The sequence below is a fragment of the Phasianus colchicus genome, chromosome 7 (assembly GCF_987193195.1).
Source record: "Phasianus colchicus chromosome 7, bPhaCol1.hap1.1, whole genome shotgun sequence".
Lineage (NCBI taxonomy): Eukaryota > Metazoa > Chordata > Aves > Galliformes > Phasianidae > Phasianus > Phasianus colchicus.
Window position 1 is genome coordinate 28,541,083 of NC_143442.1, and position 72,089 is coordinate 28,613,171.

Here is a 72,089-nt window from a genome sequence, read left to right on the forward strand (position 1 = left end):
TACAGTTGACCTTCTGGGCTGCAAGTGCACATTGCCAGCTTATGTTGAATCTTTCATCAACCAACACTCCCAAATCCTTCTCCTCAGGGCTGCTCTCAAGCCAATCTCCATCCAACTTGTATCTGTATTTAGAAAAAGTGTATTATTTCTTCTTGTTATTACATTTCTGAACTAAAATGTTCTCCAGGCATATCAGGAGCCTACACAGCTGCCATGGTTAGGGCAATGCCCACCTGTAAGTTAACAGCAGAGCCTCAGTTTAGGTGAATTTTTAGAGCCTGTGGAGGTGGAAATTCAGCTGTTGTCTGACTGAGAACTTGAGGATGTGTACTGTAGAGATGCCATAGTAAAAAGGGTGGTAGGGAGAAGAGTTTATAGATACATAAGCAGGTATGTGCAGACGAGTGTTTAACTGATCTAGCTGCTAGTGGAAATGTCAAGAGCTCCTACTTCTGTCCTGGCCTGTTCTGTCTACACATTTGGCAGGTAAGTGTCCTTACCTGCAAATGTCCAAATAACTGCAATGTTTAGCTCTTACATTCTGGTATGCATCTTCAGAACAACCCTCAAACTTCAGCTTTCACATTCCCAAGTTGCATTTGATGTTCTAATGCTACAGCAGATGGGAATTGTCCCAATTAAAATTCATTCCTGTAGAACATTTCTGTTTTTCTTTACCAAACAAGTATCTTTCTATTCAGTCTGAATAAGCTGCTTTTAATGTTAAAGCTGGGAATACCTTGGATTTAAAAAAATACGTGGTGTATCTTTGAGGTTGAAATGCATATTCTTCTGTGAGTAAATCTCAGATCGAATGGCTACATTCCTATTGTGTTGGAAAATGCTGCATTTCAGACAGCAACTTTGCCCTATTTTCCAGTTAAATGTCAAATTTTTGAGAAGTCTTATAATTGTATCTAATGCAATATCCCCGTACTCTGTTTGGAAACTGTCTCAAAAATACCCATAAGAAATCTGAAATGTCATGGCCTGAACTGATGATTGAGCACATGGTGAAGGGGGTGGCTGGCTCAGGAAGCACAAGTGTAAGCAATTCACCTCTGCTTCCCATGTGACCGGAATGAGCAGCCTGGGCTCATTTAAGTGCTAGCCTCCATGAGGAGATGAAGGCTGCTTTCTGAGAAGGAGCGTTCTGTAATCAGAAACCCTATTGCTGGGTTGGTGAGTTAGTTTTTTTTTCCAATGTGTGATGATTGATGTCTGTAATGATAACTATGCCTGGCATCACGGAGCATTTATCAGAAGCAATTTTATTGCTTTCAGGGAGTAACAATATCAAAGGGCAACTCTTAACTTCAAGAACACAAGTTAATATGTTGCTGCTTGTTGTTAAGCACAGAAGCCCAAAGATGCAGTAAGGGGTAATACATCTGGCGCTCAGTCATGCATGCAAACTGTAAAATGGAGGCTTCCTACTTTTTGCTTGTTTGCTTTATTTCTTTATTTGCTATTTGAGAGGCAGAAGAGGGGGGAGAGGGGGGGAAGACTTGGTAAGGTTTACTTTATTGTAGGTCTCCTGAATTTACTGCCCTTTGTGTGTGAGGATGCTTTGAACGGGCACTGGTGGAGCAGGAAAAATTACATCTGATAGAGGTGGTATCTGCTTTTTTTAGTTTCTGACAGCACAGGATTTTTCTTTCTCCTTCTACCCAAGGATCATTCTCATTGTTTCTTTCTTTTCTACTTCCAACTATCAGTTCTGTGATGAGTTAGAAAAAACAGCAACAACAAAAAAAAAAAAACCCCGAACTAATGATATCCAAACTGGATGGACATTACTAAAATTATACGTTACCAGGAAATGCATCTGCATGATTGCCCTTCTCTGCAATAGAAAATTGTAGTAGTGTGATTGCAATCATGTTTGGTGGTCAGTGTTGTTAGCATTAATGTAGCTACCTACAGAGTAAGCTGAGCTTTAAGTAAGATTTTCTTTGGTACTCTAAGAAACAGAGGAGAAGACAGTCTCCATAATATTTTGCTATAGCAGTTTTCTCATGGTATTGGTGGCATGCAACATTGATTTACTTTTTTTTTCCTTCCTCAAAGTTTATTATTAGAAAGCTTCTCTCTATTACTGCCCATTTAATCTTCCCTGTAAATTTAAAATAATAATAATAATAAATCTTACTCTCTTCCTGTTATTTTTACTTAAATCTCTGCTCTAAAGATTCAGTGTTAAGTGATGCTATATAGATCTTAGCTGTTCTAGGTCTGTAGTCAAGATACCTAAATGTTACAGTACCTTTATACAAGCAAGAATACGTTTGGATGACACTCTTGAGAACAAGTAGAATGTTCTTCTTTTGGGTAAGAATAGCTAAAATTATTTGCACTGTTCACCCTCTGTTCATTAAACCAGCTGATCTAAAGCACTGTTCAGGAAGACTGCTGCTCATAGGCTGATAGGGTGACAGGGCAGGTACATTTATTGGCTTTCACTAAAAACCCATAGTGAGTACTGTATTTAAGCCAGGATTTGTTAAATTTTCAGAGCTCTTTTTTAATTTATTACTGAAGTCCCTAAAATGTTTAGTTTTCATTCTTGTGGTGGAAGAAACTGGGGGTTGCTGGATATCTTTTTAAATTATTTTCTTCAATATTGCACTAGAGTGAGTTAGATTGCTGGAAGTTAAAAGTAGCAATAGAATATGAAATAAAGCACAAATAAAACGAGAGACAAATGAAAAATAAACTTGGGAGTTAACCTGGTAATTCATACTTAAATATACTTCTATTTCTAATTGATCACAAAAGTATTTTCATATATTATGTATACAAAATTGATCTGGGATTAAAAAAACAAAGAATTTCAAACTTTCACTGTCACAGTCATAAAAATAAACTCTTACGTTGTGAACCTGAATAAACTATTACATAATTCTGCAATGGCCATGAAATGATTAATAAATGTGTAAGGAAAATACAAGTAAAATACAAAGTAGGTGTTTCTGCCTAGTTTTTTAGTTTGATTTCCAAATCATTCCATGTTAGTAAATCTCAGGATCTTTCTCATGAATGTGATTGATTTTATATTTTCTTCTCCCGATCACTGGAAATATTGAGAGGTATCACAGCTTACAAATTTGAGTTTTTGAATTGACAGTTTTAGAGAATTCAAGTAGGCATAGGTGAACGTTCAGTCTGTCTTTGGCAGTCTCCAGTTCTTGAAAGACTGACAGCTCTTAACACCCAGCGTTTCCTCTCAAAGGCATTACAGGAGATTAAGGAACTAGCTGTGGCTCTGGCAAGCTGTTTTCCTGGGTGTCATATCTGGCATTTTTTTTTCTTTTGGTCTTAACAGTAACCAGACCAATGACTTATCATTATTTTTGTTTTGGTTTGTTTTTTGGATTTATGGCCAGTTGCACTGACAGATGGCTGTGACTGCACTGTAGTACCCTCAGTTCCTGCCAAGCTCAGCTTTATGGAGTCTGGGCATACATAAATCTGCTGAGCACTGAAAGAAGTATTAATGTGGAAAGAAAATGATCAGGATTTTAAGTGAGATGTATCACGATATTAAAATGTTGAAGATAGTACTCTGAAGTCAAATATAGCATTCATCATTTAACTACATGCGGGAGAATGTATTCTACTTCTATGTGAAAGCTTTGGGATTCAATTAATTTGAATAAATTAAAGGCAAATCCATTCTGGGGTGATGTTATCATATTGAAATGCCTGGTATGCATTCTGCAGCAGATAATATGTTGATGCTGACTGATAATTCTAGTGAAAGTTCCTAGATTCAAGCACTTGTGAAAATCATGGTTCTATCTGCTAATCAGGGAAAGGTTGTGTTTAAGTATAAGCAAACTGTCTTTACAAGGGAATTAGGATAATTTGATGCAGAAGCTTTTTTTTTTTTTGTCACTAAAGTAAGCAGGTTTTTTTTTTTAAATCTTGTAATTTAACTGCTACTGAAATAGGGAAGAGCTGAGATTGAAATCCATTTATTTACAAGGCTTATTTGTAGCAAAACACATCATCTCAGGGGCATGATATTAAAACTGCTTCTAAAAATCTGAATTTTGTATGTGTTTTGTTCAGTTTATAGTTTTTAATCTAAAACTTCATTATAAAGCTCTGAATTGAACTGTTACATTAGCTGCCTCAGTAAGGCTGTGTCTGGAAGCTTTTACTTATCAGAGGAAAGAGAAGGGGAAATATTTCCAGTGACCTCTATATCTTTCTGAACAAAGATTTCTTTACTAATAATTAGCTGGATTGTTACAGATGACCAAGTGTAGCTATTTGAAAGGGAGATCTATGAAGTCCAATATAAAAACCTCCTAAAAATATTATTGTCACCATCTCAAGGGAAAGGAATTTTAATTGAAATGTTGATACTGTTCACTTTTGTGTTGAATGCTGAACTTAGTTGCTATTAAACTTGTTCTGTAAATAGAATATATTTCCTTTCCAGGAAATGATCAATATTATTTGATAGGAGTTATTCCTTTCACTGTTAATTTGAGTTTGTTTCCATTTGAACTGACTGCATTCAAGAATCTCTCAGACCTTTTTTGGTTTATCAGACCAGTGCTTTACAACACTGGTCTAGAGTCTTTCCTTTCAGGGAATAGGTAGTCCCGTTCACTTCAGTGTATTGCTCTTTTTTGAAAGATATTGCTATATAAGGAATTGATTTAGAATAGAATGGGGGGGAGGAATGAATTTGAATGAGTCTACTTGTCAAGTTCTATCTAGGCACCTGCTTGAGCATTTCACTGGATAGGAATTTGAAGGTATAGAAACTGTCAGTGGATTGCTCTTGCTCATTCAGCTGCTTGTGGTTTTGAAAAATTTTTACTTGATTTCACTGTCACAAATGCTACAGAGAAAACTTGCTTTGTTTTGACCAATGTTCCCCTACTGTATATTCAACTGTAAAATTGAGAGATATGGGATCTGCCATTTCTAAAGACAGTACTAGCATATTATGATTCTAATTTTGTCTGCTACCAACTGTGAAAATGTGGAGCAATTACATTCCTAACTGTTTACATAGTTCTTGTTTCCTTTCTCTGGCACACTTGGTATTTTTTACTATATTTCATGAAGTTCTTGTATTTTGTAGGAGGACTGTAGGAGTCCGCTTTTTCTTGATATTGCCTAGTAGTAAAGATTTTTAAGGTATTAAACTCCAAGTACTGTGCTACAGCAACATGCTCGTGCTTGTCTTGAAATCAGCAAGAATGCATATTTGATTACTGTGGGCATAACGCACCTCTCATGGAAGCCTTTGCCTCAGTACTGAGTGTTGAGGTTTTACTTGTACAAATCAAGCACAAAAGTGTAGGAAAAGTATTGACAAAAATAAATGAGTAAGCAAACCCTAAAACCTGTGTAGGAGGAGAGGTAGGAAACTACTTCTTCTGGCAGAATTGTGCTGCCTTATTAAGTTCTCGAAGTAATGAGTTATCACAGGAAAGAAAACGATGGGCTGCTGGGAAACGGAAATGGAGGAACAGCAGACTCCACCTCAGCTTTGCCATGGCATCAGCTGCTAGATTTAGATTTAATGGTTATAGCCAACAGGCAACCTCTAGTAGAATGAAATACTTGTCTTGTGATTCTTTCAGGTAAATTGTGTTTAAGCTTAACAGGAAATTTAAGTGGATTGTAAAAAGCCTGTTCCTAGAATGTTTTCTCACGTGTGTTTGTTTCGGTTCTCCCCTTCCCTTTCCAGGTTTTAACTGATAGAATCTCAATTCAGCCAGAAAGAATACAAACGAGCTGCTCCTTCATATAAGGTAAGAAAAAAGTTTCCTCTCTAAACTATATACACATCTGAATTGTGGCAGATTGAGGTCTACTTTCTACTGCTGACAGTGTCAAGGGTGTGAGTTGCTCCTTTTATCTTCAGTAAAGCTTATGAAGAGTCTATCCTTTGAGGGAGCTACGTTTGGTGAATGTTACAGCTAAATGACAAAGTATTTGAAATTGAACTCATAAGGCTTAAGTTGTCAAGTCTGTGCTCTTCTGATTTGTTGTGTTTTTCTTTTTGATTTTGTGATCTTTCTTTAGTTAAGCTAGTTATCATTATGAATTAACATCGTGACCAATGTATTTAACTCCTACAATTGGACTGTGAGTGTAGTAGTGATCTCTGAAAAAGTGGTTGAAGCTTTAAAATCTGACTTATAAATTAAGACCTGGGCTACCTATAATCTTTTCCATGTTTTCTTCAAATATGTGAATCACATTGAAGGAGAAAGTTTTCACAAAAGATGAAAATAAGTGTATTGTGGAACAAGAGAATATCATAAAATACAGTAATCAGTGTTTTATTGGGAGCAAACACCAATTTGAAAAGGCCAGGTGGCACAGCTGTAGTTTGACACAGTGAGTCCTTGCTTGTGGCTTTTACTCTGTTCGTAGTCATTTGCTATTTGGTGCATTCAGAGCAGGGTAAATAGCATCACCAATAGATGCTATTTGTCAGTAAGTCTAAAATATAACACTATTAAAAGAACTCTGAATGAAGTAGCTCCTTATCCTTGTCACAGTGCTTATGGTTCTCTGACTTGCAGAAAATAAACAACTTGATGTAAGTGGAATGTGCTTAGAACATGTATCTTACAGATAGCTCAGGAGATGATCCTTTACGAATCAGGACACAGAGATCACTGATGCTGAGAATTACTCTGTTCCTCTTTAGATTTTTTTCGTAATAGCTCTCTGAAGAGAAATGTTAATGAATTATTAATTTTGGAAAGTAGTACATCCTGACCTCTTCCTTCTTATCTCCTTCTATATTGCCCTCATACAAAGACATCTAACTGTAATCTGTTGGCTGTGTTTACTAGTAATGACTTTTCTTGCTTCATGCTGCTCTATTTCTCAGTGTTGTCTAGTCTGAAAAGGACTTTCAATTGCTTATGTGCACTTCAGATTGTTTTCTTGGACTCAGAAGCCTTGATTATCTTGGGTTATCCCTGAGTTTTATCAGATCAGTGCTAACTCAGAACTAGTTTCTGTCTGCTTTTAAATTATCATTTTAAAATGCTTTATTTCCTGTTGTCAGCTAGTTAACATATCATGGTGGTCTGATTTGTAAAATGAAGACAGTGTTTTTTGTCATATTCTTTCCTTGCCTAGCATGCCATATTTATTTCAAATGTATTCAGCAATGTCTTCATTTTTGTATGTTGGAGATCTGGTTTAATTCTGTAAAAGAATCTAACATACATACAACATTTAAATATTTACCATAGGCATTTATCAAATTTATGTGTGTTGTGATAAGGAATAGTTAACCTTGGAACAATAAATTATTTCCTAATAGGAATAATATTTGTTGTTGGCATCTTACACATCTTGACATGCAAAAGGTGGGGAAACTGGGCTCTTAAAATAAATCCTGAATGAAACAGTAAGCTTCCAGCAAGGAAAATATTCAAGATGTGTACTACAATACTAGCTTCACTTGATATCTATTAGAAGTTGGTTTTAGGCATTTGCCCTAGTAAATAAATTATTAATGAATTAATCCACTGCACAACATAGCTACCTAGTGTGAAGTGCTGCTGTTTCTTTCCCAGGTATATTTATTGACCACTACTAGTCAGTATAATCAATTGAACCACTTCTCCCTTCTGCTGTTGTCTGAATCTGTTGTTACTGACCTCGTTAACACAATATTTCTGGCCAAAACAACTGAGTAGTGATGCTCATAGAAATCAGTTAACTGTCAGTTAAGCCTGGAAAGCTGAAAGACTAGACCAACTGGTATATACAGGATTTGTGTTTATGGCATAGCTTTGTTTAGCTGCATGAAGGAGACCTATTCCTAGGCCAAAAACTCTGAAATGTTTGTCTGGCAGAGGATTATCCATCTTCTTTAATATCTGTGACTGCACAGGGGTGTGGAACAGACATTTTGCAAGCAGATAGGAATGGATGAAGTGGTAAATACTTCAGGTTTCTAAAGGGCTTCTATGACATCAAACTGGATACCTCTACTGTTTTTCCCAAATTCTCAGAAAGGAAAGTGATGCATCTCCAACATGACATTTTTACATTTAGATGTAAAAGGTCATTTATCTCTCTTCTCTCAGTAAGTGAAAATTTATTCACATGTCAAATCTTTCATGTCAGAAGAATCCAGATTGTGGACTCAAAAGCTTTTCATGTCATGTTTCTAATTAGGTCTGTGACTCAATCTCATGAATAATATATCAAGCTGCATATTAACATCTAATCCAGCTAAATCATCAATTTACAGTAAACCTTGGCTGCAGTAACTTTAATAAAAAGTCAGAGGCTGCAACATTTTTCCAACAGCTGTTGAAACTTCTGTAGTGTCTCTGGGCACTAAACTTGCAAAGCAAGTGATTAAATTCATGTTGCAGTATTTGGATGTGAGTGAATTTAATTAAAATCATAACAGTAGATTTCGGAAAAGGACTTTATGATCAGGACTAAAATATTTTCCTTAGCTTAAGCAGAGATGGTTTTCTTTTGCGACCTTGGGAGGACACAGCACAGGTTCAGATGTAAGCCCCGTGTGTGGTTAGAATAGATTGCATTTTTATTTGTAAGAAACTATTTTGTTGTACACATGAGAGAACTGCATCAAAAAGTACCAACTGAAAGTTTGGGCCAGAAATGGAATTACTTGTCATTTGCCCTCAATGGGCTCAGTTGAGAATATTCGTAAGGGCTGACCCAGCTCTGTTTATCAGTGGGACTGTTGGATACGTTGCTGGTGTCTTGTTTGAGATCATGCTGACAGTTATTGTCAAATAACTTCACTCTGTCATGTGATGTTCATCACCAATTAGTCATTTGACAGCTATAATTTTTCAGTGCTCTGGATCACTGTTGTAACAGTAAATTATAATTGAGCATCTTTAAAACATCGTCTTTTCCCCACCATTGTTTTCCATCACCTAGTTCATGATAGGTTGTTGGTTCTGTGATGTGCTTTCTCCCTGCTTTATTTTATAGACAGGGTGATGTATTCTTGCCACTCCCTTCTTTCTATCTTTTCCCCGCTGCTTTCCTTCCTTCTCTGAAGAACTGAGCTTTGGTGGCTACTGTGTGTTTGTGCCTCAGAGAAGGGTAAGAAGAATGGAGCTGAACGTTTGCTGGTCTGTGCCTGGTTTTTCAGTCTTTCCAACTGTTGTTCCATTGCCACATCTGTTAACTTTCACAGGCAGAGCCTTTGAAAAGAATGCAGCTTAGCTGTAACTTCTGTCAGACCACATCAGAATAATCAGCTTTGAAATGGCAGATACCACATGCTCAACTGTGTGCAAATACACACTCTTGCATACATGTTGCTTCTGAGGTTGTGGTCCACTCTGTTATAAAATAATGCAGGTCTGCTACAGTGAGAACATTTATGACGTATCTATGAAGTGTGGGGGATTTGATCTTAGCATGTAGGCCATTCAACTAAATATAGACAGATTAACAGATGTCATCTGATTGTGTGTATGCAAATGTTGCTGATGAGCATCTCATATTGGAGTGTGAGACGTTAATTTTGTTTTTGTTTCAGACAAGCAAATTGGCTTCTGTATCTGACTAGTATATTGTGAGATAAGAAGTGAGTAATTTGTAAATGTACTGTTAGCAAAACTCAATGGGAAACTGTGGACAATATTTCGAAGATTACTTAGGAAACTAGGTTGATGTAAATTTCAAAAAGCAAAATATTCTTATGGAAAGTAGTGAATGTGATACCTTCTATGATTCATTTTGTATCAAAATGCGTATGATATGTAAAGGCATCAATATATGGGCCTGGTGTTTGCTAGATCATGATTGAAAACTAACAGCTTTTGAGCATATTTTAGGATTTTTTTTTTTTTTTTTGAACTGCTTTAAGCCTTCTGGACAACATCATGCATCTCAAGGAGTGACTATTCTATAACATTCTGGAAGATGTTACAACAATGCTTTTGTATTTTTAATGCGAAGTTAGAAAGAACAGGTTTGCATAAATATCATGGACAGAGCATTTAGTATCAGTTTCAGACTATGAACGAGTAAGGATGAGGCATTTCTAAATGGCTAATGTATACTTAACGTAAATTCCAAATGTTAGAATATATGGGGTGCATGTGAGAACTCTAGTCTTTGTGGGTAGATGTCTGACATCCAATTCACTGCATTTCTCCCTGTCCTGTCAATACTAGTTAAAAACCCTACTTAGTGATGATTTTCTACATGCAAATCTGAGTGCTTCATGCACCTAACAATGCATGCATCACTGAAAAGTTGTAATTAGCTTAAAATGGTTATCCTTGCTCTTAAGGATTGAACGTATAAGAAAAGGTTGCCAAAAAAGCAGTTACTGAGTTTGGAGGAAAGCAACTTATTTTTACTATTTGTGTGCACACCTGTACAGACTTGATACGATTTCAAAATTTTCCTGTAATAAGCCCCAGGTGTAACACCTTAGGCAATTATGAATTGAGCTGCATAATGAGCTGAAAGATTTTGTTTGTTCTAGCAATTAAAGACTTTCATTTCACGTAGATTTATGTTCCATTCAACTTGCAGATCTCGATCTTTTAATTCTTCAGCAGGTACAATTCTCTCCAGTGGAAATTTTGCATGGCTGGGGACTGTTTCTTGAGCCTTTTTATGTAGTAACTACAAAAACATACGTATTGTTAGCTTGCTGTGCTCTTAAACAAATGGGTGAATGAGGTTCATGGAGTTTTGGAAGACAAATTACTCTTCCAAGGTTGCCAGCAGTTCTGCATAAACAGCTGGTGATTTAGTTGATCAATGGTAAATAAAAAAGTATATCCATGCTTGACTCCTATAAAAGAAACAGGATACACTGTGACATCTATCTTTAATTATGAGAGTGTCTGTTGATTTTTTTTATTTCAATTACAAACTAAACTGCATCGCATTATGAACTACATTGAGATTAGCAAATACATTGGATAAATGTAGTACTGCACACTGAGACTAGCATCAGTTTCTTCTGAAGCAATGATGATGACAAACAAGCTCTTTTCTTGGAAGACTTAACTGAAGTCGCTTGGAATGAGATGGAGTTCTTGGCCTGAATATTCTTTCCTATGTAGTTTCTGTTGTAATGTATTTTGCCTCAATCATGCTAATTTCTGCCTGCTTTTGTAGGCTGTGTTGATGCTTTCCTTTGCTTTCACTTAGCAATCCATTTTATTTCCACCTTTGTTATGTGTCTGCCCTGAGCTTTGTTTTCTCTTATTCTTTTTCTGGAAGCTGTTTTAGTCTGTTCAGTTAGAGTGGCTGATTTAAGGTAATTGAGAGATTAGGATAGTGGACAACAGAGACGAATTATGGTAGTTCATCTTTGTCAGTATAATCCTCTCTCACACATCTGTCCCCTTTGTTTAAAAAAAAAAAAAGAAGAAGAAGAAAAAAGTAGTAACTAGGCTCAATTTCATGTGCATAGAAAAATTAGGAATAGGCGAAGTGAAAGTATTTTGAACAAAGGTGGAAAAAAATACACTCTGTCTGTGGTAGGAGCATGAAAACACCAAAGATTTCCTATGAATCTGTAGCAAATCATCAGTTCAGTCAAAGCTATTAACTCAGCGAATCCTGAAGCAAGAAAAAATTCTTAGGAGTACATTTTTAAATCTAGGAGAATGAGAGAGAAGAATATCTTCTTCCAAGAGAAATAATTTTAAAATAAGCTTTTGGAGGAAAAAAGAGCATAGAGGAGAAAAGCCTGTATTGCACCTCGAGTGCATCTTTCTGCTATAGATCAACTTCAGAATTATTAAAATTATTTGTAGTTCCAAGTAAACTGCATTGGTGGGAAATGGTTATATTAATATTTAAAAGCAGGAAAGAGATAATGGCGTATAATTAAGAGATTGACACCATTGTTAGTAGCTCCTAGCAGTGTATTTCAAAGTAGTATTGAGCTGTTTGGGATCAAAATCACTTGTACGTGAGAACCTCTAGCTAAAATGCTATTGGAGTATGTGGGTCTGATGTAGTCTGGAATTCTCGGAAGCTACTTGTTATCTCAAAACAGCAGAATAGCCAGCATTGATCACACTTCAGCAAACGTGAAAGGAATCAAGGTCGTAACAAGGTATGTTTACTTGATTTGCTGAAATCCTGAGACTGGAAGAAATGATTGGTAGCACAAAAGCAATGAACCTGTTGATAACTTGGTCTAGAAAGATGGAAGGCCTTCTAAGCTTCTAAGGACGCAAAGTTGTAATCACCTTAATCGCTCCGAAATTTTCAGAGGCATTAGGTGAGGTGTTCTCCTGGTCCTGAAATGTGGTTTTTGTTGTTGTTGCTTTTTTTTTCCTGCAAACTCCTCCTAGGGCTCACTCTCACCCTGAGCACAGTGCTGAATCTTCCAGCCTATTTTGTTGAAGCTGTTTCCGACTGGTCTTAAAGTCTTGTAGAAACTGATTGATTGGTGGGGAGAGGAATCAGATGCACTGGGGCAATGACTAATGATCGAGATACACTGGCCTGTCTGGCAACCTTCTAGGAGAGAAGAGCAAGCAACTGATGGAGGTCAGGTGCTGGTACAGGCTTTTGAGGTATAATTCCTTGTCCAGCCTGTGTATAGCGTTACAGTTGCAGGCACAAGAATGTACAGTCCCTACAATCTCATTCAGGAACACATTCGGCTGAATTTTATGTATGAAGAGATTTTTCTACCTCCTGGATGAAGGTGATGCTCTGTGGGCCATGTTTGGCTGTACCAAAACCTGCTTCCCACCTCTCACTCTACTGAGGAAGAGCCCCACCTGCCTGGAGTTGGTCTTGTCAAGGGAAGAGTAACTCGGAATCTTAAGAAATAAATTAAAAGCCAATGATAGCTTGTTAAATACAGCTGATTTAACATAGCTAAATATAGCGATGTTTTGAATGTTAGAGACTTCAAAATTCTTTATTTACTTAGAAAAAATTCTGAACATCTAATCTCTGTAATATAATGGGCAGAATAAAGCCCTTAGTTTCAGAGGCTACCTGTAATACATTGCTCAATGGCTATGTCTAGCTAGAAACCATCAATAAAAACACTTTATTTTGCTACTGCTGCACAGTTTTTCTGTGCAAGACTTGCAAGTCTGCAGCATATGGCATCACTATATTGTTCTATAAGGATGGAAATAACTGTGTATGACTTATTTGGATGCTGAAAGCTTGAAAAAAAGAAAAAAAAGAAAAAAAAAAACCTCCCAAGAGTTACTCTTCTAAAACTAAAAGCCAAGGTGTTTGATGTGATGTCAAGGGCTGTTGAAATATGTAATTCATTCCATCTGCTGCCTTTGGTGCATGAGAACAACGTACTGCTGCCAGCTGCATATGCCTAAAATGGAGACAGGAGAAACCTTGGCAATCATTCTGCTTACTGTGATATGTGTACAGTGCCAGTGAGCAACAATTTCTATTTTATTTTTAGCCCATGTGTCCTGGTTTGCCTGACAGGCCAAGCTTAGTGGGATGTATGCTGCATGCACCCAAGTTTAGGAGGTGTTCCCTATATTGCCGATGTTGGGGTTTGGAAAATTCACACTCATTAACCAGCTTTCTGTTGCCATCTGTCTAGGACCTGAGTGGCTCTGGCTTCTGGGCTTAGCACTACATAAGTTTTATTTCTGCTATTGCTCCTTAGCTGCTTCAACCAAGCTTTGATATGAGTTGTTCAGAAACTATGGTTAACATTGATTTTAGGCAGTGTTACAGATAGTTATGAAATATTTATCATGTAATTTGTTTTTAACAACAAAAAAATTCTCATATGAATATCCTAAATAAAATTAGTATATCCTTTCTATGTCTTTCAGAAACTGTCTTTTCTTTTCACCTCTTCTTCCACGTTTTCCAAAATATTCCCATTGGATTACTAGTTTTTATGCTGAATGTGAAGAGTAAATTCAATAAATGACTATCTTCTCTTTAAATCATTCTCTAGGATTTAGAGGAAATTATCCTGGGGAACTTCCACGTTTTGTGAGGTTTTTCAGTGGTTCAAGAACAGTCAAATGTTAAGATTTTATTTTCATAAGCAGCAATACCTGTCTGAGAATTTTTAGGTGTGAACTTCTAAGATACAGTGTAATAGAAGGAAAAGAATAAAAATGATTATCAATAAAATCATCTTTATTTTCGTTTATCAACCAATTACTAAGGAAATAGCAAGTTAGTCCCAAAGTCAGTTTACATTCATCCTTCTTTTTTTGTTATTGATAGATTGGTGATGCTTCAAGGTTGTGCTGTCTCTAATATGTTGCTAGATAGATTTCTAGATAATGAAGAGTTGTGTGATGAAAGACTGCGAAAGAGTTATAAAACATATTGTAACAAAGGCAAAGAGTTTTGGAAAAAATATAACAAAGTTTTTTTTAAGAATGTCCAAATGTTCACAGGCAATGAGATGTTTCTCTGTAATAAGGAACCCAGTAATATAGTTGTTGGGTCTAAAAAAGAATCAGTCTTTTTCTGACTAAAGTTGCTCATCCAGCTGTGTACATGCAGATCTATGGTTGTGCACTACGGAGAAGAAATAATATCCTGAGTGGCTATGAACATGCATGTACTCTCAAATCGGTGCGCCGTTTAGAGAATTCAGGCTAGCTGCATCCTTAAGCAACTTCCTGAACTGAAGCCAAAGTTAGCATGCTACATGAATCTAAATTGGAATAGGGGTGTTTAATAGCATTTCATGGGCTATTGGGTGTTTTTATCCTGAAGCTTTGAAAGCTGTTTTGGATTTTTGCCATAGAGGCTATGGCTTCTAATTTAATCTGTGTCATGCATCCTATGTTGCTTGATAGTGAGTGACAAACATTTCTGCAGTGTGTTGCTAATATAATCATGATAAAGCTGAAAGTACATATACATAAAATCTTAATCTTCCCCACACCTTTTGCGTGCTACAAACACAGCTTAAGCGGGTCCTCGCAACTGTGTGCTCTGACATGGTGCTTGTAAACAACAGCGTAGCTGATATGCAGTTATCTCTGCCACCATGACACTGCATAAAATGTATTTGGGAAGAAATGAAGATAGGTTTTTCTAATGCCAAAGACGTGGGAAATTGAATCACAGCTGGTGAACTTTATTTACCTAAATTGGAACTTAACCAGAACACTAAGGTTAATATTCTCCCTTTTGCAAATGCATGACAGGATCATCAATAATCAGCAGACTTGCTGAATGTCACTTCTTTTGCAGTAACTCAAAGGTACATTTTTTTCAGAGGCTTCCACAATGAAAAATTCTGTAAGGTATTCAAATATGAAGATTAAGCTTGTAGTCTTTTAAAGATTCTGGTTTTGTGTCTCAGAACATGCTGTTGCCAGCAACTTTCCACATATTTGTGTCTCAGTGATGCTTCATGTACCTTGAGTACTAGTTTATTAGCTACAAGGTGATGCTACTGTTTATTAGATCCTGTGGACAGTTTAAACATTAAGTCGCAGTTACGATTGTACGTAATTACACAGCAAGTAATAGACTAGGTGAGTAGTGAGTAATCTTGCAAGCAAGACATTCAGAACTGCGAATGTTTTAGTTTTAGAAGTGCCATAACTGCCTTGAATATCATTCTTTTCTTTAGCATGACTATTGATTCAATTAACTGATTTTTTGTGATTTCTGTGTACAAATGAACAATATATTCCAAGTTCTGAAAGTATTTCAGAATGCTTTTACTTTGTAGATACAGTACTAACTGATTGTGTGAACCAACAATGGTTGCTGTTCCGCAGTACTGATGTGTTCACGAGAATTTATTTTTTTTCATTTTGAGGTGTGATTTCTAGGAGAGTAACTTTTCATCTTTTGGTCTGCATAGAAGTGAGAAGTCCAGTAGGTGGAAAAGGAAGATTTTTGTTAACTTCATTTTTCAAACCTAAGAATGTGGACATCCTATGACAGTAATTTTGAACCAGTTTTAACAAGTTAGAAAGCTATTACAAATAAAGAGGTAATACTGTCTAAAAATAGTGAATAAATTGTTGAAGGCATGTGCAGGCTGAATTCCTCCATTTCCTCCACCAAGCTTTGATTATCCATACGCAAAAGGAAGTATCTAAAAACAGCTCTTACTAATAAGTACATTTCAGTCTACATGATTCCTTCAGCTTTGAAAATACATGGAAAGAATTTCTTATAGAACGCAATGATTAAATATGTAGTTAGTATTTTGAAGGTATTGCTCTAACCGATTCAGTTAAGTGTTTGAGGCCATATCTTTGGGAAAATACTTTCACTGTCTGGCCAGACTTATGTGTTATTTAGGGAGAAATTTGTTTTCATTAGCATAACTTATATTGTTGATGTAGCTTATGTTATATTAATTTATTACTATAATAAAGTATTGACTAGGGTTAAAAAATAACTCTGCTGCTTTGGCTTTATATAATTCTTAGAAGCTATTTTATGTACTAGATCTTAAGATTTTGTAAAACTCTAAAGGAAAACCTTCATCCATTATTTTCCATAAGTGACTAGGTTTGCTTATGTATTTTGTCACATATAGTACTTGGCAAAAATTTTTTTAGAAGATCTGTTTTCAGAGCAGAAATAAGTTTTCTTTTTAGAAGACTGCTTTTGAGAAGATGCCTGTTTTTCTGCTTGAATTGGTTGTTTAGTATCAAAGTCCTTAGAAACCACATTGTTTTTAAGAGATGGGGAAAGGATGTTCTTAGTATTTCTAGCCAACTATCATCTTAAAGAAAATGTTAGAATGCTAGTACTTAATTACTTAAAAGCATTGAATAATTACTAGAATTCATTGCATGACATACCTGTGAAGACTGCTGCTGCTCTAAATGAAAAAAGAACGAAACCAAACAAACCCTCAAACTTAATTGCTGAGGGAGTGCAGCAGTCAAAATCTGTCCTTTACAAGGAAACCTTGTAATTCAGATTAATCCCCAGAGATGTGGGCAATACAGAGATACCAAAGCTGGCTTTAAAGGAGCAGTGGGAAGCCTTAATGGACTACTTGTTTTATCCAAAATGGGGTGAGGCACTTTTGGACCAGAACTTCTCAGTTTGCATTTAAGTGACTCCTTGTAAGATTCATAAGAACTATCAGGAATGTGTGTGTGTTACTGTGTGTCAGGAAATTTGGGGGGAGTGGGAGGGGAATTCATCTCTTAAGTCACAAGCAAAAAATGGTAGATGCACCTGTATGTTGTTACTATGAATTATTTCTTGTTTTGTGCTACAAGCTTCTGTCTACGTGCAGGTAATGCGGTGTGGAACATCAGTAACTCTCCTATCCATGTAGTCATGATAAGAGGTTATTCTCTCAGTGCTAAATGTAAGGAAATGTGCAGGTAATACTTATTTTCGAGTGCATTTGTTCCTCCCTTGTGGGAGTACATACTTTTTTTTTTTTTTTAAATATACCAACTCACCAGACACAGATTTATTTACTTTTTTGGTGCAGTGCTTACCATTTTTTTTTTTTTTAAATCTTAAAAGTAATCTACCTGACAACGTTTTCCAATGCTTATTTAATCTTAGTCCTACTAGAACTATTTTTGTGAAATACACTAGAAATATAAATCCGCAATATACTCTCCAAATCTATAAACTGCTTATAGTGAAGAAAATAGATTTTATCTATAAAAACGATAGATTAGTGTAACATAATGGCATTATGCTGCTATTCTTTGAAATTACTGAATTTTACTGTTTCAAGTAGGTACAACTTCCATAAGGCTAAACAGACAAGAGAAGAGCATATCTGTAATCGAAATATGGCGCCTATGAAGAGTTCAGATGTTTCTTAGCTTTCATTTACTTTTAGATTCTTTACCCTGAAATCAAGTGGAAAATACTGAATGCTTTCTCTTTGTTATAGCCTTGCACATAGACTTACACATACTTGAACATTAACACTCTTTATGGTTAACTGTTCACATATACCAGAAAAATATAACTGAAGTGCAGATTCTATTTTGTTTTCCTCCTACAATGAAGACTCAAAGATAGAATTGAATACAATTATCATCTGCAATGGCACATGTGATGGCACACGTTTGTTTTGAACTAGACATTAAAAAGAGTGATTGAATTTGCAAGAGTGACAATTGTGACAGTTGATAATTGCAGAGACGTTGCCTCCATCATTTTTGCAAGTAACTTAGACTTGTTTTCTTGTATAAGAAATTGGATAGTTGCTCAACTGAACTCTATCTTCTAAAGGAATTATTTTTTTAATGGATGAAGAGAGAGATAACGGAGAGAAATGAGCAAGAATCAACATTTTATGAGAAATACAAGATCTGATTTCATACTCCAAGTGCACATTAGGAAAAGCTAAAATTATCACACCTCCACCAGTGAGAAAAGAATTTGGGTTATTCATATATCACATGATGGTCTAATTCATTTTCATTGCAAATTCCACATTGCCTTTTTGGAATTATTAGTGGGGAATTCTGCACCTGCTGAGCTCCATCATCTCTTGTCAATGTCATTACTCCTATCAAATATTATATGTGAAACTCAGATTGTCTTGAGGTCCCTCCCAGGCAAATGTTTGATCTGAACAGATCTTCATAGAGTTAATTGAACCGATGATTGCCTTTTTTGAACTGTCTAAAGGTGAAACAATTAGCATATGCTCTTGGAGGATTCTTATACTGTTGATTTTTGCTTTGAAATGTTATTCTGATCAGTGTTACATGTCAAAGAACAAAGCAACAGGCTTGTGTAGTGAAGAGAAAAGGTGGCTCTCAAGCTTAAGCCTTCTAGAACTGCGAAACTTCGCTCCTGAAACTAACGGCCACAACTCTTGTTGGTTAAGGTTCTTGTAGACTGATGGAGTGGAGAGCTGACTAATCTCACTTGAAAACGTTTAGAAAAGAATATGTGGAAGATCCATTTGTATGAGCCTTCTAATACAGTGCAGGAATTTAGTGCCTTACAGTAACTTTGAAGATGTGTCACTGTATAGGAGGATGAATTCTTTAAACTGTGAACCACAGATTTCAAGCATGTTTCACCCCAAAATGACTGAATTAACTCAAAGCAGGAGGGGGTTAATGCTTCAGTCAAAACCTCCAGTTCAATCAAATGGATTAAAATACCCATGAAACAGGTTCTAAAATCTCTGGGAATGTAATTATTTTAAAAATATAAATTTTTGCCAGTGTTGGTAATGAGTAATGTACTCCTATCATCTTTCTGTTTGGTCTTTATTAATGAAAGAAAAAACTCAGTATAGTAGGTACATAAATAAGAGCAGGAGATAAGCACAGAAAAGTCAGTCTTGCATCTCTTTTGTTTATGATAGTAAACTTGGGGAATCAAAGTAGTTAATTACCTGAAGAAGTACTGAAGTACTGAAGCAATGAAAGGGATTTAGCTTTTCTCTCTGGTTTCTTTAAGACTGAAGATCTATGATAATAGAGTTAATGCATACTGATGTACTGTTTAGGCATTTTTAAAATAGTTTGCATAGTGTATGTTATATGACTTGAAATTGTTTTTGCTCTCAAAACATTATTTCATGGAATGTTATGTTTGCTGATTCTGATATGTGAGAAACTTGTTGTTGTTGTTGTTTTTAACTGAAAAGGGAATTACGACCTATTTGGATACACAGAGTCTCGTCTGTTGGTATTGAGATGAAGTGTAATAATGGAAAAAGTAATATGGATTAATGATGTCTGCAGAATTATGGAAAAGATCTTGTCAAATACACTGGCTTTGTTCTCTGACAGTTTCAATGTGTCAAATATTTCTAATTCTGAAGATAAGATATGTTTTCATCTCATGCTCCATAACATTTTGATCGTGGAGGAAGAAATTACTCCTATATATTAATAGTTAAGTAGCCCTGAGAAAACATGAACATTTGTTTCAGTTCAAAGCAATTATTGAAAGAAATGGTATTTGAGTAATAATTAACTATGGATATTCTTAATGCAAATTGTTTCTTTGTCCACTGTCACTCAGTTTATCTACTAGTGCTGAAAATAAAGTAGATGTGAAGAAACCTAGTGGTTAACAAAACAATGAATAATGAAGTATAAATAATTCTAAGGAGTCAGGCAGATCACTTAGCAAAATGACTCAAATTCAAATAACGTGTATTAGTAAAATCTGGTGTGTTGTGGATGCTACTTGTGTATAATAAAGCAAGTCAGTTATGAACTGGAAAGGAGTCTGGGTTTCATATCTAACAGCTGTCTCAATTTGAGAATAACTATTTGCTATTTTCACTCAAGAAAAAAATGTGTGAACAGACTTTCCTTTATAAATACTTTGAAGGCTGTTCCAAAAGTCGTGCCTGTTGTTTTATTCTGTTGGCCCACAAGATCAGAGGTGAATATTGGTCGTATGGCAGTAGAGATTGAACCTTTCCAATGATATTCTGTTATGTTTTGTTGCCATGTGACAGATGGCAGCATGGGGGGAGTTTGGCAAAACAGCACCTGACATGGAAGTGTGGATGAAGCGAAGATGTGTCATGGAATTTCTCCATGCAAAAAGTATTGCACTCACTGACATTCATCAATGCTTGCTGAATGCTGATGGCAACCAAACAATGGATGTGAGTGCAGTGAGGCGGTGGGTGGTGCCCTTTCAGCAGTGGTGACAGTGTCATGAAAGACAAGCCACGTTTTAAATGGCCATGCAGAGTTTCACAAGCATGGCATGCATGCTCTTGTTCATTGCTGGTAAAAGTGCATAACTAATGGTGGTGACTGTGTTGAAAAAGCAAATTCTCATCTACAAAACATTCTCTATCAAATAGTGTAATTGTGCTCTTTCTGTTTGTTGCACTTTCAATGGAAATAAATAGAAGGCATTACTTTGAGGGTGACCTATGTACATGTCAGGTTTTTTTGCCTTCCTTTGCCATTAATTCTAAACTGTTTAAAGTAGCACCATGTTGTTGGCATTTGCATTTCATAGCTAATATGTTAGATGTATGATGAGTTGATATGATGATGTGTCTGTTCTGAAAACGTTTTTCTGTGTGGTAGCTCCTTGACGGTTTGTTAAATGAAAAAGAATTTTTAAACATTTAAGTGAAATGGAAGTACAATTCTGTACTGAGCATTGTCTTATATCCATTAGGTTTGGTCTCCTTTCACATTACAAGCTTGCCCTTTAAGTCCTTTTGCAATTAGATTTAATTACCACACTTGCTAGTGTATCTTTATCTTTTACAAATGTTCTATGATATTACAATAGTAATTAATATGGACAAACTATGATAAGCAAAGCGTGTGTGCTTTTGAAGATCCAACAAAAAAAAATACGCAGGCAAAATTGAGCAAGGAAACTAGTTGAGTTAGCAACATACTTATTTGAATCTGTACTTTCATCATTTCTGCTGCTTAATTATGCTTACAGATATCTAAAGGGCAGGAGTCAAGTGGATGGAGCTAAGCTCTTTCAGTTATGCCTGATGACAGGATACAGAGGGCAATGGCCATAGACTGGAACTCAGGGAGTTCAATACAAACATGAAGGAAAACTTCTTTACTGTGAGAGTGACAGAGCACTGCAACAGGCTGCCTAGAGAGGTGATGGAGTCTCCTTCTCTGGGGAGATTCATCACCTACCTGGATACTTTCCTGTGTAACCTATCCTGGGAAACCCTCTCTAGCAAGGGGAGTTGAGTTGGATTGTTTAGATGTCCCATCTCACTTCTGTGATTCTGGAATTATTACAGGGCAACTTGAGTGTGTCTACCTTTTTCCTTAAGCATATCATTCTAGCTGTGATTTAGTACCTGGCTTTGTATTTCTTTTAAATTTTATTGTATAAACATCGTTCTTCCCTCCCTCATACAGTCTTTCCCATATAATTGAAGAAAACATGATAGGATTTTGGCAGACTATCTGTCGTGTGGTATCACATCCTCAGCAAAGACAGTGGTCTCGTTAAACAAGTAGACAGATTAAGAACTGACTGTTCATAAACCTGGGGAAAGAAACAACAATTTCTTTCTTAGCATTCCAACAATACTGACTGGATAATATAACCTTTTTTTAACTATTTCAGTGTTGATGATCATTACGTCAGAAATTCAAAATAGAGGAAATAGAAAACAAATAAAATCACAGTTATACTGGACACTCTTCATCTTGGAGACTTAGTGATTTTGCTGGGTAAAGTGAAGAGTATCCAAAGTGAAGCAAGGAATTTTTTACTGTAAATAACTCTTCTGCTGCAGCCATCTTTTGGTTTTTGGAAACTTATTCAGTATTCTGCTTCAACAGAAGTATATATACTTTCCTATTACTATCATAAAATATTGAATGCAAATGCGTTGAATGAAAAATATCAATGCAAATGACATTTCAAGAGGTTTCATATATTTTAATTTTTCATTATAGTTAAATAAGGCTTTAGACCAACAATGTCAATGAATACTATTAAATTTTATGTAGTGGTAAGGCCAAAATAAAATATTTGTATTTATCAAAAAGAAAAGTGAATGTACTTTGCAACTCTCGTATCAGGCTTCTGAGTTCATTTTGAACTTCAAGTTCAGTTTGTTATTAATCTCGTCTTTCACCAAGGAATTGTTGTATTACATACAGGACAGTTGACTCTAAACCTGACAGGATGATTGTTCACAATAGGGAAATCTATCATTTCCACTTTTAGCCAAACTGGTGATACGGTTTGGATCTACCTGTTTCCCTTGCTACAGTGAGAAACAGCTGATTTTGTAGCTCAACAGCAGCTATTGGCTGCTTTATCTGAACACAGAGGTAGGAGATGGTTTTGAAATTCCAAGTTAGCATTCTTAGTATTCTTCATCCCGAATTTCTGTTTGTACTTAAGGAAAAGCTTCTTTTTACATTCTGTGGAGAGACATAATGTTCTCCATAAGTCACTACCAAGACCGAGAGTGACAAATGTGAAAAGGCCCACAGCTTTTAGCTGCAAGTCTTCCAACTCCCAGTCCTGATGGCTCTGCCTCTTATGAAACACATTTCATGCATCAAGGAAAGGATACATGCAGCTGGAGGAATTCACCGAGTGAGTTCTGTGTTGTGTAAGATGCATTTTGATATTATAGCCTAAATTTGTTAGCCACCCAGACTACTGAAACTTACGATGTCTTGTTAGTTAAAGGAAGATATTGTTGATATTCTCTGGGGAAAAAAACAAAAATCACACTTAGGGAGATTACCGTAGTTTGGATGTTGGAAGAGAAAGCTTTGAAGTGTGACCGTATTATCCATTTTCATTTAACATTCAAGTTTGTGACAATAAAACAATTATTTTCCTCCTTGTAAATTAAGTTTATGAGGTTAGCTACAATTGTATTATTCTTGGTACACACGGTTTTCTGTTTACTTCCTGTGAATGTTTCTCAAAGGTATTTAGAACGTGTTCGTCATCAGCACATGAATGATTTCATACTTCGAGTATGAAAGTCTGAGTCTTGCATCTCTTTTGTTCAGTACAAGTGCAACCATACCATGCATTCTTTGTGTTCTTTTTTTTTTTTTTTTGTACAGTTTCTAGTTGTATTTCTGTTACTTAAAGTTTCCAGTAGTGCAAAGCAATTCTTCAAATGGTTGATCAAGCCACCCAAGCGTGAATGAGTAACTTGAACTCATTCTGGTAGACTGTGAATGTAAGGAAGAGATTTCATGGGACTGAAGCTTCTCTTAGCATCTCTAAAATCTTCTTGAAGCCCTTTGTTGGCTCTTCTGAGTACTGCTCTGTTATAGCTGAATACATTGGCCTGGGACAGGAACAGTCCCAAATTAGGAGAAGTTTGTCAGTAAAGTTTGTCAATATCTTCTTACTGGTACTTGGCATTGCCAAACGATATAGTCTAATTCATTTTATCACAGTAGAAAATGAGCACTGTAAGATATCACAGAATTGTAGGGGCTGGTAGAAACCTCTGGAGATCATCAAGTCCAAACCCCCTGCATTGCATTTGTTGCATTTCTTTCAAGTACACTTGCAGAACTGATGTTTATCATTTAAAATCAGCTTGGTTTTTTTCCTTGAAACAATCTTTTCTTTAAGCTATGCCCTAGACTTGGCAACCTGACATAATGCTCACGTTTCTTCAGGGAAAGGGTCAACCAACACCTGCAGGAAAGTCTCTTTAGTATTGCCACCAAGTATTCACTAGTCTTCATTTTCCAGCTGATTCATTGTATTGATTGTATTTTTTCACCCAACACCATGAATTGACTGCTTCGTGCTCCTTTTCAGACTATTCTTTTTTTAAATGCTCTTTTTATTTCACTCTAAGCGTAGTAAACTACAGAACCTCCAACCCTTTTAAGTACTTAGTAGAATTATGCATAGTTATGCTAAGAGATCAGAAGAATTTCTCCTTTGTGTAGTTATGTAATTATTTAATGGACTTTAGGGTTGGACTGTACTGAACAGAATTATACACTTAAAATATATACATTGGCTTTAGAATGTTTCAGTGTAACTCAGTCTGTGAGAAGCCATATGTTCTTGCATTGTTTCTCCTGACAAAAATCTCTTCTTTGTGGTACCTACATTCCTGGCTACTTTTTACAGAATTTCGTCTATAATGGAGTACTGGAGAGTTTTTTTTTCCTCATATTTTGTTGGTTATTTAAATATATGACTAAGTTGTTTTTTAAGAGATGTGCCTATTAGAATCTCTAGGCACATGTACATAAATTAATACATAAAATTGACCTAGTTGTCAAATAAGGAATTCACCAACCTTCTCTTTGCTTTTGCAGCCAACTCCTCGGGCAAAAGTCTGAATAAATAGATAAACCCTGCAGCATGCCCTGAAGGCTTGCAAACATGGACTTTGCCAGGCTGTTTGGGGTTAGGGAATTTACGGGAAAACCTTGCCATTGGGCAGCAGAGGATATGTGTTTAGGGTTGTTGTTGAGAGCAGATTAGCTGACGTCAACTGCAGGAATAGGACAGACTGACATAAGGACTCAGGGACTTGTAACTCCGTGCAGCACCTTGAAAGTTGGTGATCCACTCTGTTAGTGGGATGCTGCTATGGGATTTGTGTTGCAAAAGAGATGGCTGTCAGAGTATGTAGTATTTTTCAAACTTTTTCCACCTGGAATGCCAATTAAGTGTTTTGGGAATAAGTAATCAGGCCAAAATACAGAGAGATGATGGCTATATCGTTTGCAAAATTTAGACTTCTTTAAAATTCGGTTTTATATGCAGCATTTCTGATTCGGTGTTGGCATTAAAATGAAACAAAATCTCAGAGTACAGCACTAAAACAGCAAAAGGTAAAGGACCTCTTTTTAATAAAGGAACACAAACTTACAGGTTTGTTTATTTTGGCTCGATCTCTTTCCTTTTTGGGGAAAAATGAAAAAAAATTGAGCTCAACTCGTACAAGTCAATTTAATGAAATAGTTTTCTTTGCATTAAACTTGCAATATATATATTATAAATTTATCAGTTTCAGTTCTTTAATGCAATCTTAAATATCTAACAGAAGGAAAAGAAGAAATGTCACATTGCAGACCCTAGCTCCACTATTCTTTCGAGTAACTTTTTAATTAAGAAAAGAAGATATTTTATGGAATACTTGTATTACTAATAGCGTAACTGCACTAATCATTCATTAGCATAAATATGCTTTTAATGAGGTGAAGGAACATCCTTGTAATGTAATAAAAAGTCCCTTATACTTGGATTCTGAGGGAAAGCTTATTAACTGGACATAACTTTATTTATTAATTCCAGTTACTCAAGAGAGTACTTTAGTATCCTTTATATATGTATACATGTTCTACTTGCAATTCAACCTGCTGTTGAAAAGTAGGAATAAAAAAAAATGTATAAACCCCTACAAACTAGACTATTCTCATACACCAGTAGTAGTCCAGTGCTGTCTTAGAGACAGTGAAATTAATATTCTTTGAACTCATAGGTTCTGGATGATGTCTCATTCTATGGTAAGAGTTGTAATTAAAACTGTATCATAATGTGTTCTAAAATAAAAGTGGAGTGTGAAGAGATGTTTTCATTTTGTGTTTCCAGCAGTTTTACTGCTGAGATTTACGTAAGTTTTTTGAAATGTTGCATTATTTTTGTTGTTTTTTTACTGATTTCACTTGTATAGGAATTAGTGCTATGCTGTGAGAGATTTTGGTGCCTTTTAACTACCTTTATGCTTAACATCTTAATTCGATTGTTCAAGGCTAATCCACCAGGGTTGGAAAAGACTTTCAAGATCATCCAGACTGATGTCCTAGAGCTGTTCCTAAACCTATTGCTAAACCATGTTGCTCAGTACAACATACACACATTTCTCGAACATCTCAATGATCACTGCCTCCACTACCTCCCTGGGCAGCCCGTTCCAGTTATTGGAGAGATAGTATTTCCTAACAACCAGCCTGAATCTCCCCTGGCACAACTTCAGGCAGTTCCCTCTGGTCCCATCCCTAGTTAAATGAGAGAAGAGGCTGACTCCAATCTCACCACAACCTCCCTTCTGGTAGTTGTAGAGTGCGATAAGGTCTCCTCTGAGCTTCCTCTTCTCCAGGCTAAACATCCCAGTTCTCTCAGCCGTTCCTTGTAAGACTTGTGCTCCAGTCCCTTAACCAGCTTTGCTGTCCTTCTATGAATGCACTTCAGGGCCTCAATGTATTTTTTGTTGTGAGGGACCACACATGCCATATGATCTGTCTCTAGATGATCAAATTATTTGATCAACAAGTGAATATAATATTTTTGTTTAAGTGGTCTCAATATTGTTTTATGTAAGTATAAAAAAAAAAAAGACTAAGTATTTCTCGAAGTACTGATAATTGTGTAGTGTGTATGATTTAGTTTACATATTCAAAAGAAAACAGTAATTTTTTTTTTACTATTGGACAGAAAACTATCTAGTAAACCAAGCTTCCCTTTTGTGTATAAGGGAGCAGCACTTCTGTTAACCAGAACCTAACCTTAATAGGATTGTTACTGGTATACTGGCTTCTGTCTTGTACTGATGAGCTTTGAAAGGACATAGCTTCAACAAGGGATACATAAAAGACGATTCATTCCATGGTCCTAAGATTGAAAATCATAATAATAATAATAATAAAATATGAATGTCAAGATATAGAAAACACATATCAAAGTTATGTATGTATGTATGATGTAGGGAATCAGTATATAAATTGTATTTTTAGCAGTTTATTAAAAATGATTTGAAAGAGATTGGCCTTTTTCTTCCAGAAGAATTAGGAGGACCAATGTAGACAATTCAAGATGAATTACAGAAGATATTACTGTACATTTATGTCTTTGACACAGTCCTTTTCATTGTACAATAATGCATTTTCTCATCATATTACACAAGTATATTTCTAAAGATAAATTTAAGATGAAGCACTGTTTATTGAAAATCAAGTTTCTTCCATTTCAAGATAGCACGTTAATCAGAATTACTTAAACTAAAATGAAAACTTTTTGGAATTTCAGCCACGAGCGAGTGTTCCACATGCTCAATCTGTTACAGATGCAGAAAGCTGCTTGTCTAGCCGAAAGAAAAATCCTAAGTTCCTTGCAAAAGTCTGTGAGGACTTTTCAAATATTTAGATCTGCCAGTTCTTATATTAATATAACTGATGTTAATTTTATTTCATTCATCTCCTGATAAAAGATGTTTCTCTGGAAAGTGAAATACATACATGCCTCCTTGGAAAGTCCAGGAATGTCCATTTTTACAACTTTTTCTTGTTGTGAAGAGTCTTAATTGGCTTCTCAGAGTGGACCTGTTGTGAACACTTTCATAAGAGTAAGTTGTTTTAGTATAAGATTCAAAAGAGGGCTCTGGTTAAGCCACACTGAGTTATGATGTGTAAATAATTCTAAGGCCTGATTGTATGATTTTATTTTGTGGAGAATCAATTTGGTCACCTCAAATGAAACAAATATGTTAGAAACAATAGGAGTCATACCATGGATTCTCAAGTCTCCTTTGTTCCCCACTACCTTCCCTGTGATCCACAATTGAATTTTGACTGCTTTCTTTTCCATATCCTTTTTCAGTTCTGTCTGTTTTTACTGAAGAAAATAAGACTTAGCTGAGGTAGATTAATTTGTTACTGTCTTTTAAAATCCCTTAATTTCTTTGCTGAAAGTGCAACATTTCAATCAAGTACGAATTGTACGCACAAATGTGACATGTTAATTTTTACTCATAAATCAACAGAGAAGATATAAGAGCTATTTATGGTACCAAAGGATTTTTTCTTTTATGTTAAGATTCTATTTCAAAGCATATGGATTTTTTTAAATGACTTCAGAAGATTGGAACTGATTCCATGCTGGTTTTTTTTTTTTGTTTTTCTGTACCTTCCAGGTATGAATATTTACTTTTGTCCTCAAAAATGGATGGCAAGATTCAGTATCATGCTATGAGAAATGATAGTGCTGCACTGTTTCTTTTATATACTAATGCCTTTTGAACTTACCTGTCAAATAGAAGAACGATGTGAGAATACTTGTCTTCAGGTTTGGGTTTAGACAGAATGCTTTAAAGGCACATTTGGGTTTGCTTTCATAAATACCTTTGAAAGTGGAATCTCTAGTCTCTTCAACATAACAGTATTTTGAAATACATTCAATATTTATTCTAATATTCTGAACTAAATATTCTGCTAATCGAAAGCGTAAAATGCTAGCGTGGTTTTAATCTGCTGTCAAGTTTGAAAGCTTATGTTGATAATTTTTTTCTATTTATCCTACAGAGGATTGTGTTTTAAATAAAATCTTTCCTTGAATGTTTAGTTAGAGTTTTTGAAAGCTAAAAGAGTGTGCTCTGGTTTGTTTTGTGCTTCAAGTACAGATACGTGTTTCTTCAATTATAATAATTCAACAGAGCATGCCTCTCGTTGCTGGTATTTTTCTGTAAAAGCTAGTCGTCATCTTCTTCAGATATCTCCTTATTTTGAACTAATTTATTTCTGATGAAATAGGAAAGATGATGACTTGCATCATTGTTACTATCCAGCAAAGGTGACTTCTGTAAGTGTGAGACTGTAAATACTGAGTGGTGAAGAAAAGTTTGCTGGAAATTAGGCAGCCAGTGCTCAGTCCTCTGAAGTTCAGGACGTTACTAACTTGGCTGAGGCAAGGCCAAAGCTTTAATAGTAGGAAATCAGACTAGGCAAAACATTTGAGTAACACTTACTGCACAGCTACACTGTACATTAAAAGAAGGAAGAGAGAAGTTCTAGCGAGTCATTTCCATCAGCCTTTGATTCTGTCAGCTCTTGCTCTTGAAATGTGCCGTTCTGGTAAGATCTATTAAATGCATTTTCTTAATTACGCATCTCTTTCCATGTGTTTGTGTTGTAATTTTACACTTTAAATCTGTCATTTGATCCCTCTGCTTAATATTACCTAATCACTTAATGTTACCTATTATGTGTATATAGTAATGGTAATGTATGCAAATAAAGGAATATGTGTAATTCACTTTGTGCTTGCTGTTACTGATGCATTGCCTCAATTCAATGTCACTCTTAGTAATACATCCAATAGTATTTTTTGCCAAATTTTGTAGAATGTTTTACAAATGAAATCCAAAATCTGCTCTGTTGTCATGAGAGAACTCATTAATGCTATTTTCCTTCCTACTCCTTCCTCTCCTTCCTAGTTTTGTTCTTATCCCCCAGAAAGGAGAAGAAAAACCAAAAAAAAAACCACCAAAACTCAAGAACCCCCTCGGCATCATGGTTGGAAGATATCATGACATCATTGTTTTTAGTGTTTCCAAATATAAATGACATTAAACAGCCTGGAAGACAAGAGAATAAACAAACAGTTCAACTGCAGTGAGAGAGTATGTCCACGAGAAAGTAATTTAGTTTATAATGTGAAAGAAAGAAGTGACTGAACACTGAATTTTTTTTTTTTTTGTATTAACATTGTTTTGTGAACAGGATATAAGTGGAAGATGAATGAGGATTTTGCGTTAGTACTATGGATTATCTCAGCCTTGATATAAAAGTGAGAGGATTACCTCTTTATTAACATGCCTGTTAGCAAAAGATGAAATTTTTGGTGTTCCTCAGTATAACCTCCAGTTTTTCTATTAGGAAAATAAAGCACTTAATTTCCAAGTGCTAAAGTTAGCAGAAGAAAACAAATCTTTCTTCTGCAATAAAATGGGAGCTTATAGCAAGGGAAGAATACTGCAGGTAGTGTTTCTCAGGTACTTTATTTTTTTTAGTGAGAGTCAAACACTGTGGAAAACTGCACTTAGGAAAACTTTGAGACTTAGTTTGTCTTTTATGCATGAGATTATGAAGTTTGTATCCTATAAATCCATAATTTTCAGTTCCTCATATTTGGCTATTAGCTATTTTTCAGTAGCCAGGGCAAGGAGAATATGAAACATTGAGCTTGTGTAACTTAATAAAATTTTCTAGAGGAATTTGTTTACCTTAAGGGTGTTTGTTTTTTTTTTTAACTCTGCCTATCAACCCCCCCCCCCCCCCCTTCCCCCCAAAAAAAATCTCCAGGTAGAATGATTTTACATTTTTCATCTGATAAAGCTGGATGTTATCACTACTAAAGAATATGATTAACAGTGAGAATATGATTAACAGTGAGATAAATTTGTCAGGAAGAAATGAAGGCAAAACAATCACAAAATCCTTCAACCTAGAAGGGATCTGAGTGGTTTTTAGCCCAACTTACTGCTTAAATTCGGTCAGTCATAAATTTTGTTGAAGACTCTTAGGACTTCATCCTGTTGGGATTTGAACACCCCGAAGTGCAATGATTGTGCAGTCTCCTTGAGCTTTTGCTTCTCTACTTAATTTTGTAATGAAATTTCTTCCTCTTATATCCAATCAGCATCACTTCTGTTTCAGTTTATGACTTCTGTCTTCCATTTTCTGGCTGTGCACCACAATGAAAAATGAGCTTTTACATTCTCAATAGTTCTCTCAAAGTTACTGTAGGGTTGCCTCTGAATTCGTCCAAATCCTCTTTTCCCAGACCAAACATCTCCATTCATCTCAATTTCTTCAATAGAAGAAGTTCTATTGAACTTCTTAGAATAGAGAAGTTCTATTCTTCAATAGAAGTGCACCTTTGCATCATCTCTGAACTTGCTTGAATTTATCAGTCTTTCCTGTACTTGTTTCAGAAGAACAGATTTTTCTTTGCGTTTACATCAGATGCATTCTCTCCACAGAATGGGGAAAGCTCTGTGGTTACTATCTATGTACTCATGTGAGATGCTATGCTTGTCTTCTCTGTATCTCCTTTTCTTTTCCCTGAGAAGAAATAAGGATTTAAGTCTGTTTCTTGGTTGAAAAGTATGAATCTCCCTGAAATAGAAAAAGTTAAACCAAAGTACTGAGGCAGCATTTTCTTTTCGGAAAATGGCAATGATGCCATTTGAGGACAATAGCATAACGGATATCTTAAGACAGTATAAATTAATAGTTATGCATAAGGTAAGATAACTTTCTAGTTATTCATAGTTCTAGCAGGTCTCTTCTATGCACTTAAATTGTAAGATAAGTAAGAAGGTTTCTGCACCAAATGGCCCAAAGTATTTGATATGTCATGTTAGAGGAAAAAGTCAACCCGTGTACTTGCTTTTAACCTCTGATACAGTAGGTGTTGTCTTTCAGGATGTATCGTTAAACACTTTCTATAATGCCATCATAATGGTGAGTCAGCTTGCTATGCAGGTTTTGTTTATCTTTTTAATTCTCCTTTGTGAATTCTGAGCTAGAAGGTACTTCTATTAGATCTTTTTTAGTGCAATAACAGCAGCTTTTGAATGATTGCTGTCAGAGGTACTGCAGAGTTCAGTAAGTTTGAGTTACTGGAATTTCTACAACTAATTTAATAAGATGTGTGCTATACATACAAAAGGTAGAATATAGCTCACTTCTGAAACTGTCCCATAATAAATACTGAAGCTTGCTTTTAATGATTACCTTAGGAACTATTTGTAAGAAGATGGAAGGGTCAAAGGCAGTTCCATCTCTTTCCTAGATATGAAGCTATTCAAATATTGCACATAAAAATGATTAACCACTCACCTGTCTGAAGTTAATGCAGTGCAATCCTGGACAACTTGTGTATTTTAGGAGAATCTGAGATATCTGCTTCTTGTCGTGGTGTTGAGGATTCAAATCATATCTGGTTAGCAGTTGTGATGAAGATCTGCACAAGCAAATAATTTAAAATAAATTTTGTAGAGAACAGAAGAGCTAACACACTTCTGGAGTACAGTCTGTGAAATGTAGTGATGTGATTGTCTGTTTTGCTAGGTGGAAAGAATTGATAATGCCTCCAGAATGCACCAGTGAAGGTGTGGATTTACTTTTTTAGGTACTCAGACCTTTGTGCTCCACGTAACTGTGTGTTTCTTTTGTGAGGGTTTGGTAAACTAGAAAAACATGGGAAAGAAAAAAATAAAAATAAAAATCCAAGTGGACAGATCCATTCCAGAGAGGGAAGGCAGTTGCTTGGGAGGAATGATGAGAGTGCTAGGATGAAGTGGAAAGTGGCTATGACATATTAGGTTGGAGCTTCATTGTTAAAGAACAGCCTAGGGTTGCTCCACTGTTTTTTATGAATGCACAATATTAGCTAGGATGCTTTATGGAAAGCATCAGGTTCATGAGCTTTTGCTGCCATTTTGCAGCACTTGGAGATGGTGAATGAGGGAACTGCCCAGGTAGCTTCTTTGAGTGCTCCGAGGGCTGCTTGGTCCCACCTGTTGTGTCAAGTGACAAAATGCATTTACTGTTTTTCCTACCTGTAGACCCAGTTTGCCTGCCGTATGATGCGGTGACCGACCTGAAGGCTTTTCTTTAACGTTGTTAGTATCATTTATTTGTGCAGCTCTTGTTTAGAGAAAATGAATGTCTTGAAACTCAAAGGAGGTAATGACAGTGCTTGTGATTTAAGGTAGAGCTCAGTGACTGTGCACAGTTAACTGCATTTGACAGTTGGTTTGTAAGATTCTTACCAAGGATGAGTTTGGTTTGACAGATTCTTTCACTACTATGCCTCCCAATACCATACTTTATATGCTTCATACTTATTGGACCTACCTTGGCCACCTCTTTTGGTTTCTACCTTGCAAGATCTTTGCAGTATCAAATCCAAGTTGATGGAATACTTGAATACAAATGCTAGTATATGTTCCCAAGCAGAAATATTTTCATGACTGCTCCATTTTTGAATGAACTATGATGCAATCTTTATTTCTTCTTTTAACTTAACCAGTACTTTGGGAGATAGGATTAATTTTTGAACTTCTAATTTTTGATTCCTATGTGGTAATGCATAATAAAGAGTAGGAAAAAAAGAAATAAAAGCATTACACAATTTCTATGTTAAATATCTTCTAAGCATACAAAATAACAGGAAATTATTTTTAAACTAATTTTAAAATTTATTTCTAATGAAGTAAGATTATTGGAAAAATATCTACACAAATGAAACACAAACAGATCACCAATCCCATGTCTATCACAAATTGTCCCATTCTTTTCAAAATGATAGGCATCATTATAGTTACAACGAAATTTTAGTGCAAACTGTCACACGTGAAAACTCATTGTCATTGCTAGTAATTTACAAATTCCATAGCTCAGATAAGAATTATCAAAGCACAAGTCAGTGGGGAATAAATGCAATCATGCTAGGAGCCACATGGATCCCTAGGAAGCAGGATCTGCAGGGACAGAAATCCTGAAGTGTAGTTATACATTAGTCTGCCTTTAAGAATGTTTTCTTATCTGGTCTCCATGAGGCATACTTTGCTTGCAGAAGGCAAGAAGGGAGATCCCATTGTCTCACTTTGTATTTTGGAAATGTCTGGGGTAATAAAACTGCATTTGTTTATATGTAATATAAATAATGCATGTAATGTATTACATGCCACACTTCTCAAATGAAATGTGTTTTTGTCATTGACCTCAACTATTGTGAGTAGGGCAGTTCTGAGGTTATTTTATTCTGATTTAAAATCAAAGCATAGCTTCCCATTCTCACACAGATATTAGCAAATATATGTATATATGTGTGTGTATATATATATATTTAAAGCTAAGTTAAAGTGCTTATGTCTGTAGAAAACAGGAAAGGAATGGGGAAGAAGATGGCTGTCCTCATACTACACACTTTCATTTTCTATTTTTTTATGAAAGCAAAACATATTTTGTTATTGCCTGCATGAATGCAGAAATGAAGGAAAGCTATATTCTCCCAAATTTTTCTATTTTAATGCTAAGTGATGAGGAAATATAATACTATGTTGGAAATAGTATAGAATAAGGTTTATATGACTGTGTTAGTGTAATTCATGGTTTTAATACTTTTCCTTCTTTTCTCTACCCTTCTCCTTGTACTTTTTGTCATATATGTCAGTAGATCTTTAGGCTTCCAGCCAGTCCCCAGCCTTCCTTTTGGGGGAAACTGTCTTGAGTTTAATGTTGTTCAGGATATAATGGCCTTAACATCCATACAGCTTTTTATTTTTATTTGTTTTGACAATGTTTTACTGGTAAGAAGGTTACTTCAACGACGGCTGTGTTTTTATACATTCAGTTAGGCCTAAAGGAATGTGGGAAAACCACAAGAGACAATTTTTTTGTCGTTTGTGAAGACTTGTCAAAGTAAAATTAACAAGTGAAGAAAAATATGGAACTCTATATATTTAGCCTAAGAAGTGAAATAAATAAATATAGATGTATATTTCTGCAAAAATGTGGGAGAAGGGAATTTATATCTGATGCTTACAATTGGTTTATAAACCCATCTGATTTAGTGAAAGTCTAAGAACAACTTTTTTCTAATTAGGATTTTTCAATATTTGCTGGTGCCTTTTTGTCTTTGCCCCTGCTCACAACTATATGTTAACCTAATGGCACAGAATGAAGCAAAAGTTGTTTGATACATCAGGTCGCATTGTTTTAAATGAGATCTTCAATTACACTGATATTAAAGTGGGAGTTGTTTTAAGAAGCTTCTGTCATGATAAGTCAAGTAGTGCAGGTTATAACTACTATCATCTTTTTTAATATGTAATAGGGATTATATTAATGGGAATGTAAATTCTAGAAAGTGAACCTAATGATACAAGATAGGACATACCAACAATACTGAGATGTGTTTCAGTTGACCACATGATAAGATCTTAATCCTTAATTCTGGGTAGAGCAGAATGAAAGTTTTACCTCAGTGTAAGTTCTTAATGTGCCTGGATAAAACGTCAGAGTCTGGCCTGTAATCCTAGCCTAGACAATATGATACGTTTGGCTATATGTTTGAATTGCTGTTATGCATGTAAATAATTGAGTGAGCACTGCCAACTATTGTAGATAAATTGAAAGCTTTGCTCCCACAGTGTATGTATGAACATGCCATATGCTGTGTGCTAACATATTTGCGCTCACAAAATTGTAGAGAATGAGATAAGACACTAATGACACGTTACCTTCCGCATTTTTGTGAAAGCTACAAGAATAGTACAAGTCAGTGTTTTAAGTGTAATTCCTTATGATGCAATTAGAAGTACTAAGAGCATAATAATACTTCTATACAGGAAGCTCTGAGATAGGACTGCTGGCATAAAGTACCTCTACTACTGCTTGGAATTGACAATGTGCTTTGAGTGGAGAAACTGCAGGAGCAGATGCTCCGGCGCTGAGCTCTCAGCCACACATGTGTTTTCAAGTATTTCCTCTCTGTCTTAAGAGTTAACTCTGAAGTTTACTATGAGGCTTGTAGAGAATATCGAGGGAATGTGTGACAAATTGTAACCTTGTAGGAAGTAAGGTGAATTTCCATCTTTCTTCTGTTATTTCTATGTGATTTTACTTTTTTTTTTTTTTTTTTTTTTTAACATGAACCTTTTGTTCATTAAGTTCTTCATTTCTAAACTGCAGAAGAACACACTTGTGAGAAGCAGGTTTACCCTCCATTGCTTTCTTCTTCCGTGATTTCTGTTCACAAGTACAAATGCACTTTGAAAGTGTTTTACTGTCTGTTGATATTAGGATAATTTGAGAGAGTCTAAATCCTAAAATAATGGATGATTCCGTGCATGTAAATAGTGTTTGAGTCATTCTAGGCTGGAACTTTTCTTTTTCAGACACAATAGCTCACCTATTCTTTGATCTTCATTATCTTGATGGAGTTTATAGTGTTTTAGGAGTTTTTTTCTCCTGTAGCCAGGGAAAATAGAGGTAAGTGAATTTCACATGAATTGAGAAGGGTATAGTGATGAGATATCTAAATATTTTTTTACTGTCCTGTGCTTGGAAAGAAGTAATTATAGGAATGTTTGCAGTAAACCAATATCAAATACTCTGAATGGCCAGTAGGTAACTGGTAGTGAAATTTAACTGAAGTTGGGCTTTTTGATTATTTCTTTTTTCTGAAGGAACTCCATGGCTATCCTGCAGGGCTGAGGTACTGTACTGAGTCACAGTACTTTTCTCAAAGCGTGCTATCATGTTTAGGTGAAGGGATTGTAAAATAGTTGCTGGAAGAACTGATTCAGGGTTTTGTCTCTTTTCATTGACTTCTAAAGAGATTGTAGGTCATTTCAAGGAGATGGCCCTGGTCTCTGCATCTTCTACTTGACCTCTTGGCATGCTTTACAGTTGTTACATCTTTACTAACAGTTGACCTCGTCTGCAAGCATTGTGTTAATTCCTACTGAGGTTCCATCTTCCCCGTGGATATATGTATAGATAGAAGAGTGTCCTAAATTAGCTTGTGACACTGGAAAATTAAACAAAGGTGATGCAACTTAAATTTTGCATGTTTCATGAACGAAGTATTTGGGGAAAATGGTCTCTGCTGAAACTGTAGTAGTAGCTGAAGTACTACCCTTGTTTTCAGTATACACTCACTGTGGATTTGAATTGAAGCAACTAACAAAATCTCTGTGTTCTCCCTGTTGGTAATATGGAGCAGTATGTGTTTGTTCTCATCTGTTTTACTATCTTAGATTTGGGCAACCTTACAGCAATTAACATCAAAGAAAAGAGAGGAACTACAAGTATACCTGTATACCATGTATAACATATGCAAGTATATACTGCAATTTCTTTGAGCCTATCTACTGCCCTCAGGGGAGAAAAAAAAACAAAAAAACACAAGTGTCAAGTAAAGGAAGTAACATTCATTTGGAAAAAAAGAGAGCACAGCTGAAAATACAGCTGCCAAATTTTCATTTGAATAACTAAATGCTCAATTTAAAATATCCTTACAATTACAAATACAAAGTAGCGTTGAGATAAGGCAGGGGAGGCTGAAGCTGAGTTCAAGAGCACTGACATAAAGTAAAAACAATTTCTTGAAAAATTTTTTTGGAGAACTGATATTCCTGATCTTAGAAACATCTCAAACATTTGAAAACTAAACTTTCTAGCAGTTAAATACTGTGTTCTTTCATTTGAATTCATTTATTAATGCTTTGGACTTTACTTGAAAATTCCATTCAAATGTTTATTTATTTGCTTGCTTTCAACTGCAAATTGTTAAGAAGAACTTCTAATGCTTCACCTCAGATTCCAGTATACTGCTTGCTTATGTCTCTTCACTTCCTTGCAAACCTGACTTGAGATTAATGCCTTTTCCTTTTCCCTGCTATTCTATCCCAAAACAGCAGGTGTGTAGCCCAGTAGTGCAGATGTGAAGAATAATGGGAATCTTGCCTTCATATGTCCCTTGCTGATCCAGGGAAACAGGGTATATGTACCTCATTTGGTCACGATGATAATGCTGTAACTTGCAGGATTTTCTATTTGTAGTACTTCCATTTAATAACAGAGACAGGCTATTCCGATCCTACAGCACAAAAGCTATTAAAATTAGAAAAAACTATACCTTGATTTGGAAAACAAGCACAATTATTTCACCCCCCTCCCCCCACTTCTGTCACTGATTTTTCTGCTGAACCAATTAATGTGTTTTGTAAAACATTGTCTAACGCATTCTGAAAATCTGGAAGTCTGAAGGGTAATGCATATCATATTCAGGCATTTTGCAGATGTTACTGACAAAATTAAATATTCTTTCCCATTTCTGAAATGTTTGTAGTCTCTCTAATTAGATCATATTTCTCCCTGAGAATTTCATTTCCTTTGAGGCTTCTGTTCTATGTACTTGGATATATTCTGCAGACCATTAAAATATCTAGCAGTGAGGGTAGATTATGAGCTGCTATTCTTAGAGTGACTAGCATAAATGTATTCCTCACCATCTTCTCTTAACTTAAATGATGGCAAGTCCTACTTCTGTTCTGTGCTTTTTTTTTTTTTTTTTTTTTTTTTCCAGAAAGCATATATATATTTAATCAAATAGATGAATAACAAGTGTATTTGTAGCTAACACATTAATAAAACCGTCATCTCCTAAGGACATGCAATTTATTCTGCAGCACAGTTGTGTGTTGTTTTTTTAATAGTGAACTTTAGCAGGCCTCCTCTCCATTTCAGTTCTTATTTTTCACTTTTTTTGAATGAAAGCATTTATTTAATCTAACTTCAGAACCAATAAAGAAATGTTAAATTGCTGTGGTGTTCACAGTTAATATCTTTCTACTGTTCTAAGTCCACACAACTGAAATCTCTTGGGCAACATAAATGTACTGTGTTGTAGTACGAGGCCACACACTGGCTCTATTTGTCAGGCATGTCGTAGGCACTCTGACTCCCAGGTCCAAATGTGAAATTTGCCAGCTTCCTTATGGTCGTACAGATGATATCAGCATCATACATCCTCTTATGTTTAGTTGCCAGTGGAGGGAAGTCATTGCCTTGGTCTATCTGGTCTGGGGAGTGGAACTTGAGGACCTACCCTAGAGCACACCTGCATTGCACAGATACAGTGAAGAATCTCTCATAGATCTGAGTTAAGCATCAACAAATGGTCTTTAGGTATTGCTTGAGTGGTAAGATCTGTATTAATTTGTTTATCAAATTAAATAATAATTAATTTTAATGTTTATATTTTTCCTTTCTGTTGCAGATGTTTAGTATTTTTCTGGGTTTTGAATAGTATTTTACAAGTCATGAGGTGAATGCGTTCATACATTTATTTTAGTGGCGTATGAACTACTGTTTGTTCTGTAAGACCTTCCTCATCTTTGTTACATGTTGGCTAAACTTTAGTATTGCTTTTGTTTTATGAGGCCCGCAGAAACACTGAGGCATATCCATAGAGCTTGTTATGAAGTTCTGTCTGCATATCGAATGTGCAGAATTTTGTTTCTTTTTTCTTTTATGAGTATTTTGCATCTTTCATAGCTTATTCGTGAAAATGAGTCTGTATGAATCTAGAAATTAGGACTAAAAGAATAGTTCAAAGTTGGTGAAAAGAACAAATGGAATCAGTTGCCCAGATCAACTAAATTTATAGAGTAATTCCACACTACAAATTTAATTTCTTCACAAAGTAAAGGGCCATGTGATGTTACACAGGCTGTTGGTACGCTTTGCTTAGAAATTCAAGCAGCATTTTATTTCTCTGGTTGGGATGTGGGTTTCCTCAGACAAAGTACTGCAAAGTAGAGTTTATGGAATAATTCAGTCTAATTTGATTTTTCAGTAGTGATTAAAGTTGAGACTTCTAGAATTTATTACAAATTTCATGTGAAGTACCTTATTTTTTTTAAGGTTATAAGGTTGATTTGTCATCTACTACTTATTTTTTCAATTTACTCCATCTTTAAGTATGCAGCAGAAAGGTTCCTTTCTTTTGTTATACTTTGCTTTTGAAGAACAACTACACAACAGCCACTTTGTATTTATAAGTTGTGTTGCAGTGATGACTAACACTTTGTTAATTGAAACGGGCAGTATAAGAAGTTACCTATATACCTGAGGTGGAAACATCAGCAGTGGAAATATGTCTTCCCAAAAGGTCCTTAATATATTAGAATTTTATTTTATTTTTCTCACTCAGTAGAAGCAAAGCATAATGTTTTCAAAACTCAGTATAGATCAAAGTCCGTATTTCTAAGTATTCTAGCTGCCAGCTTGTTACTAGAGACGCCTTCTTCCAGCATGAGTATTGGCACTTTTGTGCTCGGGTAGCATCTAACACAAAGCAGGAATTCTCTGACCATGAGCATTTCTTTAAGGAATTCAAATTCACTCCTAAAATGCATCTCCAAATTCAGTTTGTGATTTTTTTCCTTATGCTGCCTTTTTATAGTGATTTCACATGTCCAGCAGTGTCACTGATGTCACATCTTATTCCACCTAAATGATATGTGAGAAACAAAAATGATTAAATTCTCCAAGTGAAAATAACATTCCAAGCCAATTCTTAAAATGTAGTTTTGAAAATACATATCTCTTAAAGAAGTGGTGGGAATAGGCAATCCTTATGTAAATTTGCTGTGACTGTAAGTGTTTCTCTTTCAAACCAAATTCTGATTTCTTGCCGATCTGACTGAATTAAATTTTAAAATCAGTTTCAGCTAAGATAAACTAAATTCTAGATATTTTTTTCCTTGGCATGCCACGCTATACCAGTGCTAAACATATAGGTCATCATTCACCAAGGGATGAAAGATTATATTTGGCTTCATATACAGTGATAGCCTAAGTTTACCATGCAGACAGCCAAACGGACTGCTTAAGCTGAAAGGCCGAGAAATACAATTATCTGCAAATTGCATTGAGGTGATGAGATAACAGATAATTTAATCAGAACCCATCGTGACTTGTGGCCATCAGAAAGGATAGCTGACTCAAATGTTTTAACAACAACAAAAATCAGAAAACTTTTTCAAAAAAAAATATTCTAAGTATTTTAGTTCTTTTATTAATGGAAAAGCAGACAAACGAAAGAAACATCCATTATGACTTTGTGTAGGAGAATATGGAAAAAAGAACCAAAGGTAAGGAAGAGAACAGATAAAAGATCTTGTATTTCTGTATTAAATCCAGTATTTACTCACAGTGCTGAAAGAGAGGAAGCTGCAGATAAGATGAAGTCCTGAAGGGGACTGTGGTTGCTGTTTGTCAGACATGATTGTGAGGTTCTTGAGAGATGTGTGGGAAGAGCGTTCAGTATTTGTAAATGCAAGGTCAAGCAGTGGAGGGGAACATTTACATCATACAGTGATGAATAGTTAGGAAGCCTATCTGGACTTCCCAGTAGACAGCTCAGTGGAAACCTCTTCTCAGGACACAAGTAGGATTTGCAAGTTTGGAAAGCCACAATGTAGCAACAATTGCTTTCCTAATGTCTGTTATGCAAAGCAATCTGGAAGAGCAGACAGTACTAATCACCTATTATAAAAAATGTACATATATTGAGGAATTCGAGGTAATTCAAAGGATAAATGGGAACTCTATCATAAGATGTTGAATACAGTGTATGAAAATACATAAAATGGTGAATAATGTAAAAAACAAACAAACAAACAAAAAAAAAACAGCATTCTTGTTTCTTTCTTCAAGAAAAAGGAGAGTGGATATTGATTGCATTTTAATTCAAGTACATGCAAAATGCATAGAAGAAAACTCTCTCAAATGTGATTTGTTGTTAGATGGAAGAAGCATGAGGCCATGAAAACAGAATAGGAGGCTCAGGGGAGACCTTATTGCTCTCTATAACTACCTGAAGGGAGGTTGTAGCGAGCTGGGGGTCGGCCTCTTCTCCTGTATAACCGGTGATAGGACTAGAGGGAATGGTTTCAAGCTGCGCCAGGGAAGATTCAGGCTGGATATTAGGAAATACTACTTCTCTGAAAGGGTGGTCAGGCACTGGAATGGGCTGCCCAGGGAGGTGGTGGAGTCCCCTTCCCTGGAGGTGTTCAAGGAACGTTTGGATGTTGTGTTGAGGGATATGGTTTAGCGAGAACCATTGGTGATAGGTGGATGGTTGGACTGGATGATCTTATAGGTCTTTTCCAACCTTAGTGATTCTGTGATTCTGTGAATAAATGCACTGTTGGATCAGTGCTGTTCATCTAACCCAGCATTACAGGGCAATAAAATGCTGAGGAGAGCATGCATCACCTGACCCGTGTTAGATATCTATATTGTCATAATTTCTACATCCAGGAATGTTGTTTGGGATATTAGAGGACACTTACTATCTTTTAGTATGTATTAACAGATCTGTTATTCCTGAATAAATTAATTTTTAATATGATGACACAGTTTATCTCCTAAATTGCCTTTTTTTAGGAGGATACCACCAGCTGCAGAAACTTTTTATTTGCTTTAACCAATCTCGTACTTCAAAGTATCACAGCATTAGGTGAACAAAGTTCCACACCCACTGCACTCATTATTCTTGAAACCTTAAAGAGCTCCTCAGTTTCCTCCCAGCAGAATGAGCAGCCTCAGCCTCTGAGACTCTCCTTGGAAGGCAGCTCCTTGTGCACCTCCTTCTCTTCAGTTGCCCTTTGCTGTACTTTCCCCAGCTCCATTCACTGAGATGACCACATCTGCATATTGCAATCTGTGCCTCGGGCAGAATACTTGGCAAATCCTAGCAAAGTACTCTCTGGGGTTCTCCACAGACCTTCCTAGCAATGCCCAGCATTTATTTTATGACCTCTCTGGAAGCCACTGCACGGCAAGGGGATGACTTAGAGCCACTGCTGACAGTCCTGCAAAGATCTCTGTCCCTAACTGGAATCAGCAGGTCCAAGTGTTAGGTTATGGTGCCTAGGTTCGCAACAACACTCTTGTCTCCACTGAAGAACACTCTTGAGTCATCTTTTTACCAACTATCTCAGCTTTAAGTCCTTTTGAAGTTCCTCGTTGTTAGCTGCTGCATTTGATTCCAGAAATACTTGGTTTTCTCTCCCTGTTCTCTTTTCTAGATCATTTCTTTGTTTTCCTGTTTTTGAGCTTCAGCAAAGATTCCCCTCCATTTTTTCTTTTCTCATATTGCTTTCATAATATTTAGAAACTACAAGCATTTTTTCATACTTCTCTCCACCTACTTAACTACAATAAACCCTCAGCAGTTCTCTTTAAAGAGCTGCTGTTGTGTCTGTACATGAGGTCCAGGAAGCTTAATTGGGACTACATTCCTTTCTAATCTATTCACTTCAGAGCTCGCTCCCCTGGGAAGCTTAGCCTCTGGCTTTAATGACACTGATACAATACTACGTGATAGAAGGGGTATTTTTTCTCCTAAAGTTAATCCAGCTGCAATGATGGAGGAACCCATGTAGTTGTTTGCTCTACAGTCCAGTCCCTTGGAGGTTCTGAAGTTCCCTGCCTTCCTTTCTGTCTCTTTTGCACTTGAATCTTCCATACTTAGCAGCATTTTTCTGTACAAACCCTCTGAAATAGGATCAGCTCATGCAGCCCACAGCTGTACTTCAGGTGATACAGTTCAATCTGTTAGTTTCCACCTATCTTTCATCACTGTTTTCTTTGTACCTCACTGCACTGGAGTAATTTTTTAACGTATCAAATAGTAATTTATATTTTAACAGTTATCTAGACTTACTCTAAGATTTGTATTGAAAAGGAAATAAAAGGAATATATTTTTGTGTTAAAAGGTTTTTTTTTTAATCAGGTATGGGTTTGTTGGTTTTGTTTTGTTTTTTTCAGCTTTTCCTCAAGCTACTGAATTATTTTAAAATATTTGTTTAGTTAAAGGTCAGTCATCCTGAGTATGATGGATACACACACTTTGGTCCTGAAAAAACTCTTCCTATTTATACGACTGAACTGTGTGCATTGGCCTTACTTATCTCAAGTGCATTTTCTCAGAATATTGAGCTAAACTTGCTGTCAGTTACATCAGTGTAATTTAGAAACAACTGGAAAAAATTATTGTGCATACTTTGGTTTTGCACTGGTACATGTGAAATGAAAAATCTCTCCCTGCAAGACTCTGACATCCTAAATGAATACTCAGTGAATATTGAACTTGTAATTAAATTCCATGCTTGTATCGGAGTGCTTTGGGTTCCCGTGCATTCAGACAAGCTATCACCTGCTGATGTCAGAAGTGTATCCAAACAGAAAGAGGTTTTCACAGACCAATGAGACAGTTGCCTGATTCCAGAACTCTTAATGGAAAAGTGAGTGTACGTGTTCTCTTTTCATGATGCAGAGTGGTCTAAAAGGAAAGGGAGAACTGTTGAACATTTCCCTGTGTGCAATTTCTCAGGAATGGTTAGCAATGTTTTAAGTCTAGCCTGTACTGATGAGCCTTCCAAGACACTCAAATAAGACTTTTGAATATTAGTTTTCTTCCAAAACTTATAGTAACTTTTAAAAATCTAAGCTTCTGTTCAAGGATACTTTCTAAGGAACTTTTTTTCCCCCCTTTCTCTAATCCCTATTGTCAATATAAGTTTTTCTTATCTCTATACTGAGAAATATTTTCAGATTAATTTTTCTGTTTCCTTGCACATGCATACAATTTTGATACTTCATTGAAAAGTCAATCTCTAACCCCTATTTTACTCAAAAGCTTAATAAATTTCTGGAATCCTTCGATGTATTTTTTCATGGCAGATCCAAGAAAGAAAAGACTTATCATCCTTTTGAAACTATTTCTCCTCCTTCCAAAGAGCTCACAGAGGTATTGATCATTTGAGCATTTGAACACAGAACTATGAGGCAATTATCTCAGTAATATGGCCTCAGCAAAAATCATGAGGTTTTCCTTTTATAAATGGTACTTTCATTGTTGATGTAGCCGAGTGTGGACTATGTCATGCGTAGCAATATTAGGTCAAGGGAGATATTCTATTTTTACCTCCTTCTATCAACCAGGAATTCCATCAGTCTCTGAGCCTTTTAAATCTAGAGACCAAAATACTTTGTCTGGAGCAAGACCTTTGAAATAATTTGGACTGATTATGCATGACTAATTTGTGTTTATCTGCTTCTACCCATTTGAGTTACAACTATTTCCCTGATTATTTAATCTATGAAAATGTGAGTAATCCAGCCTGGAATACTGTTTGATGAAAATGACAGTCTTTGGTCGAGATTGTTGTTCAGTACAGAGTTGGATGTGTAAATCTGCAACTGGCAATTTACAGCTTTGTCACAGACTCATGTTCTCATTCACTATTTGTGCTTGTTCTCAGTGATTGATTTATAATATGCTGTACTTTTGTAGAGAAATAGTTCCTTGTTTCTTTGTACACAGTACTGAGGCTATTCCTTTGTGTGAATGAGCTCAGGTTGGTGAACTCAAAACCCAGTTAGATTGATGCTTCATCCCTTCAGTGAACACCGAATTAATCTGTGTTAAAAAAATTTATCATGTCTTTTCTTAATTTTGAGAAGGAATTTTTCATTATTAACTGGATCCATATTGATACTGAGAGCACACATCACTCTGGTGAGAACCAAGTTGCGTTAGATTTTAAGAAAATTGAGTTTTCTCATAAAATATTGGTGATTAAGATGTGATTTTTAGAACAGTAATGCTTGGACTAGTTGCCTTAATTATTATTGCTTTTCACTCCTACAAGGACTAATATTGGAAGTTATTTCAGTTGAATCTTTTTACTAATTGAAAATAGACTGTTGTATTTGCTCAGCACATAATGCATCCTGCCTACCAACAGCCACTCAGGTATTCCAGTGACCACCAGCGTAATGGTGAAAATGATGGTGCCATCAACAAGACAACTTACAGTGGGAGAACAAAATAATTCCCTCTGTTGATGGTACGTTTTATGCATTTAGTATTAACCGACGATGTTGAAGTAAACTTGTTGATAGAATATCAGCTAACCTGAAGACAGGGTGCAAGTAATTTTTTGCCACCAGTTGAGCTGCTTGAAGTAATGCAAGTGTAGTAGGCAGCAGAAACCTACTTGGCATATTCTGTTGAGTACACAGAGCATAGAAAATAGTGTCAGTATTTCAAAGAAAAACTGTGATGTTGATGAAAATTTTCATCTTGCTCTTTGTGTGTGTGTGTGTGTATGTTCAAAAGTAATGTTTGAACTGGATATGTCCAACATTTCCTAATTCTTTGATCTCAGAATTCTCTCATTTCTTTACCATGTAATCTAGTTCTTCCTTGTGTTTCTCAAGGGAAAATGCATTTAGGTAGCCCTAGTGCACAATAATAACTTTTTTCTTGCATTTGAAGTGACTGTAGGTAATTCATTCCATTTGGTTATATCCTGAAACATAAATGCCTTTTTAAGGTTTGTAGAAAGCAATTATAAAGCTGGTAACTTTGAACTATTGAACTGCATGCCCCACTGCTGTTGGCAATGCTAAAAATGGGAATATTAGATTAAATTTTTTGAAGCAGAAAGTTCTAATAACTCAAGTTACAATATTCATTAACTTCTATTTACACCATTTTAATCTGAATCCACATTGTATGTTTATTTTTTTCAGAAAACCATTAAAACCTCAGCCAAATGCATATTTCACGGTATATGCTAATTCAGATTTGGTATAAATTGTGGTTGAATTAACAGAGGTGGCACACTACTGCACAGCTTGAGGGTTTTAATTTGAAGGGGTGGGGCGTTAAGTGCTACGGTAGCTTATTCCTATAGTGGGTTAGCAATTACAATGCTGTGCACTGTAAGCGCACAAAAGCTGACACAGGTCTATCAGGGCTGAGTTGAGCGCGTAAAAATGACAGCATGGTCTGGCATCCAAACCTTGCTTGGGCTGTTTGAGGCTTGTATGAGGAGATGACTGGCCTGTCAATGAGTCTTGGAGATCTTTTCCTTAATTAATAAGTAGTTTGATAGCTGAATGCTGGCTGTGTTGCTCTGAGAGTTCTATGAAGAAAAAGCAGGAGTTTCATGTTGAGCAAGAAAGCCGATAGGAAAAATTATTCAAAATGACAGTTTGAGATTTACTTGAGTAAGTTCTGCTAAATTTCTTAAGTCGCTGGCTCTTGTGACTGGTCTCCTTTTTGTTCTATGCAAAATGCTCAAATCTGCCCTGGTATGAGTTAAAACCTTTCTGACTGCCAAGACTTTGGGCATGGTGCCTGGCAGGAAACTCTTTCTGCTTAGAAACTGATAACAGTGCAGGATTTGCAGAAGAGGAGACAAAAGACTTAAATGCTGCCTTCTTGGCATCCTTTAATGGAGAACAGTGGGAAAGAAGAGCAGCGTTGCAGATGTGAACAGAGATGAGGGTATCCAAGTTAAGCTTGAAGCTTCCTTATTAACATAGGAATGCAGAAGCTGATATGTATATATTGCATAGCTGCGTGAAAAGAGTGAGTATGATGGTACTGAGATGTGATCTTATTAATTTTTCTTTCTTAATAGGTTTGTTAGAACATGACTCAATGCTTTTGCTTGACTGCTGAACATGAGTATTGTCGTGGCTTTGGCTGTTCACAGTAATGAAGATTTATATGGGATGAAGTAAATGAAGCTGCTTTTCATTGTCATTTTAATTCTTAAAAAGGTTTTTCGAAGTCAGGTCTGGCTACCAGAGCCACAGATCAACACACCCCTAAAACAGTGATCAAAGAGCAGTGGCCTGCAGAATGCACCTTGTGGTACCTGACCAAAGTGCTGCTCTATTAATTGCTATTTAAAGTAAATAAGCAAGTAATAAAGGTTTGGAGTTGTCATTAGTAAGGTTCTTGTTCATTAATGGTATTATACTGTGATTTCTCTCTCCTAACTTTTGGATTTCTGTTTCTCTCCTGGCTTTAGTGAGTGTGGCTGCTGTGATCACAGCTGCAGCTATTTCACTGGGTAGTTGCACTTATTCTGGTTGTGGCAGCCTTTCAGATTTCTTGCATGCAAGGAGTGGCTTTAAAAATTCGTTCAGATTGCAGGTGATGTGGTTGGCTTGCTTTTATTAGTCGCAGGCTGTGCTTTCATCATCATGCATGACTGCACTGATAGGAACAATTCTGATTCTGGCAGTGCTATTGAAAGACAAAAACAAACAACCAAGAAAAAACTTAAAACAACAACAAAATCCTAAAACAAAACAAAACAAAAAACAGAAAAAGCATTTCTTAACAGCCTGGATCAATTTATAATACCCATTTGTTCAACTGGCTTCCAGATTAAGACTGCCTTTTAACGTGACAAGTTTCAGAGTTGTACCACCTCTTGTCCTAATTTTTTAGTTTTTAGGTGCTGTGGTAAGAGCTTTCTTGCCTCCATTATGTAGACATAATGATGTCTACAGTTTCTGAGCAACTGCAGTATTTGTGCCATTTCTACTCCAGTTCTAATATCTTGTAGTGTATTTCTGTGTGAGAACACCTGGAGATCACTTTGTCTACTTAACAGCTGCCCATCAAGGTCTGGTGAAAACTTTCTTCCTATTTTTGTTTTTATTTTAAGTCACTGTTTGCTTTGAGTTCAACCTCATTAAGACTGTGCCCTTCAATAAGTCATCACCATCTGTGGAAGCAGTCTTTCAGTATCAAATATAGCTATGTTACGTTAATTGCCCTGATATCCTTTATAAACCGTTTTTCTTTGCAACAAGATACTTTGCTTTAGGAAATGATAGGTTTCAAACAGCACTGTAGCTATATTTTTGTACCCAGTGCATCCTGGCTGCAGCTTGCTCATTTGCATCCGCACAGTCAGTGATCAACTTTGTTAATCCAATCTTGATTCTTGAGTTACTAATGAAACCACAAGTGGACTGTGTTTGTCCACTGGTTTTGTTCTTTTGCACCATGTGTTATCATAAATTAGACTGATAGAATTGATAAAAATAGCACCGGTATGTTTCTTCAAGTATCTTGTTTCAAAAGCCTAAAACTGTTCTAAGTAGCTTTGCTGAGAAGAAACAATCATTAATTTTTATACTAATCATTTGGAGACAGGGCATTTTTCTGTGCATAGCTATCATATGGCAGCCACAAATAATGAAGGCAAGAAGACTTGTATCTTATCACAAGGGCAGTCTGATCAAGCCTTATTTTGTTTGAAAGTTGAAAGATGATGATGTGACTTCAGAACTGACCCCTGCAAATTTCCACAGAAGACACATAAGAGAGAGAAATGTGAAACCATAGGAGAGCACCTGTAGAAGGCAAAGGCCTATACTAGTAGGTACTTAGTGTTAGTTCTCCAGGTTTGCTAGTTGTTTTGAAGGTAGAGGTCCTGGAGTAAGAGACTTGAGAGACAAGATATAAATCCTTTTTGTTTTAGGAACTGTTGTTTGGGTTTCTCAGCTCTTAACAGGAGAATGATGTGTAATCGGTTAAATGGAAGGTCATGACATTTTGTGGCTAATAATTGCTAGGGTTAATATGGTCTAAGAGGAATAATAATATATTAGGACAGAATAGTAGAGTAATGTAGGAAACTTCGACCTAGAATCCTAGCAGTCTGTTTAGATTAGTATAAAGAGACGCCAATAATTCAGTGTTAAATCTTCTGTGGAAAGGGAGTTGGTGCCAGAAGTGCTGATGTAAGAAAATATGTATTGACTATGATTTCATGTCTTAGTAAGAATTCTAGAAAATAAAAATGAAGGATTTGAATATATATATATATATATATATATATATATATATATATATATTTAATATGTACAGGTATATTTAGAGTTTCTGTAGGATTGCTCTTTTGGTGTATCTTTGGAATTAATAGGTTACTCCTGTAGAATCCCAAAATAGCTCAGATAATAGATAGAAAACAAATTATTTACCCTGAACAGGCCTGGAAATAAAGTTGGCACAGGCAGTAATACAACTGTTGCCCAGTCTCTCCATCCTATGGCTTGAAGTTTTGGTTTCCAGTGTTATTAGCTGTCTCTTTTTCGTAAGCAGTATATTCATTTTCAAACAACAATAGCATCTGTGAAACAAACCCAAAACTTTGAGATCGATTGGGGAAGAAAATAAAAAAAGTATCTGACCTTGAAATGAGAGAATAGAATCTAATGTACAGACAGTCTGTCCATAAGGTGTGTAGGAGCTGGATGAAGAAGACAGGCCATTTAGAAATGATGTTTCTAATGTCTTGATTTTTATTATTTTTTACCTAATTTATGAATTCTTTGATTTTATTTTATGAATTTGGACTACAACACAAACTCCATTTGAATGCTACACAATTGGACAATAGCTGCAATTCTCAGTTTGGAATTATTGAGCATTGTTGCATTTTATGTTTCCATTCAATTGAGCTTACAAAGAAGTCTTCCTTTGTTTCCCCCCTCTCACCAGCATTTTTAGTAAGATTATACACAGCTACTGTGATTTTAGGTACGTGCTGGTATATTACATTTATAATGTCAAAATGTAAATAGCACAATACTGTGATAAGCTCCAATGACTTTTGTTGTATTCTTAAAGGTGGAGGCACTAATAGGAAGAGGTAGTGAAATGAATGCTGAGAGAAAGCTCTGTTCTTGTGGTTGTGCAACAAGTTAGATTATAAAATTTAACTTAAACTTTCCATCTTGATGGCATATTAATACATTATTTACTGTATCAGTGTGTTATATATATATAATGTAATTTAAGCAGCTAGAACCTACTCAAGTTCAAATACTTAGTTTTTTTCTTATAGGATGTATATACATCTATATATATACAAAATGTATATATGTATGTGTATATATGGATGTGTATATATATATAGATGTACATATGTATACACATCTATATATCTTCTATATATGTTGTTATATATAGATGTATAGTTCTTCTCTCTTATGTAAGCTCTTGTGCATAATGTGACTTTGACTCCTACCCTGTGTCTTCAGAATGACTAACTTGCTGCCTCTCCCACTTTTTCAGCTTTTTCGTTCTGGCATTCTAGGGGTACATCTGTCCAGGTCTTAAGTAGTTTTCACTAAGAAGTCATAAAATGAATGGCAGATGCATAACATGTCTTCATTCCTTCCTTCCATTTCTTTTCCAATTGGATCCCTAAATATTTTTGTGTGAGTCACAAATATTTAACCGATGCTTATCCCATGCATACAAACTTCTTCCCCACTGACTACAGAGTCATAGTTTTACAGCAAGAAAGAAAAAAAAAATGGCAGACTTATTCAGTAATGTATATCAAATCTGTCAAATACCCATGTAGCTCAATTAACAGTGCTTCCTTACACTGCTGAGTAGTTGAGCTTAAGAACTTCACATCTAAGGTTGCACCCTAAAGTTGCCATATTACTCTTGTCTTCAGTCCTAGTGGTGCTCTGTTTTGCCCTTTTTTAACTGAATTTTATTTTTTTATTTGTCTGGTTTCTTAAGTCCTATGGTAGTCTCAAATGCGAAGATGATTAGGTATATTTTTACTGTTAAGAATTTCTGGGAGATAAAAATAAGATGTAAGAATTGTTTCATCTTGAAATGGTACCAATACTTAAATGCTTTTGTCACATCTTATTAAAGCTGTGGTTATACAATGCAGTTATAAGATGATAAGTAAGTAGCAAGGACATCACTTAGCAAAGTATTACTCTAATAGCTCTGCTTCTGCTCCCATTGCCCTCATTTTCGAAGAGCTTGTTTTTTCTCTTTTGGTGATAATTTAGAGGGGGAACTCAGCAACAGAAACTGATAACATATTGTATTTTTATTTAAATATAGTAGTTACTGATGGGCTATTTCAGGGAATGAAATATTTCCAGTTTCTGAACTTCAGATGACAATCAACTATGCTTATAAGAAGCAGCGTACTTCCTGCTTTTAAGTTGAATCTGTCACGTAGCTATGAAGTTGCACAGGTAGTGTGATGCTTCAGGAAAAAAAGAAAGTCTTTTGTTAATGCAGAATGCTGTTCCTGCTGCTTTACTTAAATAAAGCATTTGTAAGTTGAATAGTGGTGTTTGTAAGAATGGTTTATATCTACGGGACAGACTCCACTGATGCAGGAGATGATGATAACAGTAAGTACCACATTATAAGCTTTCAACCAACAAGCTGCCTTTTTTGAAGGCTGCTGCTCAGTAATGTGGCTGATGTGAAGCATACCTTTTAGTCTAAATGATGTGTTAGACTTACACATACACCTAAGTACTTTGAGGCATGACATTTGTTTTGTGCTCTGTGGCATCACTGACCTCAAGTCTGACGGAGTATCTATGTTAATTATACATTTAGAATGCATTAAGCATTATCTTAAAGGCTTGCCAAAAAAACAGCAAAGCGGTGAGCAAGCTATGTGTTGCTGTGGTTCATTGAATCCTAATTGTTTCAAACTGTTATTGATCAGACAAAATAAGACTACTCTGGTTACATTAATAAATATTGGAGACTCTGGGTTCAGTTGTTAAACAAGCTCTTGAAATGATTCTTGTTAAGTGCAGTGAGAACAAAGGGTAAGAAAGAAATTAGGCTGAAAATAAGTTAGAGAACTGAACAATTTCTGTTGTGATGGCAAAAGAAAGAGATGCATTTTGGGGAGAGGAAGGGGTGGCAGCTCTACTGATTTCACTGATACTCAGTCTGTTTTCCACCAGTTACAGGTAGAGATTTATCTGAAATTGCCAACAGAGCTGTTTGTTAAAACACGTTCTTAATTTTCATAGTTTATTATTTTTCCTGTGTGTATGCGTGTTATAAAACACTTCAAGTGTTAGTTGACTTACCTCTGACTCTTTAGGTTGGTGTCTCAAGGATATACTTTAACATATTAATGTTTTTTTAATTTTATATTATTTTTGAAGAATTATTTCTTGAATAATCAAAATATATTCTGTCATACTCTTCCTTGACCAATGAATTAGTTTTGCAAAGTGTTTTCATTAACATGTGACCAAGCATAGGACAGAAATGTTGTGTCAATATTGTGGGTAGCAGGGGATGTGTATGTCTGGAAACGTCCAATGTTTGCATGAAGTAGGCTTCTATTGTTAGAAATGACAACATGAGAATTCCTCTGGGGGCTTCTTCATATCCTCACTTCCTTATGCATGAAGTATCTCATACAACTTATTAATACTGAAGCTTTGTACTTCTGAGAGTTCTCACAGCTTGCTCTAGTTGGGTCTTAACATAAGAGGCCATTGGACATATCTCCAAATGTAAATCATTGTAAGCTTCTATCGTGTGTGGTGGTACAGGCAAATTAAGTTTCGCCTTAGAATTTCTATTTCTATTCTTTATTTTTCTTTCTGATTTTTTTTTTTTTAATTAAGAATTGAATGGTCCTCAGTGTATATGAAGAAGAATCCATCTTTTGATGCAAAATGTTTATATTTCATTCTAAAGAACTTGTTAAATCCAAAGGATTAATGTTTGGATGTTTAATACTTTTAGCTGAAATCACTAAATCTGTCTCTGGACTGGTGACATGTTTGAGTGTTAGCTATTTGGGGATAGACAGAATGATGGCAGTGCAGAATCTTTTTTTTTTTTCCTTTAATATCGAGAAAGTACTGAAGGAATTAAATAGGCAATGCAGAATTATAACAGGACTATTAAAATAATCCACTGGTAATGTGAAGGAGAACTGCTATCATAGTGAAGTTTGCAAGTGATTCTAGTGGAGGAAAAATGAACTAATACCAGCAAGTTTTTCACCTTAACAGTTATCTTACAAACAAGATGATGTGAACTTCATTAGAGAGAACCAGCACAGAAATGTTTTCATGCACATAAAATTCCCTACATAGCAGTTATAGCCAAAAGCCAAAAAATGCAGAAATGTGCAAGTTATACTACCTCATAAAGTGGTTCTTCACATTGTCAGCATACCAGATCCTGCAGACATTACTGAGTTGGGGGATAAAAATAACAATTTTTAGTGAGTTAATTTCAATAATAGGGAAATCAAATAAAGTTGAGGGAACAAATACAGAATCAAGGTGAACAAGCACAACTAAACATATGTTCTGATGTCCTCTGACCACTATTTCAAAATTATTCTATTTCAGACTCTAGTATATGTTTCTTATAAACTGGCTTTCATAACACTGGCTGTAGTCAACTGATTCCTCAGTGGTAATGCATTGAATGATCCTTTGTCAGCTACAATAGGTTGAGAATAGAACACTGTCATTGTGTATATTTTAGCATGAAAAGTACTTTTTATTTTATTTTACAGATGCTGTAATATTTGAGAAGTGCTTGTTTTATTTTTGTGATTAGGATTTTCCCCAATTTACCTGACTTGTTATGTATTTGCCTTAGTTGTATGGTGCATAATTGCAGAGTGCAGATGAAGTGAATATCTTCACTGATGTAATGACTACAAACTCATACCAATGTAAAGCTTGCATTGGTATGAAATTAGAGGAAAAGCTATTTTAAACTTTTTCTTTTGTATTAGAGCTGTTTTGTTTATTTCAGCATAGTTTCAATTGCTAGTCTTTGAAACAGCAGTTCTTGCTGATTACTGACAATAAATACTACCTTCAGGAAATGAGCAGTTGTTTTTTTTCCTCTAAAGTACAAGCATGATGCTTAAAAAATAATAATTACACAGATCAAGAAAGAGAAGTGCATATTTTTGTTCCATCATAAAGCCGTAGGAAAATAATGTCTTGATACTCTGAACTCCAAAAATCAGCACTCATATGCTTAGGAAACTTTCCCATTAATTCATAATCAAATGGTGTCCATCTTATCTAATTTTAAAGGTTATTGAACAAACAAGACAACTAATCTTTTCTTAGATTTTATACGTGTGTATATATATATATATATATATATATTTTTTTTTTTTTTTCCAGTGGATGTGGCAATGTTGTTTTAATTATCTCTGTCTTAAAATAATTCAGGGCTGTATGAAGGTGCTTGATTTGTATCTACAGTAGCTATCTATCCCACAATAACTCATTTTCAGAGACTTGAGAATTAATGGCTTGGGATTTTAATTTCACTAGCCCATCTACTTTTAAAAGATTAATCTTATGTTATCCTATGGAAGTCAGGAAAGTTAAAACCCTGGACCTCCAAGCAAACTTGTTTTTCTTGTCTGTTTAAAGTAACAGTAACAGTTTTAAATGTCCAGAAAAAGTATGTTATGGTCTTATAAATCTAAATTTAATCTGACAACAAACAGTTAGAATGCTGAATTTTTTAAGTCAGGGATGATGGGAGCAGTTCCAAGACTTCTGTACTCCCTCACTCCTTGAAACACTTGAGAAACTCTCAATAATAAATATTGTTAATAAAAATGCAGCCTGTGGTTTACAATATGCTTTTATTCTAAATAGCAGGTAATATTACCTGGTCTATACACTGAATAAATTCTTTTAAATAGAGTTTAATTTGAAGACTTTTCGTGATCGTGCTGGCAGGTTGCTTTTCTGGAGTTAAGGTAGAAGCTAATTTCCATTACTTTCTCTGTTTTGACTATCTATACTTTAATTTTCCAGCTGTTTAATTCTAGACTTTGCACTTTACTGAGAGACAGATGATATACATATATATATATTTTGCTCACAGCAGATGAATCTGAGGTTGAATATACAGAAGCCAGGGGATACACCTAACCTAGCTGTAGGAGTTTATGTGAAAGATCTCTCTGGCTTTCTAAATTTACTGGTAAGAAACAAGCAATTTTAGTGTGTGGATTATTTTAAATGCCTGCTTTCCATTGGTTTCTCTCTTTTTCTTTTTTTTAGTGTTTTCAAAATAGCTACTGTTGTCTTAGAGGACAACATTTAAATAGTACGACTTTTTTTGAGTTAGCTGTAAAAGTAGAAATATTGATATGTAAGCTAGTCGAAAAGACTGAAGAGAAATATGGTGAAAACAGTAAGAAAATATTTTGAGCAAGGAGTTATGCATATGCTGGCTTGAAATGCATGGAAATAGAAAAAAGTACTGAATGTCAATAAAACCCTGTTACAGTGCTGAACTTTTGAGAAATTTGATTAACAAAGAAAATTTTAAATAAAAAGATAAAGCTTAGAAATGGAAAGGAAACTTCTGAAGACAGTCTGTGGGTTTATTAAAGTTCAATCATGAACCAACTAACGTAAGAAAGGTAGAAGCTGTTTTAATTTGACTTAATAAAACATGTAGCATTATGTTCACCCTCAGGGCGAACTATAGCCTGACAGAATGCTTTGTTCACTGTACAGCTTGTTTTTTCTCTCTGCTCTTACAAACTGTGATTAAAAACTCTTGCATCAGCAGTCTGGTTTTGGGGTGTTTTGGTTTTATTTTTTGTTTTTTGGTGGGTTTTTTTCTGGACTTGTTATTGTTGCTTGTTGCTCAAGAAACATCCAGATGTTGTACTTAGGGACAGGGTTTAGTGGGAACTATTGCTGTATGATTGGACTGGAAGTTCTTACAGGTCTTTTCCAAACGAGGTGATCCTACGATTATTTTAACAAAGTCAGTTTACAGACAACTAGCAGTGCAATTCCATGCTTGCCTCCACACGAGGCAGAAAATAATTATATAATATATATCCTTAATTGATACTTGTGAAATAAAATAACTGTTTCTTTGTAATACTAGAGTTCACAAAGGATAATTAGACTGAATAGGGAAACTGGGTTAGAATTTTGGGTGTGGATATTAGATTTTCAACTGTCCATAAGACCATATTCTTTTCTCTGGAAGTGATACAATTCCCTCACCCATCTAGTATTTATTTAGTTTTGCAATTAATTGTTTGCAGAACAATGTCTTTAACACAGAATTGTTTCATTTTCTTCTAAAAACTTAATTTAAATGCATTATTTTCTATGAAACATGAAAACAAAGATCAATAATCCTTGAGAGAAATAAGAAAGAAAAGATGATGATGATTTTTGATGAGCAGTAATTATCAAATTAGTGGGTTTTTTTTCCCCCCTCATGGGTGTGTTTACTAGATGTGGAATCTGTTACAGTTATGGGAACCTAAAATCTCTCAGGGAAGGAAGATTTTAGTAACATGTCTGACAAGCTTAGTGAATAAAGAATTTATGAAAAATCAACTTTGTTAGAATTTTTGTGTTCAGTAGAAACTTTCTTTCCCCAGTGACTAAATAAAGATTTCTACTGATGTAGTTTCACCTGCAAATGTGTGGTAGTGAGGAACAACTGTTCCTCTTCATTTTTAGCTCACTTATTTCCTCAAAGAAAAGAAGTCCTTCGTGGAAGGAATTATAGCTCAGATGTATCACAATGTTTTGTCCCAGGGTATGTCCACTGATGATCTGCATTATTTCTTGTATTAGAAAAGAAGTCTGTATTTAAAGCATATCTTAATTTCCCTTTTAAAATGATCATCTTAGCCTAGTGTCTGTTTCTTACCTGTTTCCTCTTATCAGAATTACTTCTTTTTACTTTGCAAGCTACAAAGCAGACATAGTTTCTTCCTTAGTCTACAAATTGAATCAGTGCGTATCGATGTTCAGAAAAAAATAAACATAGATAAGAGGACATTTATGTTCATTTAATATTTCAAGATATGAGACAGTTATTGGATAAGAATTATAACTGTGGGAAGGAGAAAGATAGCGATGAAAGGTTCAGCCATTAGGTTTGGATTTTTACTTGCTGCTTAGTGTGTTGAAATATATTGTGGAGGGGGGAAAAAGGTATTTTAAAATAATTTTACGTACTACTTCTAGACTATCAGTGACTTTTACATGCTTACGGACCTATTAGCAAGGGTCATAAAACATTACATTTACTCTGACATGGCAAATACTTTTATCATTCACAATGTGACAATCAACAAATGGAATGAATAATACAGAATTACTTCATTTAAAAAAAAAATGTCAGAAACCATGAAGCATCTATTTAAGGCTGCAAAGGAGGCAATAGCAAGTCTGTGTGTTAAAATAATCTGATTAGAACAGTACTGCAGACAGCTAATTTAGCATGTGACATTTTGGGTATACAGGGTCAAAGATTAAAAGTAAGATTGTTGCATAACAATCCAAACTGACAAGAATAAGTTGTTTTTTAACTAAACCCCTGTATTTCTAAAAAGAATATGGAATGCGTGGAGAGTCTGAGCAGTTGTGGTGCTTCATGTCTATGGAATTCTTGACGTAATCTGCAGACTACATTGGCTATGTCTAACTTTTAAATATTATCAGTTATCTGATAATTATAGAAAGCATAATTATTTCTTATAAAAATGACATGGCACAAAGCAGAAAATGTCAAGCTGAGGAAGAGTGGACTCTGTTCTGATTTAGGCAGATATAGTCATTATTTCCTTACAGGCCTTCAGACCTTGATAAACCAGAAGTTTCAGAGATTTAAATTATGGTTTAAATAATTTAGCTAGCCCTCTAATTTCTTTACCTGTATACTACAGATGAGCAAGTTGGAAGGCTTTATCTAAGACAAAGAAGAGAGGAGAAAGATGCAATTCTGATTAAAATGTGATCTCTGCTCTAAGAGAGCACTATTGATAATTGACGTACCAAACTATTTTCACCTATGTGTCAAACGAAGAACAGAATTCTCTGTTTAGTTCTGCATAAATCAAATCTGATTCCTGATTCCATGAATCAATGAACAGTTGCATTCTCAGTACTAGAGATAGTTTCAGAAGTAATTTGTATGTGTTCTCAAGAAGAATTAGAATTAGATAGGAAGTTTGCATTGGTAGTTTAAGATGGAATACAATTAACAGGTCAAATAATGTTTTCCAAGGCAGTTACTGTTACACTTAAGGAGATGAGATATGAAAGAGATGCAAATGTGTTAAAGACTGTAAAAGCAAATATAACTAAATAATTATCATGTTTTATCCAGTAATGTGTTAGTGATTTTTGGCTATGGCATCTTGAGTGCCAAAGGAGACTATGGCATTATGAGCCCTAAAGTAAACCATGTTTGATACAATAATTCCTCAAGGTAATGAAACAAATAAAAAGAAATAATTTTTCATATGTCCAGAGGGCATATGGACAAGAATGAAATTTCTTCTCTGTTTTTTTATCATCCTTCTCCCTGTATTTTCCACAAGAAGTGCAATGTGTTTTGCCAAATGTATGTCGTTGTATTTCTGAAGTATTTTTCTTCTCCTTTTTACTCCTTATACCTTGCAAAATGAATAGTATTTTTTCCTTGAAAGTTAAACTTCACTAGGTGCTCCTATTTGCTAATCACTTAGGGTTTTTTATAACATCAATTCCACAACTATAGGAAAAAAATAAGTAATTGTTGTCTTTTTCTCACCCCTAAAAGTAACTGAAAAAGAAACAACCAGCAAACAGACCGCTTTCACACTTATTCCTGAAATCCTTTAAGGTTGAATTAAAGTATATAATCAGAATCATATAAACCTTAGAGTTGGAAGGGATCTCTGAAGGCCACCTAGTGCAACTCCCCTGCTGTGTTACAGACCCACAATTCAGTATGCAGGAGAGCAAAATACCTTGACAAGTGTGACCCTGTTAAGCTCCTTATTTAACAGAGGTGGAACTCAGCTTCGCAGAGTATCACAAACAATAGTGAGTATAATTGCACTCACTACACCTCCTTTCACGATCTCTTTACAAGTGAGAGACACACATCCTGGGTAGAAATTTTTCCAGAGGAAAATGCAGACTGTTACACTGCTCTGTTACCCTCACAAAAAAAGTTCTTTGTCATGTTCATATGGAAATTCCTGTGTTGCAGTTTGTGCCCACTGCCCTTGTCTTTTCACTGGGAACCACCAAAATGAGCCTGGCTTCATCCACCTGACTCCTGTCGTTTAGGTATTTATATGCATTGTTAAGATCCCCCTCAGCCTTCTCTTCTCCAGGCTGAATGGCCCCAGGTATCTCAGGCTTTCCTCTTAGAGCAGGTCCTCTAGGCCCTTAATCGACCATCTGCTGGACTTTCCAGAAGATTCTTGTCATTTTTAACTGAGGAGCCCAGAAGTGGACGCAGAGCTCCAGATGTGGTGTCACCAGGGCAAAATAGAGGGGAACGACCACATCCCTTGCCTTGCTGGCCACATTCTTCTTCATGCAGTCCAGGATACCACTGACCTTCTTGGCCACAAGAGCACACTGCTGGCTCATTGTTGGTAGGCTGATGAAATAATTGAACATTTAAATTACTCTTTCTTTGGTTATTCTGTTTGGAATGCAGTGTGCAATTGAGATTCACTGGTTTTGCATACATGTGTATACCTATATATATAAAGTGCGCACATTGTTTATTGTATCAACTTCTATCTGTGAGGGATTCTACTGTGAGTGGAGTTTTGACTGCTGAATTTCTTGCTTTGCCTATATGCGTTTGTTAAGCAATCCTTTCTGCAAAGGAATGAAATATCAAAAAAATAATGATGGTTTTATAAACTACTGTGGTTTGTTGAGTAACTAGAAAGAAACGTAGAAAGATGGAAATATCTTCTCAAAACGAAGAACTCCATTTTACAAATGTAAAGGATAAGTTGAGAGACAGAGTTTCTGATGAAGAAATTCTGATTCCTAATTAACTAAATACAAAGGGGAAAAGAAACCTGGGATGCCAGTTATTATGACTAGAATTGGCCAAATATTCATATTTTTCTAATAAAAGCTACATAAAAGCTGTCAGGCTTCACATTTTATGGTATATTTCTCTCCATCATTTCCCAGAAATGCGTGTTAAAGTAGATATGTGTCCACTCTGGGAACTGATGCTCTTCAACATTTTTATCTGCACAATGTGCAGCCAGGATGTAACTTTTATAGACTTGTGTGAGTTTTGTTGCCAGTGAATCCAAGTGATTCCCACCATGGCTGGATGCTGTATAGGGCAGGAACGTGCTCTTGCAGGAGTTGAACTCATATGGAGGGAGAATGGCTGATGTATCACATGCAGAGGCGCCAGGGATGAGACTGAAGATTTAATTGGCATTTAAGCCTTGAGTCATTTCTCAACTGTTTAATGCAGGGAATGGTTACACCACAGAGTTGATAGCCTTAGCCTGTCCATCTGTCCATGTGCATGAGTAAGCTGTGTGTCTTGGAGGTCTTGGAGAAGTCAAATCCCTTAATCACTTGGGAAACCATCCAAGGAAAGAAACCCTTCATTTAGTTTAGATGCTTGCTCTTTCATTTCCTTTCATGAATACTTCAGAAGAAAAATGAGAAAGTGGTGCTAATGTGTCTTATTCATGTATATATTTTTCTTTTTTTTTTTTTTCTTCTAAGAAAAGCTCCATGGGGGAAAAAAAAAAAAAAAAACCACAGAAAAACCTTATCAAATGCATCTTCTAGATTATCAATGTTTCTTAACAGCCAAATAATAATTAATTATTAGAATGCAAATGAACTTGTTCAGCTCTTTGTCACAGGCATGACTCACAGGTGAGTGTGTCAAGAGACTACACAATTAAGAATCATAAAAACAAATATGGAAGGGATTAAAAACTGGACAGGTTACTTACACCTGTCATACATATAGCAGAGAATTTGGCATGAGTATTTGCCAGAGACTTGTTTGCCAGATTTTTTTAGAATGTTAGCACTGCAGCTGTTACCTAAGGAAGTAGTTACTCTGCGTTGCTAATGACCTGTCTTCTCTGGTGTAATGCTGGTAATTAACCCCGCATGCTATTTCTACTATCCTCTCAACAGTTTCCAGTACAGTCCAGTTTTTAGAAAAATATGCTCCTAAATAGGCAACTTTTCTTAACAACAGTAAAGACAAGAATGTCTTGTACTGGTGGTCAGTCTGTTTTGGTCTGTACTCATTTATTTGTCAGTCTTGCACATGTTAGGGGCAGCATGTATTTCCACACACAGTGGGAAAAGGAAAATGATGCAGGCTGGAATGTGAACATAGTGTCAGTAGTAATCATGTTTGTTTTCTTTTTTTCCCTGTAATATCTATTTCCTTCACAGTTCGAAAGTTATTACCAAATGATGAAAAAATTCCCAGTAATTGTTTCATTGGATGAGTTGAAGTAGGCTGAAATCTCCTACTAGAAGTTTGTTTGCTTGTTTTTGAGTTCTACTATGTGCTTTAACATGGCCCTGGAGCTCTGCTCTGTCTGTTTTTAAGCAAGCATTGTGACTGAACCCTTCTGGAGCAGAAGCAGTCCTCCCCTGCTTCCTGCTCCTCACTCTACCCTCTAGGGCATTGTGTACCTGCTGGGCTGAGACTTTGTTGTCCTACAGCTGATGTGCCTCCTCAGCAGGAGCCCAGAGGGTGCCCGAGGCCTTGCATGGGAAAAAGCAAGAGCAAGTTTGATTATTTTGTGGGCTCATACATTTTCTGCTGGCTCTCAAATTTCAGCACATTAGCTAAAAAAAGGACTTGACTGTCTATGGCTGAGTGAAGGGAACAGCTCCTAATAAGTCATGTTCTGCACTCCTAGGATTGCTTGCTGCAAGCAGGAAGAGAAATGAAGGAAAACACTCAGATAAAACTGAATTGCTCATCCTGCTGGGAACAATTAGGGCAGTTGGTGGCTTTTTCTGGCTTGCTCAGCTGGCTGTTTTCCCCCAAAAGACCACGTGGGAGGAAAGGGTAACAAGAACTCCTGGCAGTCCAGCTACTTTCCTGACAAGATTTTCACTCTGTGATAAAAGGGAATGCGAGCAGAGATGAGAAGTTTGGAGTGCTGTGTTACAGTATTAGCAAGGCTGAAGCTGGGCACAAAGTCAGGTTCTGAACTGCCCAAACCATTTGTGAGGTTAGCCCAGTGAAAAGCTGCACAGATCAGTGGTAACTGCCTACATCTATGTTAGTGTGCTGGGGGTGTTTTTTGTGCTCTAACTGCTATAATATACATGCTCAAGTACTGTCTTCCATGTTGTCTTTTTAATGCAAAATATTCCTTCCTTGTAAGCAAGCGTGCACTTTGACCTCGTATTTTGTTGCTAATGTTATATCAGAACAATTGCGCATATCACTATGCACTTATTTTATTTAATTATTGATCCTTTCAACTTTGCAAGACTTAATTAGAATTTGCTGTATTGAATGAAACAAAAAAATTAAATTTGCTGAATTAGTGAATAACGGAGAATTAGTGGTAGTTTAGTGATTTAATTAACGCAGCTTTATCCCAGCACACTAGTTAATGAAAGGCAAGCATTGGGCCATCTGGTACAGTTTCAGGAAATGTAGAAACATAGCTGCTTCACTTTGTACCTTCCCCTCATTTACTTTTTGCAATTTGATGAATCCACTATTTCTCTTTCCACTTTCAGGTGATTATTCATTTCCCTGGTGAAGTCTGTAAAATTCTATGGGAACTTTTAGGATAGAACACACTATTTAATTGTAGGGTCATATTAATCCCCGTTATGTTTCACAAAGCTACTTGATATGCTAAAGGTTGAATGGCTCAATAAATATGATCTATCCAGAAGGCCACTAGCAATCACTTCCATACTAAGTAATTAAAAACTGAGCATCTTTGCTAAGCATTGGTCAAGCTTAATTTGTCAAGTCCAGTTATTGTTGCAGGGCATTAGGAGCTGTGGAAACATTTTTAGAAACAGTACATTCATCTTTAAAGTAAAAACATCTAGATTGTCCACAAATAGTGATGCAGGACAAGCATAATTTCATGGAAATCCTCCCACCAGCTTGCAGCATTCAGGTTTCTTCTCATTAAAATTAGTTCTAAGATCAAATAAAATGGCTTTTCTTTTTTCAGTAGATAAACAAAAAAAATAGAGTTTTTGAGATTATTTTAAAATAACATGAGGTACATATATTGCTTTTAAAACATATGTCTAGGGAATTCAGGTTTTTGAACTGTGGATGCTTGAAGATTCCACTTAACTTCAAAATGTCACTGAAAATACATCGTCTGCCAAGACTTAACCAGTGATGGCTGAAGGTATCAAAGAGGGAAAAAAAGAATCAGAACAATAATGAATTGCTTTCTTCTACATCTGACTGGAAGTAAGGAAAGGAAACGTTTCCCTGAAGGATTTACTTTTCCCAGCAAGGATCTCTTTAAAATCCATGATTGTCATGCTGTCTTCTTCAGCAGCTGACAGGCATAGTTCTTTATTCACTTCAACAGTAAGAGGATGTGAACAAACTGAAAGATAGTGAAAGAACTGAAAAATATTGATTTCTGTGCTTCATAATGATTTGTTTTGGCCATCAAAAGGTTCTTGTTTGTATCGATGTTCTAACTGTATCAATATGCTTCCTGTGATTATTCAAATACTCATACATTTTGTGGAAGACCTGAGCAGAGAGAAAATTAGGATAGATGTACCAAAGTAAATGATAACTTCAGTGATCACATAAGATCTTATATTTTGTGGGGAAAAAAAAAAAAAAAAAAAAGAAGTAGTCTGTGATTTCAGTCCTTAGAGATGGCATTGCTTTGGTTTGGAAAAGTCTAAACAACCTATTAATTTTAGTGATGAACTCTGTTCCGAAAGTAATGCCTCCTTTTTTAGTATCTTGACCCATGACATCAGAGATGAATGTTAGCATCATGGTTGAACCTTCCCACCAATATTCTGTCATATGTTGTTGCTGTGTGAAGATGGCAGCAGAGGGGCGGTCTGACAAAATGGCGTCTGATGTGGAAGTGGATGGAGCAAAGGAGTGTCATCGAATTCCTCCACATCGAAAAAATCGCACTCATTGACATTGACTGTCACTTGCTGAATGTTTATGGAGATCAAACAAGGGATGTGAGCACAGAGAGGGGTGGGTGGTGCATTTCAGCAGTGGCAACAGCAACAGTGGGTCACCTCCGCTGGTACAGATATGTATGAATGTAATATGCAGGCAAAAATGCAAAGCTAATGGTGGTGACCATCTTGAAAAACGTCTTTGTAGCTTACAATTTGCTTTATCAAACAGTGCTATTGTGTTCCTTGTATCTGTTGTAGTTTCCATGGAAATAAGTAGGAGGCGTTACTTTTGGAGTAATCTACCTAGAATGCTGCGCCCTTCAAGAAGGGGGGCTTTTTCTACACAGTTTACTTGGTGACACTGGGGCAGGAGAGAGGATGACAAATGCAAATTAAGTTTCCAGTATTAAAATACATGATAACTTTTGTTTCAGAATGGGGGGGAGGAGGGTGTCTGTTTATTTTAGCTGGTTTTATTCCCTTTACTTCAGGTGTGAGAAGATTAGCTGTATGAGTAGTATCTTGCCACTAGTTTGTTTGTGGTTTTTTTCATGCAGACATTCACCATTTTGCATGTCTCATATCAAGTGTTTTAGCACTCTTTTGGAAAAGATGTATGGAGCTCAGGGAGTATCCTGAAGAATGGGACTGGTCACTGTGAAAAGACAATTGAACATTTTAGATCCAATTACAGTAGAGCTTTTTAAGGCTGTAGAAAAGATGCCTCATTCAAAAATTAAACTAATAAGAAAACATAACAAAGCAAACAAGAAATAAAAAAACGGATTATCTGTTACTGGATTCAGCTGGCTGAGTCCTATAACAGTAGATTCAGTAATGATGTCCAAGATGGTATTTGCCTGAGTCACAGTGACACAAATTCTGAGCTGTCAGGGCAGGTAGATTTTTAGCTTGTGTTTAAGAACACAATATTCTCTAACTTTAATTTTGCTAGCAACTTTTTCGCTGTGAAATTCAGATAGGGCAATAACTTTACTAGGGCCTAAATATAGGTTTATAGCTATTGCCTACTTGGTGGGAGGGAAACAAAAGTTATTTGCCTTTTCAGTTAATGCTAATTATATCTTGATGTCAAAGATTTTCATGTTCTGCAATTAAGAAATGTAACTGAAAAATATCTGTTTTCTGTCCAAAATAATCATTAGCTTAGAAAGTTGTAGTTAATAATAAATGGCTAATCCTGTCTACATTTTTCTCCATGGGCTTTCTTGCATGTTACATAGTACTGTTTTAAACAATCAGAGTAGGTATCATCTGCAAAAAGAGGTTTTCATCAAGATACACCAAGGGTTGCTCAATGTCCGCTGCAATTCAGTTTTTATTTGTCTCGATTATTTCATCTTTCTTTTTCTTTTTTTAAATTATTCAGTGCCATTTAAAGATAGTAGAGCTGAACTAATGCAGGCACAGTGGCTGTGACCATATTATCCACACAGCTTGACTCAGTGGGAACAGAAGATATTTGTAGCAAAGCAGTTGGTGGTGAGGATCTAACTTCACAGAATAGGTTTTAAGTCGTTAGCTGTTACCTGCTTCTGTAGATGGAATGCCTATTGGAGGTTGGGTCTCATCAGATACCCAGCTGGGCTGAACCTTCAAGTAGCTTACTATGGTAGAAAATCATTCTGTGTGTGCCATGGCCATTTATAGGTTGAACTGAAACTTATTAGAAAGAGGTGAGATTTGAAGACTCGCTTCTGATCTGCACTAAAATGCAAATAGGCTCAAAGAGAGTGATGTGTTCAGTCAGTTCATCTTGTGCATCCTGCTTCTAATGACCAATTGCAACAAGCTGAAAATTTGTAACCTCCCAAAACGTACATACTGATGGTACTAAGTCCACAAAACCTACTGCTTCTCTGCTGTTCAGGACAAGAAGCTAAGATTTCATTTATCTCCATACAGGTAATAACAGTCAATCTGCATACTTTTGCATAATTGAGTAGTCTGATCAGGAAAGGCTAAAGCTGCTTCTGTGTTCGTTCTTTCTAGTTTGCTTATTACAGCAGGATGTGTGGGTCTCATTGCGGCTTGCTAAGGGCCTTACTTCTTCTCTCACTGAAGATGAAGTAATACTCAACGGAACTATAAGATGTGCACAGTCTTTTACCCATGAATGGTAAATTATTTGGGATCAATGCTTTGAGTGCTTCCCAGAAGCCACATAATTTTCCCTGATAATCACTATTTAACTGCCATGCTTCCCTACACAAATTTAATTTCAATTTTTTCCCCACAGTTGTAGTAATTTCAAATGCGTGACTGCAATTAGCTAAAATGCTAACTATGAATTGAGTTTGACACTGTTCTTTCAGCACCATTTTTATCAAGAATTAAATATTTTTTCATCCTTTCTGAAGTCTGAATTTAGTGTTTTAGCAAACCATCAATCAGAGGTTCAAGTCAGCTTTTCATTACCTTTCCAGTCGTGTTCCGTTAGGCTTCTTTCACCATTTCCTTATGCAGGAGCCTGACAGCTAGGCACTAAGTGATGCAACTCACATCTGTCGTGTCTGGCTCATTCTTTCTGCTATCCCCAAGGTGATAATTGTATCATCTTTGTAGCATTTTGTTTTGTTGCCCTTTTTATTATTTTTATGTATGTGCTCATATTAGAGCAGATGAAAAATGAATAACTAGAAAGACTTTTCTTTTGTAGATGCACTTTTTATCCATGCTGTAACCATGAACAAATAGAGTAGCAGGGAGTCTAAGTATCTCCTGATCCTCTAAGTCAGTAAAGACGGGGGCAATCTACAGTGCGTTTCAAAGTAAAAATATATTTGTCTATGCATAAACTGCAGCTTAGCAGTCAGTTTAATATGAGGGAAAATAGGGGTGCTGGTAAGTTAGGTATTTTGAATCAGCTCTGGATGTGCCTCATTTTTACATTTATTTGATTCTCTGCAGTTGCTTGGACAATGTGTTGGCTACATAAAATCATAAAATCCAAGTACCCTCACTTTTCCTTCTGGAAAAAAACATATTTACAAAATTTTGTCTTCTAGTGGTGTGTTTCCATTTCCTTGCTACTTAGTGGTAGCTTTCTTCTTGGTCACAGTATACAAACATAAATCCACAGGTAAAATCTCTGAGCTAATCAATTTGTCTGTTAGCTTTCTTTTTCTTCATTATGAGTGTTTGTGAACCTGTTCCTAACATAGAGGAACAAAAGTATCCTCCTTGTGAGCAATATCACAAAAATAAGCACTGTTATTCTCTTCAAAGCCTTTTGGAGATATAAACTTCAGTAAATGTTTTTTTCTATTGAGAGAACGTAAGCAAAAAGTTAGGACTGCATTCTGGAATTTCAGAACTAGTGAACTGTAAAATGCTGTATCTCGTGTCTTCAGCTTCTCAAAAGCCTATGGTCCTTGAGCTGTTGTTGAGTCTTCACTGCCTTTCCCTTTAATGGTAAGGCTAGATTCCAAGCTCATGCACCATCATGCATAATTGGCACAGATTAGTGCAGTAATTGGCTTTGGCATTTGTTTGAACCAGACCGTATCCAAAAACTTAAATTCAGCAAACATACCTGTGTTCTGCAGCAGTCTTATCCCTGACAGTGCTGTCTCTAACTAAGAGTTAGCTTCATTCCTTTTTAGAAGAAGTGCACTTACCTCAAATGTAGCAACCTCCCATTCAAATACTACTGTGAGTTATGATTTGCTTCCATATCATTGACACATTTGGGATTGGACATTAAGGATCAAAAGGGATGAGGAAAAGCTCTGAATTGGAAATTCTGGTCTCGCCCAAGGGAAATTTTGTCCATGTGGGTGTTACTAGTACCTGATACCAGTTACTGGTTTTCTCCTCTAACTGAATGCCATCTGAATTTTTATTACCATCCCTTATTATATTCTTTGGACTAAACCATACCCTTAGAAGATTTCATTTGTCTAAAAGTGTACTAGCTCTGATACTGGTGGGATCATATCTGCAAAGATTTGGGCTTTTTATTCAAGAAGAGTCTGTCCAGAAAGCAGTGGACTTCTGCTGCTTCTGTGTACTGTCACCTTGTACTTGGTATACATTTACAGAATCTCTAATATTTATTTTTCATCACTGATCACTTCAGTGCTTTCTATTAATTGCATTGTTTCCAGCCACCACTAACTTCAGATAGTGCAGTACCATTGTGCATACTTAGACAAGCAATAAGTAGGGATCAGCTTTGTCCATGCTCTGATGTCCCGAGCAACCTCAAACTCGACAATATTTTTCTGTCAGTAAGAAATACTTGAGATACATATGAACTAATTTAATTTTTTCTCTATCTTCCTTGGATGTGCATGATTGCTCCTCCCAGCAAGGCCTGCTCCGGAGGGTAATTAATTTCCTGTATATCTCTTCATGCAGCATCTTGCTCAGCCATTTGCTCTTTCAAGGTGGGCTGTGTAGCAGTTCATTGTTCTCTCCTCCCGTGGGTGGCACTTCAATTTTAGCAGGAAAGTGAGGAGGACAATTTTTCTATATGTTGCCAAGAAAAGTCTGTGACAAATTAGCAATACTTAAGAAATATGTCAATACTGCAGGATGTTCCTTCTAAGCAATCAGTGAGATGGGGTCTATTTGTCTGTACAGTAATTTCTACATTGATTTACTATGAATTAGCGTTCTGGTTTAGTTTGTTGCCATGGCCCTTGCTTCCATGATTTGAGCTTAGCTGTGTTGTTCTGCCAAACTGGAGTGGAAAACCACTGCCCTTTTAACGATGTACATCGTCCTTTTTATATCAAACATAAAGCTTTATAACAACTGCTGGTGCCACCTCACTGTCAACACCCTCAATCTTTCAAACAGTCAGAAATCTCAATGGTTATTTTTGGTTGTGAAATTAGAAGTGAGAGGTAAACAGGAGATTATAAATTTCTGTTCTTGTCATTTTTTGGGGGGACTACTTGTGAATTTGTCTATTTCTGAATATACCTTCAGAAACTTGATTTTTGTTCTTGTTGTTGTTTTAATGCATCTAATTATTTTTAGTTGAATCCTACGTTATTTTAAATGCCTCATAGTATATCCACCCCCATTCATTTCAGATTGCCTTTTACATATTCAGTAACATGTATCGAAACAGGTTTATATGGAGTCAGAATTCTAACAAGGATTTGAAATGTTAATCAGAGTAACATCTGAAATGTTTTTTCAGAGTCCTATGTGCAAGTGGTAATGCCTAAAAATGGCCTTGAGTGATAGTTAATAAAATAAAAAGAATAGTAGGCAGTTATGTTATTAACTCTTTAATAATGACCAATAGCATTCCTTGGTTAAGTTTCCTCCGTTCAGGTGACATGGTAATATAGCTTACTTCTTAACACCTGGATAATTCATTCACAACAAAAGCTACACTGGAAAAGTTTCAGTCCATCCAGAATAGAAACAACATCTAAACCTCTATTTCAGTTGTTTCTATTATATTGCTTTGATAATCATTAATTGAAATAAAAATAAGAGTAAATTTTAAAGGATTGCATATGTTCACTACTAGCAGCTCTAGGTTCTCTCTTGACATCAAATCTTAGCTCAACAGGATCAGACTTCATCTCTTTACTAACAAGATAGTCCTAAACAAAAAGAAAGCAGAAAGAAATGGAGAGCTTCACTCTATTTACTATCTCAAGTTTCAGATAGGCTAAAAAATCTTTAAAAATCCTCAATTCAAAGGACAAATAGATCTCTAACTAAAGTAGATATGAATCACTTTAACTTGTTCAGACTCTGAGGAGTGTTTGACCTTTTAAATTTCTCAAGTTCTGTCACAACTTTTCCTTCTCAGCTCTGATGCTGAAAAAAAAAACCAAAAGACTCTGAATGTGGCACAGAGGATTGGCTTCAGATCCATAGTGGGTAGCTTTCATGGCTATGCCACATGACTCTCACTGGTGATAGGTGACAGAATGAGGGGAAATGGCCTCAAGTTGCACCAGGGTAAGTTTAGATCGGATATCAGGAAAAACTTTACAGAAAGGGTTGTTAAGCACTGGAATAGGCTCCCCAGGGAGGTGGTTGAGTCACCATCCCTGGACATGTTTAAAAACCATTTGGATGTGGTGCTCAAGACATGATTTAACAGAGGGAGTTAGGGGGTAGTATGGTCAGGTTGTGGTTGGACTTGATAATCTTTAAGGTCTTTTCCAACCTGAGCAATTCTATGATTGTATGACTGTGACTCACAATCTCCTGGCTTATGTTAAAATGAAAATTTAAAATGAAAATTTCTGATTTATGAAGGGAAGGAAAAAAAAAAATCACAAAATTGGTAGCAGCAAAGTACCTGGTTAGGTACAGCAGGAGCTGCCAGTCCTACAGCAATCCCAGCACTAGAGATGTTGTAAGGCCACGTGTATTATTGTACCAGAGCAACAAAGATTGTGTTGTCTTTGCTCTTCAGGATGTTTTTGGACTACTTGTATGTTCTGAAGTACTTATCCTCCAAAATTATTTTCTGCAGCTATGCAATTAAGTCACCGTGACTCATGAATGGTTTCTTGCTGATTTTAATAGCAGGAATTCAAAGATGTCAGTTACTTACTGTTTTCCTCTCCATTGACAGGTTTAAATTAACCTAAAGAACGCTATTGCGGCTGGCTATAACCACAACTGTAAATTCAAAGGGCACTTTGAGTAAATATTTTGTAGTATTTGCTTAAAATCCACAGCTTCAGCAAACGTTTCTGCTAGCAATTAATTTACTAGAACATGTTTAAAGCAAATACAAAAGGGATGCAAAACTGAAGTCAAAGCAAACGTGTTTTAAAATTGAAATGAATATTCATAGGTAATATTTTGCAGCATTGACTCAATTCTAGTGTCAGTTCACTGGGGACGTGCCATCTTTTCCCTCATTTACTAGAGGATCTATCATTTTGTATGTATAATAGTTAAGGATAGTAAGTGTTGTTTTACCTCTATTCAAGGACTTCTGAGCTGGCTTTGACTCAGCCAAAATATTTCCCTGGTCTTCAATAACCGCCTGCTGCATTGGAAGAACATATGAACATGTCTCCTGAGAATCACTACAAAAACACTGAAATAATTTGCTAGTTTAAAATCATTTCTGCCAGCAGAGAGACTTGAACTAGGACAACTTTGATCTTAGAATAAATTATGTCCTAAATTGCAGATCTCCTGCAGATAGTACAGGAGCAAAGAATATGTACCTTCATCTCTCTTTTCATTACTTTTTTTTTTCTTCTATTTTTAGAGAGATGCTGAAACTGATTACTTCCTTGTTTTTCCATAGTATGGGTGGCATGTCAGCAGAGGGCTCCTCCATCTGCCGTTTAGTCCAGAAGTCATAGCTTATGCTTAATGGATGTATGCTGGAGTTCTGTTCTTAGAAATAATTGAAAATTAGGATGAGAACTTATTGCATTTCAGAATCCTACAGATATTAGGGTTTTTAATGTAGTAGAAATTGATTATGTAAATGGCAGTTATATTTGATGAGTAAATTTTTATGTATTAAATGGTTATGGTTAGTGACCCTCTGTGCAGTTAGTTTCCTGGAAGAGATTCTGTATAAATTCTGCTTCCCTGGTTTGCATTCTCTTTTTATTGTCTTGTGCTGAATGATTTGTTTTGATGATTATAGATACTTTGTATTACTTAGACTACAGATTTATTTTACATGCAAATATTATCCAATTTCATGTCTTCATTAAACTTTAATAAGGCTTTACGAACTTAGCGCATAAAAGACAATATTGAATCAACAAAGCCTGTGTAATGATGATTGAAATGCA

The 72,089-nt window shown here is 35.9% G+C and overlaps 1 long non-coding RNA gene across 2 annotated transcripts; it reads left to right on the top strand.

The window, feature by feature from the left end:
- The first annotated feature begins 1,141 nt into the window (after positions 1–1,141).
- Positions 1,142–59,912, top strand: LOC149917290 (uncharacterized). 2 transcript variants are annotated; one of them, XR_016468037.1, is made up of 4 exons: positions 1,142–1,182; positions 5,717–5,780; positions 59,402–59,481; positions 59,568–59,912. It is a non-coding gene; the product is annotated as an uncharacterized LOC149917290 (long non-coding RNA). The 2 variants fall into 2 exon arrangements; XR_016468038.1 differs by lacking the exons at positions 59,402–59,481; positions 59,568–59,912 and adding an exon at positions 24,702–25,165.
- Positions 59,913–72,089: the final 12,177 nt, after the last annotated feature.